This window comes from Loxodonta africana, chromosome 24 (assembly GCF_030014295.1).
Source record: "Loxodonta africana isolate mLoxAfr1 chromosome 24, mLoxAfr1.hap2, whole genome shotgun sequence".
NCBI lineage: Eukaryota > Metazoa > Chordata > Mammalia > Proboscidea > Elephantidae > Loxodonta > Loxodonta africana.
Window position 1 is genome coordinate 3,228,348 of NC_087365.1, and position 72,089 is coordinate 3,300,436.

The window sequence follows — 72,089 nt, forward strand, 5'->3', positions numbered from 1 at the left end:
CAGCACTTATCTGCTATGGTAGTATAATCTCCTTGACGAAGTTGATAGACCAAGGCACAATGATTCTTGCAGAGCCCCAGCAGACTGTTCATCAGGGTACGTTTCTAGTCACTGCTCTGTGTTTTGACTACCAAACACTGACCCGCCCTTAGTGAACTGTTGCAATTATTACATTGTCTGGTTGTGGGCTTCCCAGTAGAACCACTACCTTCCTGCTCATCCTTCTTCAGAGACCAAAACGGAAGGGGTGAAGAGAGAAGCCAATGATTCTACTGCCCAGTCCATGTGTGAAATCCCAAGTGAGAGGACTGTAGCCACCTCCCCTTCTGCACATGATGATGTGACTTTCTTTGTTCTCATGAGTCACCCTTGTCATATTAGTCACTCACTGGGCTCACTTTTCAGAAATCCAGAAAACGAACTCTTGGGGATGGTTGGGGGTATAAGGCTGAGAATCCCATCATGAGGTCAGCCCTTGGGGGACAATCTCTCAGACAAATGAGTGCTCCAGATTACCGAGGCCTAGCACTTTCACCAGATAGCACATTAAAGTGATAGCTGCTTCTATTTATTAAAAAAAAAAAAAAAAAGATACCACACAAATGATACACGTTCCTCAGAGGAAAATTAGCAACGCAGATGAGCAGAACCAACAAAAGATAAATGAATCACCTGAAATCTACCACCCAGAAACTATAACTGTTAAGACATTGACATGATTCCTTTTCAGATGCCTTTCTGGACATGCACTGTGTGGTGTCAGAATAATAATATAATCACACTGTAAGACTCTACTATCACATGTTTGTTCATTTAAAAGATGTGAATATCTTTCTATGTTAATGAGTTTCCATTATAAATTTTAAAGCTACCTAGCACCCTACTGGAGTCCCTGAGTGGTGCAAATGATTAAGCATTTGGCTGGGAATTGAAAGGTCGGTTGTCTGAGTCCACCTAGAGGTGCCTTACAAGAAAGGCCTGATTATCTACTTCTGAAAAATCAGCCATTGAAAACCCTGTAGAATACACTTCTACTCTGACACATATGAGGTCACCATGAGTCAAGATCTACTCAATGGCAACATGTTTGTTTTTGGTTAGGACTCAACTAGCAGGAATATAAATTTTTCTAGGATAATAACTTGCAGAAAAATCTATCTAAAACGCATCACACACTCCCCTGCCTTCTTCCCCACATACTTTCCTAATCAGAGTCTAAGAACAAGACTCCAGCTCATCTCAGGTACCTTGGGCTCACCATTGTTAAGTAAGCCCTGCTGGTGAAGCTTCAGTAAGGAGGCAGTTGGGTACAGAGAAAAGAACTTCGCATTAGGAGTCAGCACTGGCTCTGGCTTAGCCCAGCTTAGCTGTGGGCAACATGCAGAACTGCTCTGGGCCTTGTTTTCCCCATTTTACAAAAGGAAGGCTGTGACCCCGGCCTCCTCACTCCCAGCTCCAAACAGCGCCTACATCTGCCTTTGCTTCTCTTCCCTCTCCTTCGCAATCATTCACTAGGTGACAATGGTGCAGAGAGACCTTCCTTGTGGGCCTCTGTCCTGACCAGTCCTCATCCGTAGTTTTAATCTCCTGGGAGATGGAAGGATTCTGTCCAAAGCAGGGGACCAAATAAAACCAAACCAAACCCATTGCTGTTGAGTCAATTCTGACTCCTAGCAACCCTGTAGGGCAGAGTAGAACTGCCCCTTAGGGTTTCCAAGGAGTAGCTGGTGGATTCGAACTGCTGACCTTTTGGTTAGCAGTTGTAGCTCTTAACCACTGCACCACCAGGGCTTCCAAGAAGGGACAGGGATACACAAAGCTCAATTTTCCCATCAAAAAATGGGCCCAATGAGACCGACCTGCTCTACCTGACTGTATGAATGTGAAGCATCTCGGGTGAGTCACAGGTGGAGCTGTTCTTTGCTATGTGGCTGCTTCACACACCTCTGTAGGACCTGCCTGCACGAGTGACTGTCCTTTGTTAAAAATAACCAAAACTCAATGACATTTGAACTTAAGTTTATTCTAAGCAGTTTTTCTATATGCATGTAGAGAGATCATTTTTATTCCAGAAAAAGCAAATGGCTTGAAGGAGCTAAGTACAATGAGGCTTACAAAGAGGTGGCAGAAATACAGAAGATCAACCATTAGCTAATCTCAGCATGATGGACTGAACCCTGCATTCTCCTTTTACTGAGATAACTGATATCAGGTCACAAGGTGGCCTCTGCCACCTCCCTGAGTCAAATCTTTTGAAATTCAAATTCAGCAAGCCAGGCTTTGAACAGGAAAGAAAAGACTAGCAACTTTGGGTGAAAGAAAAGCCACTAGCAGGACCAATCCTGGTCAGGAACTTCTTAACAGTGACTATTTGGTTTCATGGGTAAGAAAACCCCCAAATCAAAGCAAGATGTCTTCTATCAATTTCTCTCTTTGACACCTTGGAGAGAAATACAGAGACATACCTCAGAATCACACCAGTGCTCCTCTGCTGGAGCGGCAGCCAGAGCTGCTTTGTCCATACTGAGGGTGCAGATGCCTGCCCCGTCCCTGGGTCCCAGAGTCAGAACTTTGGGGTAGGGCCCCGAGGACACCTTTTGAACAAACACTCCTACAGTTGAGAACCACCACTGCCCAAGGGAATAGAAGGGAGTTTAGCTTATTGCTTGACTCTTAAATTATTTCTCCTGAAAGTTTGAAACTGTTTCACACTGGGAAGACCCTTTAACTGTTGGTTATTTGCTGGAAGCTTGGCCTAAGGTGAGAGGGGGGCGAGAAGGGAGGGAGAGGAAGAGAGACTAGAATTAATCTTTTTCTCCCAAGTTTCCACTTACAATTCTTCCTTTGGACTTTGAAGTTATGCTTAGAGATTGGTTACTTTCCTTTTCTTTTTAGAATACACTTTCCTACCCATCCTCACTGATTCTAAGCCCTCTTTCTCCTGGGTCAGATTAATCTCACGTCTTAACCTCCAGAAGCCGCCAGCCCCAAAGCCTTCTATTACACAAGGGCTGGACGGCATCTTCAGAGAAAAGACAGGAAGAATGGCCCTGATTGTGTGGGTGGAGGATGGCTCTGATTGTGTAGGGTGGAGGTTAAAGGTTACCCAGATCCTAAGAGAGAGATCTGCATGTCTGTGTGGTCTGAATGGACAAATTCATTTAGATTAAATTGATCTAATTTTGGCTCTGGCCAGAGGTGACTTGGCCCAGATAAGAAGTCTTCTGACTTATTTGGCTTCTAAGAAGCTAGATGAATTGCAGAGATTCAGCCTGATTCTCCCAAACAATACTCTAATGCTTCCTTGAGATCTTGGGAAAATAAATAAATGACATTAGCTAGTATTAATTAAACATTTGTTAAGAAGAGTCCTGGTGGTGCAGTGGTTAAGCACTTGGCTGCTAACCAAAAGGTCAGTGGTTCGAATCCACCATGGTGGGTAGCAAAAGACAAAGCACAAGTTTCAGGCATGGCTGCCCTAGGCACATAGGGCCCCAGTGCCGGCTGACCAGTTGGAATGGTGGGCACCAAAGGCTCAGCCTGGGCAGACAGACTGTAGGTGGCAGTCCTGTGTGGGCCATGGAGTCAGGCAGTGTGCCAGGTCAGTGCTCTGCAGAAAACTACAGAAATAGTACAGCTGAGTGCTTGCTTCAGATGAGGGCGAGGAGGCTCAGAGGCCTCTTTGGGGATGTACCTTCAGCTAATATCTGAGTGATGAAACAGAACCACCAATGAGAGTTAGGAGGAAAGTGAAGCCCAAGTGGAGAGACCAGCCTGTGCAAAGGCTTCTTGTGTTCAAATAAAGGGAAAGAGTGCCCAGGAGGCGGCAGCCTCTTGAGTGATGACAGAGTAGGGAGCCAGGGAGGGCTGCTCAGGCAGAGCGCCATCATCGGGCGCTGTAAACCTTGAGGGGAGTTGGGCTTCATGTGCTTATTTATTATCAATGTGCAGAGCACAGCTGCAGGGTGTTTATCAGGTCGCAGCAGTACTTTTACAGGGAACCACCAAGAATTCAGGGTAGATTCAGAAGAGGACGTGGAGCGAGGGACATCATTACTGATGTCAGACGAATCTTTGCTGAAAACAGAATACCAGAAAGATGTTTACTTGTGTTTTATTGACTATACAAAAACATTTGACTGTGTGGATCATAACAAATTATGAATAATACTGGGAAAAGTGGGAATTTCAGACACTTTATTGTGTTCATATGGAACCTATACATAGACTGAGAGGCAGAACAGAGGGATACTGCACGGTTTAAAGTCCGGAAGGGTGTGTGTCAGGGTTGTATCCTTTCACCATGCTTATTAAATCTGTATGCTGAAAAAATAATCTGAGACGCTGGACTATGAGAAGAAGAAAGCAGCATCAGGGTAGTAGGACGAACACTCATCAACAACCTGAGATATGCATATGACAAAACCTTGCTTGCTGAAAGTGAAGAGGACTTGAAGCACTTGCTGATCAAGACCACAGTCTTCAGTTTTGATTATACCTCAACATAAAGAAAACAAAAATCTTCACAACTGGACCAATAAGCAACATCATGGTAAACGGGGAAAAGATTGAAGTTGTCATGGATTTCATTTTACTTGGATCCACAATCAACAGCCATGGAAGCTGCAGTCAAGAAATCAAAAGACGCGTTGCGTTGGGCAAATGTGCTGCAAAAGACCCCTTTAGAGTGTTGAAAAGCAAAGATGTCGCCTTGAAGACTAAGGTATGCCTGACCCAAGCCATGGTGTTTTCAATCACCTCATATGCATACAAAAGCTGGACAATGAATAAGGAAGACAGAAGAAGAATTGACGCCTTTGAATTGTGGTGTTGGCGAAGAATATTGAATATACCATGGATTGCCAAAAGAACTAACAAATTTGTCTTGGAAGAAGTACAATTAGAAATCTCCTTGGAAGCAAGGACGGCAAGATTATGTATCACATACTTTTGACATATTGTCAGTCCCTGGAGAAGCACATCATGCTTGGTAAAGTAGACGGTCAGCAAAAAAGAGGAAGACCCTCAACAAGATAGACTGACACAGTAGCTGCAACAATGGGCTCAAACAGAACAATTGTGAGACTGGTGCAGGATCAGGCAGTGTTTTGTTCTGTTGTAGGTAGGGTCTCAGCGAGTCGGAACTAGCTGGATGGCCCTAACAACAACAATCAGGAAGATGAAATGTTGTGACTGGCTAAGAGGTGGGGAAGAGATTGGAAGTGGAGGCCATGGGAGACCACTTAGAAGGCCACTTGTGGTTGTTGTTGCTCTGTGTGCTTGAGTCGGTTTCAATTCCTAGGGACTCCATGTGGCAGAGTAAAACTGCCCCATAGTGTTTTCTAGACTGTAATCTTTACGGGAGCAGATCACTAGGTTTTTCTCCTGCAGAGCCCCTGAGTGGGTTTGAGCTGCCAACCTTTTGTTTAGCAGCTCAGCACTTAGCTGTGTGCCACCAGGGCTCCTTCTCATTGCCTTTGAGCCTATTCCAACTCATAGTGACCCTAGAGGACAGAGTAAAACTGCCCTATAGGGTTTCGAAGGCTGTAAATCTGGATGATAGGCCCTGTGGAGCCTTTCGATACTACCGTGCATCTGAATCTCCAAGCCACAGTATTTTCCAGAATTTCTTCGGTGATTGAACCTTTTTTTTTTTCTCTAGGGAATCTCAAAAGACTTCTGTTCTGTGGATCAAACTCAGTAACATCGTTTTAAGAAAGAGAAATGATACTGGTGGATGGATTTCTATACTTCAGATAGCATCTCTGTGTTGAGGCCTGAGGCAAGAGGAGAGGCTGAGGCTGCCTCAGTGTGGACCAACCCACTGACCCTTCTCTCTGGAATGTGACATCATAGCCATGGCAGATGCCTCTAATGTGGGAAGACCGCAGCTCAGTTTCTTGCCACAGCCCTATGGGAATAGCCTGTTCCCAGAACAAGCATGTCCTGACATCTGAAGCCCTGGAGCCTGGCGGTTGTATAGAGGGCCATCACTCTTCACCATGGCACGTGTGCTTGAGTTAGCTTCAAGCCACTCCAGGTGGTTAAATATGGTCAAGGGGTAAGTCAGGAGGTGTCTTAGTCATCTAGTGCTGCTATGACAGAAATACCACAAGTGGATGGCTTTAAAAAAGGATTTGTTTTCTCACAGTAAAGTAGGCTAAAAGTCTAAATTCAGAGGGTTAGCTCCAGGGGTAGGTTTTCTTTCTCTGTCAGCTTTCTTATCAATCTTTCCCTGGACTAGGAGCTTCTCTGCACAGGAACCCCAAGTCCAAAGAATGTGCTCTGATCCCGGCACTGCTTTCTTGGTGGTATGAGGTCCCCCTGTGTCTCTGCTCCCGTCTTTCTGTAAATCTCAAGAGATTGCCTCAAGACACAATCCAATCTTTTTTCTTTTTTGCTTTTTATACTTTACTTTTTTAAAATTTTTATTGTGCTTCAAGTCAAAGTTTACAAATCAAGTCAGTCACTCATATAAGAATTTATACATGTCTTGCTATGTACTCCTAGTTGCACTCCCTGTAATGACAGCACACTCCTTCCCTCCACTCTCTATTTTCGTGTCCATTCGGCCAGCTTCTGACCCTCTCTGCCCACTCATCTTACCTCCAGAAAGGAGCTGCCCACATAGTCTCATGTGTCTACTTGATCCAAGAAGCTCACTTCACCAGTATCATTTTCTATCCCATATTTCAGACCAATCCCTGTCTGAAGAGTTCTCATTGGGAATGGTTCCTGTCTTCAGCTAACAGAAGGTCTGGGAACCACGACCTCTGGGGTCCTTCCAGTCTCAGTCAGACCATTAAGTCTGGTCTTTTTATGAGAATTTGGGGTCTGCATCCCAGTGCTGTCTTGCTCCCTCAGAGCTTCCCCTGTTGTGTTCCCTGTCAGGGCGGTCAGCAGTTGTAGCCAGGCACCTTCTAGTTCTTCTGGTCTCAGGCTCATGGAGTCTCTGGTTTATGTTGCCCTTCCTGTCTTTTGGGCTCATAATTACCTTGTGTCTTTGGTGTTCTTCATTCTCCTTTGCTCCAGGTGGGTTGAGATGAATTGATGCATCTTAGATGGCCACTTGCTAGTGTTTAAGACCCCAGATGCCACTCTCCAAAGTGGGATGCAGAATGTTTTCTAAATAGATTTTATTAAGCCAATTGCTTTTGGTTTAGTCCGGTTGTGCTGACCTCTCCTGTATTGTGTGTTGTCTTTCCCTTCACCTAAAATAGTGCTTATCTGCTGTCTAATTAGTGAAAACCCCTCTCCCTCCCTCCCTCCCCACTCTTGTAACCATCAAAGAATATGTTCTTCTCTGTTTCAACTATTTTTCGAATTCTTATAATAGTGGTCTCTTACAATATTTGTCCTTTTGCAACTGACTAATTTCACTCAGCATAATGCCTTCCAGATTCCTCTATGCTATGAAATGATTCACGGATTCATCATTGCTCTTTATTGATGCGTAGTATTCCATCCTATGAATATACCAAAATTTATCCATTTATCCGTTGATGGGCACCTTGGTTGCTTCCATCTTTTTGCTATTGTAAACAGTGCTGCAACGAACATGGGTGTGCATGTATCGGTTTGTGTAAAGGCTCTTATTTATCTAGGACATATTCCAAGGAGTGGGATTGCTGGATCTTATGGTAGTTCTATTTCTGGTTTTTTAAAGAAGCACCAAATCGATTTCCAAAGTGGTTGTACCATTTTACATTCCCACCAGCAGTGTATAAGTGTTCCAGTCTCTCCACAACCTCTCCAACATTTATCATTTTGTGTTTTTTGGATTAATGCCAGCCTTGTTGGGGTGAGATGGAATCTCATTGTAGTTTTAATTTGCATTTCTCCAATGGCTAATGATCATGAGCATTTCCTCATGTATCTGTTAGCTAGCTGAATGTCTTCTTTAGTGAAGGAACCTCTTCATATCCTTTGCCCATTTTTTAATTGGGTTGTCTTTTTGTAGTTGAGTTTTTGCAGTATTACAGAGATTTTGGAGATCAGATGCTGATTGGAAATGTCATAGCTAAAAACTTTTTCCAGTCTGTAGGTAATCTTTTTATTTTTTTTGTAAAGTCTTTGGATGAGCATAGATGTTTAATTTCTGGAGCTCCCAGTTATCTAGTTTCTCTTCTGCATCGCTAGTAATGTTTTATGTACTGTTTATGCCATGTGTTAGGGCTCCAAGTGTTGCCCCTATTTTTTCTTCCATGATTTTTATTGTTTTAGATTTCATATTTAGGTATTTGATTCATTTTGAGTTAGTTTATGTGCACGGTGTGATGTATGGGTCTTGTTTCATTTTTTTGCAGATGGATATCCAGTTATGCCAGCACCATTTGTTAAACAGACTGTCTTTTCCCCATTTAACTGACTTTGGCAAATATCAGCTGCTCATATGTGGATGGATTTATGTCTGGATTATAAATTCTGTTCCATTGGTCTATGTATCTGTTGTTGTACCAGTACCAGGTGTTTTGACCACAGTGGCGGTATCAGAGGTTCTAAAATCAGGTAGAGCGAGGCTTCCCACTTTGTTCTTCTTTTTCAGTAATGTTTTACTTATCCTGGGCCTCTTTCCCCTCCCTATGAAGTTGGTGATTTGTTTCTCCATGTCATTAAAACATGTCATTGGAATTTGGATCGGAATTGTATTGTATTTATAGATTGCTTTTTTTTTTTTTGGATAGAATAGACATTTTTAAAATGTTAAGTCTTCCTATCCGTGAGAAAGTTATGTTTTTCCACTTATGTAGGTCTTTTTTGGTTTCTTGCAGTAGTGTCTTGTAGTTTTCTTTGTACAGGTGTTTTACATCTCTGGTAAGATTTATTCCTAAGTATTTTATCTCCTTGAGTATTGATTTGGTGATTTCTTCTTCGATGTTCTTTTTGTTGGTACAGAGGAATCCAACTGATTTTTGTATGTTTATCCTGAATCCTGATACTCTGCTGAACTCTTAGTTTCAGTAGTTTTCTTGAGGGTTTTCTGTGTATAAAATCATGTCATCTGCAAATAGAGATACTTTTACTTCTTCCTTACCAATCTGGATGCCCTTTATTTCTTTATCTAGCCTAATTGCTCTGGCTCGGACCTCCAGCAGAATGTTGAATAAGAGTGCTCATAAAGGGCATATTTGCCTGGTTCCCGTTCTCAAGGGGAATGCTTTCAGGCTCTCTCCATTTAGGATTATGTTGGCTGTTGGCTTTGTGTAAATGCCCCTCATTTTGTTGAGGAATTTTCCTTCTATTCCTATTTTGCTGAGAGTTTTTATCATCAGTAGGTGTTGAACATTGTCAAATGCCCTTTCTGCATCAATTGATAAGATCATATGGCTCTTATCTTTTGTTTTATTTATATGATGGATTACATTGATTGTTTTTCTAATGGTGAACCATCCCTGCATGCACGGTATGAATCCCACTTGGTCATGGTGAATTAATTTTTTGATATGTTGTTGAATTCTATTGGCTGGAATTTTGTTGAGGATTTTTGCATCTAAGTTCATGTAGGATATAGGTCTGTAATTTTCTTTTTTTGTGATGGCTTTACCTGGTTTTGGTATCAGGGATATGCTGGCTTCCTAGAATGAGTTTGGAAGTATTCCATCCTTTTCTATGCTCTGAAATACCTGTAGTAGCAGTGGTGTTAACTCTTCTCTGAAATTTTGGTAGAACTCTGCAGTGAAGCCATCCAGGCCAGGGCTTTTTTTTTGTTGGGAGTTTTTTAATTACCTTTTCAATCTCTTCTTTTGTTATGGGTTTATTTAGTTGTTCTACCTCTGTTTGTGTTAGTTTAGGTAGGTAGTGTATTTCTAGGAATTCATCCATTTCTCCTAGGTTTTCAAATTTGTTAGAGTACAGTTTTTCGTAGTAATCCGATATAATTCCTTTAATTCCACTCTGTTGTAATATCGCCCATCTCATTTCTTATTCAGGTTATTTGCTTTCTTTTCTGTTTTTCTTTTGTCAGTTTAGACAATGGTTTGTCAATTTTTTCAAAGAACCATCTTTTGGTCTTGTCAAGTCTTTCAATTGTTTTTCTGTTTTATTTAATTCCACTCTAATTTTTATTATTTGCTTTCTTCTGGTTCCTGAGGATTTCTTTTGTTGCTCTCTTTCTGTTTGTTCAAGTTGTAGGGATAGTTCTTTGATTTTGGCCCTTTATTCTTTTTGTATGTGTGCATTTATTGATATAACTTGAGCTCTGAGCACTGCTTTTTCTGTGTCCCAGAGGTTCTGATAGGAAGTTTTCATTCTCATTGGATTCTCTGAATTTCTTTATTCCATTCTTCATGTCTTCTATAACCCAGTTGTTTTTAAGCAGGGTACTGTTCAGTTTCCAAATGTTTGGTTTCTCTTACCTGCTTTTTCTGTTATTGATTTCTACTTTTATGGCTTTATGGTCAGAAAAGATGCTTTGTAATACTTTTGATGTTTTGGATTCTGCTAAGGCTTGCTTTATGACCTAATATGCAGTCTATTCTGGAGAATGTTCCATGAGCACTAGGAAAGAAGGTATACTTAGCTGCTGTTGGGTGGAGTGTTCTGTATATGTTTATGAGGTCAAGTTGGTTGCTTGTGGCATTTAGATCTCCTGTGACTTTATTGAGCTTCTTTTAGGACGTCCTGTGCTTCACCGAATGTGGTATGTTGAAGTCTCCTACTATTATTGCGGAGCTGTCTATCTCACTTTTCAATGCTGATAGTTTGTTTTATGTATCTTGCAGCCCTGTCATTGGATGCATATATATTTAATATGGTTATATTCTCCTGGTGTATTGCCCCTTTAATCATTATGTAGTGCCCTTCCTTATCGTTTGTCGTGGATTTAAGTTTAAAGTCTATTTTCTCAGAAATTATATTGCCATTCCTGCTCTTTTTTGATTGTTGTTTCTTTGATATATTTTTTCCATCTTTTGAGTTTTAGTTTGTTTGTGTCTCTAAGGTGTGTCTCTTGTAGGCAGCATATAGATGGATCGTGTTTTTTAATCCATTCTGCCACTCTCTGTCTCTTTATTGGTGCATTTAGTTCATTTACATTCAGGGTAATTACGGGTAGGTATGAGTTTACTGCTGTAATTTTCATGTTTTTTTTTTGTGTCATTGACAATTTCTTCTTCCCACTTAATTTTTTATGCTGAGTAGTTTATATATTGTCTTTTACCGTTGTACGTTGTTGTTGATAATGTTTCTGCTGAATCTCTGTTTTTTTCTTGTATTTTATTTTGATGAGCAGGATTGTTAGTGTCTTTTGTGCTTACCTTAATATTTACCCCTATATTTCTAAATTTAAACCTAACTTTTATTTCTTTATATAGCCTTGTCTTCTTCTACGTATGAAAGATCTATGACTACATTTCTTAAGTCCCTCTTTATTGTTTTAATGTTGTCTTCTTTTATACAATAACATCACTTTTCCCCTGTTTTGAGCATTTTTTTTATCTTGTTTTATTTTTGTGATTTCCCTATCTGGGTTGAAATCTGATTGCTCTATCCAGTGTTCTAGACTTGGGTTGATATCCGATATTTTGATTTTCTAACCAGAGAACTCCCTTTAGTATTTCTTGTAGTTTTGGTTTGGTTTTTATGAATTCCATAAACTTCTGTTTATCTGATAATATCCTAATTTCACATACATATTTGGGAGACAGTTTTGCTGGATATATGATTCTTGCGTGGCAATTTTTTTCCTTCAATGCTTTATATAAGTCATCTCATTGCCCTTTTGCCTGTTGGTTTCTGCCGAATAGTCTGAGGTTATTCTTATTGACTCTCCTTTGTAGGTGACTTTTCATTTACCCCTAGGCTCTCTTAAAATTCTGTTTTTATCTTTGTTTTTGCCAAGTTTTGGTATAATATGTCTTGTCGACTTTCTTTTAAAATGTACCTTATGTGGAGTTTGATGAGCATCTTGGATAGATATCTTCTCATCTACACAATATCAGGGAAGTTTTCTGCCAACAAATCTTCAACAATTCTTTCTGTATCTTCTGTTATCCCTCCCTGTCCTGGTACTCTAATCACTCGTAGGTTATTCTCTTGATGGAGTCCCACATGATTCTTAGGGTTTCTTCATTTTTTAAAATTCTTTTATCTGATTTTTCTTCAAATACATTGGTTGGAAATGCTTTATGTTCAATCTCACCAATTCTGCCTTCCGCTTGCTCAGTTCTGCTCCTCTGACTTTCTACTGAGTTGTCTAATTCTATAATTTTATTGTTAATCTTCTGAATTTCTGATTGCTGTCTCTCTATGGATTCTTGCAGCTTATTAAATTTTTCATTATGTTCTTGAAAAACCTTTTTAATTTCCTCAACTGCTTTATCTGTGTGTTCCTTGGCTTGTTCTGTGTATTTCCTGATCTCCATCCTGATCTCGTTCCTGATGTCTTGAAGAGTTCTGTATATTAATGTTTTGTATTCTGCATCTGGTAATTCCAGGAAGGCATCTTCATCCAGAAGATCCCTTGAATCTTTGTTTTGAGAGCCTGTTGAAGCGATCATGGTCTGCTTCTTTATGTGATTTGATATTGACTGTTGTCTCTGTGCCATTTATAAGTTATTGTATTAGTTTAGTTTATGTTTGCTTACTGCATCCTAGCTTCTTGCTTTGTTTTGTCTTGATATGCCCAAATAGGTTGCTTGAGTGATCTAGCTTGATTATTTTCATCTTTGAAGCTCTGATGTCCTGTTACCAGATGGCTAGAGCAGTTATCAGGTATTTCATATGGATTCAGCTGAGGTGTCCAGGTAGTTGGTTATCAAGTGGTGGTAAAGGCTGTGTCCTAAAATCTTAGAGGGGCAGGGGATAATTGGTTTAGGTACCGGTATCTGGTTGCAGCAGGGGGTCATGCTCTGAATGAGGCAGAGGGCTGACAACTGTCCCCTGAGTGTCGGTGTGGAAAGTGCGCTCTGTTCTCTGGAGCACACAGGTGGGTGTGTCCTGCAGACAGACCATGGGTACCCAGTGCTTTTGGTCGTAAGGACTGGGAGGTACTAGTTATCCTTGGACATCTGTTGCAGGTGGTTGGGTGACCTTAGTGGTGCCACCAGTCCTTGGTCCTTGATGTGGGTAGGTGAGGACCCTGTTTAATAGGCAAAGTGGTGACAAACATCAAACACCCACCTCTCTACCACACAGCTGAAACAGTTGCAGACTGCCAACAAGGGGGCCTATTCTCCTGAAATAAGTCCACACAGGTCCATGCAGGGGGTAAAGTTATTCAAAGTCCACAGACCATTTACGCCTGGACAGGAGCCTCTTCTGTCCTGAGCTCCCCCAGTTAGCATAGCTGGCAAATTATCTTTTCCCCTGGTTGTGAATTTATTCCTTCTCCAAGGTTGGGAGAATGGCTCAGGATGCTCAGCAGACCCTATCTATCTTAGGCCAGGCCCAGGGAAATCAACAGCCACTGAAGCTGGCTTGGGGGTGGGGGACGTGGGAAAATACACGCAAATACTTAGCTTTTGCCGAGAGCACCATTCTTCTCTGGTTCCAGAGGTATGAGTAGGCTGTGTGGCTGCCTGTTTCTCCCTGTGCAAACTGTGGCCAAAAGCTACCACCTGCCTACTGCAGCCGCTCCCAGGAATGGTGCCTAAGGGTTCCTGGAGATTCAGGTCCGGCAACTCCTCTCCACTTCTGAACCATCTCTCCCTCCCCCACCATTCAGTCCATTTTCTAACTTTGCCTTTGATGTTCAGGACTCCTAGCTTGTTATAAATATATTGTTTCATTTGTCTTTTTGGGTCTTTGTTGTAAGAAGGACCACTGGAAGCATTTGGCTACTCTACCATCTTGGCCCCACAATCCTATTTTGTAGATTGAGTCCTGCCTCACTAACACAACTGCTGCCCATCCTCTCTCACTAATATCATAGAGGCAGGATTTGCAACATATACAAAAATCACACAATATCAGGAATCATGGTCCAGCCCAACTGACACACACATTTTTTGGGGACATAATTCGAACCAGGACAGGAGGTCTCTTCAGGTAAATTCCCACACAAACTACACTGAGACACATAGGACTTCCACAGGGAGAGGAAACTGGAAACATGATGGACATCACGTGAGAAAAATGAGAGCTGAATCTGCCCCAGTTATGGAAGGAGAACCTGGAGTTGGACCTGCCCAGTCAGATCTCTCTTCACTCTCCTTCAACTCTGCAGCCAGGGCCAGATTCACCTGGAAGGAAGGGCAGTGGAGTAGGCAAGAGCAAGGCTGATGTTCAATTTAAGACAACACCTCAAAGGTATCTCTCTCTTTCTCCTATCTATTACCTATCTTTCCTTTCTTCTCTCTCTCTCCTTCCTTCCTTGAAAAGGGAGCTTCCCCCATCACTAACTTCTAAAAGAAGAACCCCAATGTTCTTAGATTTTTATTGCCTACCTTTTGTCCTAGTTGGAATCACTCCTGCTCCTTATAAATTATGTACTTTCAGTAAAATTTATGATTTTGTATTACATCAAAACTTAGCTTAAAAGTCATAAAAGAAAAGGTATTATACGCACAATCAATTTTTATTCTTTTACCAGAAAATAAACTCCTAAGTATGGCTGAAGCTTCCTATTGATTCAAAATAGTTTTATTTTGAGGTAATGATTTTAAGATTCTCCCACTAAGTACATTGATGCTCCTGGTGTTATACTCTTCCCAAGGTCCTTTTTGTCTAGAACCCCTGTGTCCTTCCTTCATTTCTGAAAATAAGTGCCCAAGCCACCCCTCACATTAGCCTGCAGACTCATGCCACCATGCCCTTGAGCTCACAGAGGTCAATTTACTATCCCGTGACATGGCAGAATGCAGCCTGCTCTCAGTAGCCACCACGTCATCAGAGTTTTCCTGGTTGTTCAGCCCAGAGATGGCCGCTTTTCCTGCTTCAGGGTTCACTTTACGAAGATCAGGAACATTCACATTTAGGAAAAGAGACTCCCTTTTCATTGATGCACACTTAAAATAAGTAATTCAAACAATGTGGAAAGGAACAAATGAGAAAGTGAAATACTATGCATCCCACCACCCAGAAAGACATTATTGCTTAATCAAAAACCAGTTGCCATTGAGGCAATTCCAACTTATGGCGACCCCATGTGTGCTGAGTAGAACTGTGCTCTACAAGATTTTCAAGGCTGTGATCTTCAGAAGTAGATTGCCAGGTTAGGAGCCTACCCCGCTAACTATTTGCACCACCAGGGGACTCCTATCATTTAACAAGTGACAGAAATGTGGGGCTTGTGATTAATGATACCAAGGCACAAAAGGCCTTGATTACCACCCCATGTGAGGAAGGACTTGGTCCATTTTGTTCCTCATCCTTTTCCTATAACATCCAAGTACACATTCCATAAGCGTTCTTTGAAGGAATGAATGAGTGAGTGAGCCATTCTAGACAGGGCTGCCTCTCTCTGCTCCCAGCTCTTCTGAGCTGCAGTGCTGACTCCTGGGACTTGGAGGGAAGGAGGATCCAAATCCTCAGGGGTGCTGAGCTGACCAACACCAAGTGAATGCTTTCCTCTTGTTCCCAAGTGTTCTAGAAGGCAGCACGGGGAAGTGGGAAATGCTATGATCATGGGCACACAGACGTCAGGTCAGAAGTCACGGCCTCCACTCCTGACTGCCTGGTAATCAATTAACTTATCCTTCAGGCCTAGGTTCAGATTCGGTCAACGCCTTCCAGTTTCCCACCAAGGGCAGAGGTGACATATCTATCCACCCCTGCACCACATACTTCTGCTTCTCAGTGTGTTCCTATGTGCAGCCATGCACCAGAGACCTCTGCTCCTTGGTGTGCTCCTGCGTGCAGGATGCCAGGATGCCATGGGCTGGGTGAGCTTTGCCAGAGCTACACTGACAGTCCCCTAAAAGGTCTGAGGCTGGTGCCTGGAGGGCAGAGTGAAGTCAACCGTGGTGGTATCAACACAGGTTTTTCAGCCTGTGTCTCCTTTAATGAAGCTCGACCTTTCCCAAAAAGAGGGCCTGGGTTTCACATTGTGCCCACACATCCCTCCGTGGGTGCTGCAAGGGCCCCAGAACAGCAGTGACAAGCTGTCTCGGGCTGGCTCAAAGCCACTACGCTGGGCACAGAGTAGCCAGAGAGGCTCAGCGACCAGATGTGCCCAGGGACACCACCACAGCTGAGACCGTACACGCTGTGACACACAGCTGAGGGGATACCCTGGCTGACACCCGGAAGCTGCCCTGTTGTGGATGTGGAAGTCAGGCCAGCTGTTGGTTCCGGCACATCAGCTCTTGCGGACAGTTCTCTAACTTTAACTAATAGTACTAGCTCATCCACTTTATGTCATAATGTCTCATGCCCTCCAGTTCAACTTTTTAAAAATACATTTTTGAATTTTCCTTTCAGATAACAATGCTGTATTCTCCTAGTTATGTTCTGAACACCTTGGAAATCACTACACGGATTCTTTCATCTTTTCTGGCTGGGGTTCAAAGAAACCACTTAGAGCTGATAAAAAGCAAGTAATATTTAAAGGCCAAAAGTAAACACTGAAAGAACGTTTTAAAATCACACAATAAACTAACATCAGGTAGTGGAGGGGAGTATAAAAAGAGGCAATACTGACAGTGGGTCAATAAATTCTGCCTGATCAAGCCTTCATCACCTCACATGTTAAAGTTATAAAAGGAACAGCAAGAGGAACTAAAAATAAAAGTCAAAACTCCCAAATAATCCTAGAGAACACAGGTACCCCAAGCAAACCAACCATACAAATTAGGCAATAAAAGAGAACACACAGTATAAACTATGAGAACACGACTAAGACCAGTGGCTCCAGAATTGGATCCAGAGAGATGAAGCACTTAAACGTAAAATACAACCCCCCTAAAAGTTAAATCATAAAACTACCAGAAGAGAACATGGGAGAAGTCCAAAAATTAATAATTTTGAAGAAGAATGAACAAGGCACAAGAGATCATAAAACAAGACCAATGCATGAATCTCCATACAAATAGAAACAACCCATATGTTAGAAAAGAAGCTTAAATAAAGTTTTAAAAGAATGACCAAATGTGAAATATATTTGTATCACATATCAAATTCAAAGAGGTGGTTTCTTTAATTTACAAACAGCTTCTATAAATCAATGATAAGAGACCAAAAAATGGGCAAATAATAGAAATGGAAACAGAACAGCAAGCAATTACCTCTTAACTAGTTACCAGGGAGTCATCTTTGACTCATAGTGACCCCATGTGTGCAGAGTAGAACCATGCCGTGTAGGTTTTCAGTGGCTGATTTTCTGGAAGTAGATTGCCAGGCATTCCTTTCGAGGTACCTCTGAGTGGACTTGAACCTCTGACCTTTTGGTTAGCAACTAGGCAAGTTAACCTTTTGCACCACTCAGAGACTCTTAAACATAGGAAAAGGTGAGAAAAATGTGATCAAAACTACAATTAAAAGCTCCTGTTTCCCCTCGCAGGTGAGGAAACACCAGTAACCCTGCAACATCATGAGCAGGGTAAGCAGAAGGAGTTGGGGGCCTTGCAAACCACCACAGTCAGCAATGGACAACAGCTGACCAAATAAAAAAGGTTAGCACTACTGGCCCATCAAGTCCACATCTAGCGCGTGTCCTGTGCATGTCCACACGTGTACTATGTTTATATGGCGATATTCGTGGCAGTGTGTTTATTATATTAGCAAACCCTTTGTCCAACGACAGGCTCAAGGGCTAAGTCAATTGTAGTGCATCCACTCATGGAAGCTTCACTCTGTAGCGTCAAAAGAATGAGACAGCTCTGCATTTTTGCTCAGTGAGAAAATCAAAATGAGCAGCGGTGTGTGGCATGCTATCATCTCCGTGAAAGTCCCAGAGAAAATACTTGTTTGTGCTTATATGTGTGCACACAAGAAATTAAAAACATTGTGGCTGAGGAGGGGTGCTTTTAAAATTCCAAATACCACTTGACTAATTCTTCTTAAAAGACTCCTGCCCCGGGAAGGGTCTAACACAGCCATGCACCCAGTAATCTTGTTTTCTAGCTCACTCTCAACTTCAGATATCCTGCCAGATGCTATGTTAGTATGCTCAGCATTGACGAAACACCTGTCTTGCTTTCTGGTTTATAAAATAAGATCAACAGAAGGAGAGTGGGCCTGTCAGCACCAAGTGATAGACAAACAGTGGCCTGCATTTTACTGCTTGGTGCCTTTGCCGCAGGCACTCTGAGACCACACTCCTTGTCATGTCCCCAGGGTTCTCCTCCCCTTAACTTGACTTATTATCATTAGCTGCCGTCAGTCAGGCCCCAGCTCATGGCAACCCCACGCAAAATGGAACGAAACGCTGCCCAGTCTTGTGCCATCCCCATGGCCAGCTGCAGATCGAACCATTGTGATCATGGGGTTTTCCCTGGCTGATTTTTGGAAGTAGATCATCAGGCCTTTCTTGTTTGTCTGTCTTAGCCTGGAAGCTCCACTGAACCCGTTCAGCATTACAGCAACACGCAAGCCTCTGGTGACAGACGTGTGGTGGCTGCACATGAGGTCCACTGACTGGGAATTGAATGCAGGTTTTTTGCATGGAAGGCAGGAATTTTACCACTGAACTACCGCTGCCCCCTAACTTGTCTTAAAACAAAAACTTGACTTAGGTTCCCTTATTTTGTTCTGGACAGGAACAGGTACCCTCGACTTCAGCATTTGGACATCCTTGAGCAGACACCTTTGAGAGAACAAGTAACGGTAGTAGTCAGGCCTTTTCCCCATTGAAGTCAGTTTACTCTCAGGAAATAGAAGTGGAACTTAAACACAGATGTCTCAAGTGCCATCTGTCTCTGTAGTAGCTCAGCCCTCTCTACTTATCTGGGAAGTGGAGGCAGCGGTAGACTTAAATCTCAACTGAGTGGTCCTGACGAATTTGAGAAGCTCAGAAACTTTCCAGTGAAGAATGGATGGGCTGGTTGGAGACTTGAAGTGAACCAGATGAGTCTAGATGTGTCTGCGGCAGGTGTAGGTCTTCACCACATTGGTGCATGTCTCAGTTATCTACTCCTCCTGTAACGAATATCACAAGTAGGTGGCTTTAACAAACAAATTTATTTACTCACACTTTAGAAGGCTAGAAATCCTAACTTGAGATGCCAGCTTTAGGGGAAAGCATTCTCTCTCTGTCAACTCTAGAGGAAGCCTCTTATCTCTTTTGAGCTTCTGCTCCTGAGTGATCTTCATGTAGCTTGGCATCTCTCTTCCCCTATCTCTGCTTCTACAGTTATAGTTTTTACAGTTACAATTAACCCTGTTAACAAACACACTCACAACTGAATCATATGATTCTATCAACATCCTCCCCCACCCTTTGTTCCCCAGACCCATCAAGAAAACAGGACTGTATTCGGTGGGGATCCTCCCTTGTCCCCCTCATTCTGAGTGTAAGCACACTCATGAAAGTGTGTAAGCTACCACTTCATGCCTTTATCTCCCCCCATAAAAAAAAAAAATTTTTTTTTAATTTTAGTTAGCCTATTTCTAAATTGCCCATCCCTATCAAACCAGTGGAAACCCTGGTGGCATAGTGGTTAAGAACTATGGCTGCTAATCAAAAGGTCGGCAGTTTGAATCCACCAGGCGCTCCTTGGAGACTCTATGGGGCAGTTCTACTCTGTCCTATAGGGTCACTATGCGTCAGAATTGACTCGATGGCAACAGGTTTGGTTTTTTTTTTTTTTTTTTTGGTTTATCAAACCAGCATTCAACACAGCACAGGTATTAGACTGTGTGGATAATAACAGATTATGGATAGCATTGTGAAGGATGGGAATTCCAGAACACTTAGTTGTGCTCATGAGGAACCTGTTTGTAGATCAACAGGTAGTTGTTCAAACAGAACAAGGGGATACTGTGTGGTTTAAAGTCAGGAAAGGTGTGCGTCAGGTTTGTATCCTTTCACCATACCTATTCAATCTGTATGCTGAGCAAATAATCCGAGAAACTGGCCGATATGAAGAAGAATAAAGCATCAGGATTGGGGGAAGACTCATTAACAACCTGAGCTATGCAGATGACACAACCTCACTTGCTGAAAGTGAAGAAGACTTGAAGCACTTACTGATGAAGATCAAAGACCACAGCCTTCAGTATGGGTTACACTTCAACATAAAGAAAACAAAAACCCTCACAACTGGACCAATAAGTAACATCATGATAAATGGAGAAAAGACTGAATTTGTCAAGGATTTCGTTTTCTTTGGATCCACAATCAACAGCCATGGAAGCAGCAGTCAAGAAATCAAAAGACGCATTGCTTTGGCCAAATCTGCTGTGAAAGACCTCTTTAAAGAGTTGAAAAGCAAATATGTCAACTTGAAGAATAAGATGCGCCTGACCCAAGCCATGGTAATTTCAGTTGCATCATATGCATATGAAAGCTGGACAATGAATAAGGAAGACCAAAGAAGAATTGATGCCTTTGAATTGTGGTGTTGATGAAGAATATTGAATATGCCATGGACTGCCAAAAGAACTGTCTTGGAAGAAGTACAAACAGAATTCTCCTTAGAAGCAAGGATAGTGAGACTATGTCTTATATAATTTGGACAAGTTATCAGGAGTGATCAGTCCCTGGAGAGGACATCATGCCTGGTAAAGCAGGGGGTCAACTAAAAAGAGGAAGCTCTGCAATGAGATGGATTGACACAGTGGCTGCAACAACAGACTCAAGCATAACAATTGTGAGCATGGCACAGGACTGGGCGACGTTTCATTCTGTTGTACATAGGGTTGCTATGAGTCAGAACTGTCTCGACGGCACCTAACACAACAACATCAAACCAGCACTCAGAGGAGACAAGCATGTGCCTTGATCTGAAGAATCTTCTGCTTTGGTTAGAACTCTGAGGATCTGTATCCATAAGAAAAGTCCAGTCCAGTGTAAGCCATCAAATTGCAGCAATCTATACCAGCTCAGGAAACCCTGGTGGCATAGTGACTAAGTGCTACGGCTGCTAACCAAGAGGTCAGCAGTTCAAATCCACCAGGCACTCCTTGGAAACTCTATGGGGCAGTTCTACTCTGTCCTATAGGGTCACTAGGAGTCGGAATCGACTTGACGGCAGTAGGTTTGTTTTTTTTTTTTTAATAGCAGCTCACAGTGTCAAACATCTCTTTATTCATTCGGTAGGGTTTTGGTCAGCTTATCTTCATCCCCATTTTGTTGTGGTCTGCTCATCCCTAGCCATCTAAGCTAAGTCAATGGGTACCAGCTATAAGCTCAGGAGGTACACACCTCCTTGCACTTCAGAGCAGCCAGCCTCTTCTCTCTTATTCTTAGCCCATATCAATGGGAACCACCCATAGGCTCAGGAGGCCACACAACTTCTTGGACTTCTGACCAGCCAGGCCCTTCTCTCTCTCTCTCTCATCCCTAGCCTCTGTGGGCTATGTCAATGAGTGTCAATGGAACATGTCCAAACTCAGCCCATCTCTTCATTGCTGCACTTCCCCCTTTCCACTCATTAAGCAGACCCAGACAGTCACCCGAACTGAGCATACCAGGCTGTCTACTCACTGTGTTCCTCTAACTTCCAGTCCTAGAAGGGGGTTCTTCTGATGGGCACTGACTTTTCCTTCCTCAATGCACCCAGTGACAAACTGCTTGCTCCCAGTTCAAAAAGCAAAAGGCCTTCTTTTTTTCTTTGCAGGTCCTTCCTTCAAATGAAAATAAATTTCCTGCCCTCCTAGCAGTTCTGGGTGGGTCTGCATGTCTTTTCAAATACAAATTTCCTGACTGGAAAGATTCTGGTGGGGCTCAGGTTTTCAAGGTAAGCCCTCAATACTCTATACATATAGAACTACTGCATTGAAACAAACAGTCTGTGTTTCTTCTGGGCAAACCTTAATTCCCCTCTTAGCATATCCCATCAAGTTTGGCTGATAATGGAGTTACATCTTTAATCTATAATACCCAATATTCATTTCCATCCCATACATTTAGGTCTGTTTTACAACACTAGGCAGGAGAAACATTCAATAACAAAACAAACAAACAAAAAAAACCCACTGCCGTTGAGTCGATTCTGACTCATAGTGACACTATAGGACAGAGTAGAACGGCCCCATAGAGTTTCCAAGGAGCACCTGGCGGATTCAAATTGCTGACCTTCCGGTTAGCAGCCACAGCACTCAACCACTACACCACCAGGGTTTCCAAACATTCGATATCTCTAGCATAATCAGATAAACGCATAAACCCCTTTTAAACATTCCAGTTCCATCTTCTCCACCCCTTGACTATCTTCACTTTCGTTGCATATGGCCTTGGGCCTCTGGCTGGGTGGAACCAGAAGAACTTGGCCCCCTATCAATAATCTTGCTTCACTTGCCTGGCTTTTGCCCCAACCTACTCCAGATGTGGCTTTTCTCCCTTCAGCTGTAGCATAACATCTCTGACTTTCCTTTTAGCCATTCCAGACAACAGCAACCAAAGTAACCATCTAAGGGTCAAAGGTTTCACTTCCCACACACCTTCATTCTTTCTCTCACAAAGTCTCATGCTTCCATGAGTCTGGCGCCATGGCAACAAATTCCACTTTGACATTGTAAAAATGACGTGGTGGCAGCATCTGACCTCTTCGTCTGACTGCACAAGGGATGTGTTACAAAGCTCTGTAGTTCCATAAATAAGCGCCAGCGGTGGAGAATGAAATATTCATAATGTGAGTTTTGCAAACCTATCTCCGACATTTTTAACATTGATTTTGCAAACTTGCCTCTTTGAGCTCTTAAGCCTTTTTGGAAATTATTATTATTCCTGGTAGACCATTTTAAATGCAAGCAGGTCTAACCAGTGCACCTCTGCTTGTGGCAGGTGATGATATTTGGCTTCTACAGAAAGAAATATGAATCTGAGAACCCAAACTCAACATCAAGTGCAGGACAATGCCAGACGTTCTGAAAGGAGGCGCTGGCAAGGTGACTGGGCTTGTGATGAAGGAGGCAGAGAGGCTGGTCCCCCGTTGCACTGTCCTGCCACTGGGGTGCCCCTGTGTCAAATGGTGTACCACACAGTAGCTCAACCCTTGTACACCAGTTGTGCAACCTCATAAAGGGAAAACTTTTCTCCCAAAAGACAGAGTGACAAAAAAAAAAAAAAAAAAAAAAAAACCAGCCAAGTCTTTCCACAGCCTTTCTGTAGATTGGAGCACAGTGGGAAAGAACTTACATTTATCATCATGATTTTGCCTGATATTTGAGGCTCTCCACAACCCCTACGCTTCTGCTTATCATTTGCTTCTCCCCTGCCTCCATTGGGAAGGTCTCCCCCTCTCATTCTCCAGAGAAAAATCTAGCCCAGCTTGTGATAGTGGCCCTTCCCATTCCCAGAGTCTGCTCTTGTTGTTCTCAGAAACTTTCCTGGGCTAAAGTCCCAGCTACTCTTCACGTCTTCCTGTTCCACCTGGGTAAGGCACAGGACCCTGCGTAGTGGAAATCAGCCTTCCATAAGGGTACTGGAAGTCCCATGCCAAATACTTTGGAGCAGACATGCTCTCCTTGGGACAAGACGGTCTTCACTTTTTCCTGGTGGTGCCCTGAAAGTGTGATGTAGGAGTAGAGGTGGGAGGACTCAGCAGGTGGGCTGTGCATGCTGCTGGCGACCTTGTCAGTAACAATGGAGGATCTGGCTCACAAGAAGGTGACTTGGTGGAACAAGACGGAGACCTCTGCCTGTGCCCTGCCCTGTGCCAACCAGAGTCAAGGAGGTGGGGTGGGGGCAGTGGTGTGGGTTTCCCTGTTCTCCGGGTCCCCAGCTGCCACTGCTGTATGTGGCAGGGAGAACAGGCTTTCTAATCTAAATAAGACAGGGAGCAAAGACCCTGAGATCAGAGGGTGACTGTTTGAGGAACAGCAAAGAGACTGGTGTAGTTAGAGGAGAAGCAAGAAAAAGAGAGATACGCTGTACTATCAGGGAAGTAATAAGGGGTTGGGCGTGGAACCTAGGGACTTATTAAGACAAGGAATGGAGGGGCCCCCAAATCTGCAAACAAAGTAACAAGAAATGGGCCAGAGTGCAGAAACAAAACCATTCCCCAGAACAATGGGGCAGGGTATCTAAAAATAGCCCACAAACTTCTTTAAAGTTGCTTTTCAGAAGCAGCTGGAGAAGACCAGGCCCAGGGACATGCGCAGAACATCCACCTGTGACCGCTGTGTGACCTTCCACCAGGGCAGTGAGGGACTGCAATAGCAGCCAGGGAATCGAACCCAGGAAGCAAGAAACTGCGCAGGTGCGACACCCCATAATAAGTCCTGCTTCTAATCCCAGAGGCCTCCAGGACAGGAGCTATCTTGGAAAGCTGCTGCGCCTTCACCTTAGCTAACATATCCCTGCCTGTGTCTATGAATAAACATGAATCTTTTCTGCCCAAGAGCTTTTAAAAACTCAGGCCTGTGTTTTGTTCTGTGAGACGAGGGTAAGCGTTGCTCTAGGCCCTCCTCGTCTCTGCTTGCAAGCCTCTTCAATAGATCTTTGTGCGTGTGGAAAACTCTACCTGCCTTACCTGCTCATTCTTGACCAGTGAGAGGCAAGAACATTATTCCAGTAACATAAGGAGTAATGAACGTGAAGTTAGGACCTTTTCTATCCCAACAAATTTTCTTTCCCTTTGATGAGTTAGGTGTGGGAAGTTAGAATCCAGAGGTCCCCCTGAGACAGGCAAGAAATCGGACTGGCTGTATTTAAATAACCTCTCATTCAGTATTCTTGGAATCTAAACCTAAGCGCAGACCATCATATAACTTTTACTGCTGGCACGCGAGGACTACTTGTGACTAACAAACTAGGTTCGTAGACAAGATAAGGGGCCATATTTCCTATCCCTACATGCTTGACCAGCTGTAAATTACTGATAACCCTCCTGAGTTTTTTTCCAAGTCCCCCACCAGGTGCAGAGCATGTGCAGTAAAAATGAAGGTAACCTATGAATGACCTTCCACATGAGATAATCATGAACAAAGATCCCTTGCTGGAACTCTAACCACGATCCAGAGACATCACGCATGCGCAACATCCCAGAATAAGTCCTGTTCCACATCCCAGCAGCCTTTGTGACAGACTCCATTTTAGTTCCAGCAACCTCTGCGAGGAAATCCATCTTGAATTCCGGCTGCATGGGCATTTGATTTTCACAATCCCTCCCCTTCTCCTGGAAATCTCCACCCATCTAATGAATAAAGATAATACCTTTTTATAAACCCTAGGACATCCTTTGTTCTCTCGCAAGCCTTTTACTTTCTTTCTGTCCCTAATAAACCTTTGTTTGTGTAGAACCTATGAGCCTCTCCTGGTCATTCTTGATCAGAAGAAGGTAAGAACCCAAGCAAGGCTTAGTCCCCAGCTGAGAAGCCTTGCCCTGTAACACCCCTATTATAAAGTCTTCCCTGGGACCCAAGGTGAACATGCCGTGTGAATGAACAACACTGTTTTCCTTCTCCCGAGTGCAGGGCTGCAAGTTGTCCTGCCAGGAGAGAGCTGCAGATTGTTCCACCAGGCAGTGGGCCTGAAGCCGAGAGCCATCCACCCCTTCCTTTCCTCCTCCTCCTCCTCCTCCACCTCCTCATCCTCCTCTCACTGATGCCCTCAGCTGGTTCTGGGCCCCCCTGGGTGGGTGGGCAAGGTCCACTGAGGCCTGGTAAGCAGAAGCAATATGGCACGTTGCCTTACAAGACAGGGGTCCGTGCAGACTTTGGCCACAATGGGCTTGGAGAGCATGCTCTAGCTCTGTCTAGATGCTCTACAGAGTTGGAAGAGCCTGACAGTCTTGAGTTTAAGCCTCAGAGTTTTACTGAAGGGACTTGCCTCCAGAGAGGCAACTACTTACAGATCGAACAGATGGCACCACAGGAGATGGGTCCTCACTGCTGCCCTCTCCCAGGCCCTTACATGGCCCTGCTCAGCTTCTCTTTCTGCAGCTGAGGGTGTTTAAAACTTACCATCCAAGGCCGATGATGCCTGTTGACATTCAAAGTGAAGTTTTACCTTATCAGGGATGCCTGATATAATAAGACACAATCAGCACTAATGCTGCTCAGATCCTGGCCATCTCTTTCAGATCTCAGCCTGGATACACTGAACTGATAGATAAACAGATGGTTTAAAAAATCTTAGCTGAAAAGAGCCACAAATATACCCTGCCCTCCGCCCACAAAGCTGATGGAGTTGACGAATGAGAAACTCCCCAGTGCATGTCTTTGCTATAATTGAAAGTGTTTAGACTTTTCACTGTTGCCATTGTCCTGTAGGTCTTATCTCCAGGACAAAGAAGGCAGCTACGGGAGTGACAAAAACCCACCCCTGTTTTCAGTGCTGTCATCTCCCTGCTTCTCTAAACCCTGAGGCCCCAGAACGGAAGCCTGAGAGCCAGACTGTTTGGACAGTGCAGGCTGATGAGTCCCCGCCCCAGAAGCTCTGTCTGCAGTCACACTTCCAGAGCCAGGCTAGTGACCTTGCTCCACCCAAGGCCCTCCCTGCTGACTTCTAGGCTCCTGGAATTGTTAGAGAAGGCCCTTGGAAATCTTAGGACAGCTGGTTGCCTCGGTACTGGTGTTTATGCACCGAGAAAGGAATGGACCTGTCCTGGCCGCCAGGCTTTGTAATCCTGAAACCTCACCACCTTCAGAGGAAGGAGGGGGCTAGGTTCTTTTTCTGCTGGTCCCCTGTACCCAGAAGGTTGAAACAAGACTAAGCCATGCAGACATAGAATGTTTCTTGTTCTTGGTCCCTAGCCTTCCAAAGGGAAAAATTTAGGTTGAGTAACCACTCACCTCATTAGAAATTCACCTCCTTACTGTTCAATTGGAAACGCTGGTGGCATTGTGGTTAAGTGCTATGGCTGCTAACCAAAGGGTCAGCAGTTCGAATCCACCAGGTGCTCCTTGGAAACTCTATGGGGCAGTTCTACTCTGTCCTGTAGGGTCACTATGAGTCAAAATCGACTTGACGGCACTGGGTACTGGGTTACTGCTCAATATGAAATTCAGAAACTCTTTGTTGTTATCAGTAGCCAACCAGACTCTCTAGGCAGCAGACATTATAGACAGTCTAAGACGGATTCAGTAAGAACTTTGGAATCCTGAGCTTCACTGGGACCATTAACACTAACAGAGTGACTCTCAGAACAAAAACAATCAGACTTTAATTACAGTCTAGAGGATGATCTTAAAGTGGCCATGTCACCAGAAAGGCTAAAGTGAAAAAGGCTGACGATAGCAAAAGTGGGCGAGGATGTGGAGCAACTGGAACTCTCATTGCTGATGGGAATGTAAATAGTATAGCCACCACTGACACCTGTTTTTTATAAAGTTAAATATACATCTACTCTGTGACCCAGCAGTTCCCCTTTCAGTATTTACCCAACAAAAACGAAACATATGTCCACAAAAACATTTGTACAGTAATGTTTATAGCGTCTTTATTTGTAGTCATTCAAAACTGGAAACAACCCCATGTTTATCAGCAGGAGAATAGATAGAAATCTACGATATATTCTTTGATACAATGGAACACTACTCAGCAATAAAAATGAATCAACTGTTGATACAACAAGGAAACGCTCACAGTTATAACGTGGAGTTAAAGAAGCCAAATGCAAAAGAAAGCATACTGCATGATTCCATACATAGCGTTTTGGATCAGGCTAAACTAACTGTCAGTGATGGGTATCAGACCAATGGCTGTCTGCACTGAGGGGGCAGGAGGGTTGACTGTAAGCGGACGGGAGCAAACTCTGGGGGTGATGGAAATGTTCTGCATCTTTTTTGGGGATGGTGGTTACAAACCTCACTTAACTTGTATGCATTTTTTATATTTAAATTATACCACAGTAAAGGTTTTTTTTTTTAAAGGTGATTAAAAACGTACCAACACCTTTTGCTCTGATTCTAGCCCAAACAAGTCATTTTCTAAAGAATGACACTATTTCTCCAAAAAAAAAAATTAATTGGTGTGGTAGTGTCAGGAGGAAACCTGAGAAAACAGAGATGATACAAGAAGGATGAAAAGCCATCACCTTTCCAGTTCTCATTCTGTGGCTGCTGCTGTGCAAAGGACTTCACCTACATTACCTCATTTCATGATGGCACTAACCTTGTAAGACAGCTATTACTCTTATCCCCATTTTACAGACTAGGAGCTAAGGCACAAGGTGGTTGCATATCCAGGGCCGGTTACGTAATCTGCAGGCCCTTTGCTCAAAAAGTCTTAAGAGCTTCAAAGTGGTGGCAACAAAGCACCAAATCCAGTGCGGGCCCTTCTGCGTGGGGCTGGGTGGCTGCACAGGTCGCCTGTCTGTGAAGCCGGCCCTGTACACGTCCCAGTCAGGGGACGAGGTGGCACTTGAAGCAAGGCCTGGGCTCTCAGCCAGCATGTTTTGTTGCAGGTTTTGTTACAGATGGAGCTTTCTTCCTTGTTTTGCATTGGTCCCCTGTGGGTTTGGTCTTATAATCATTCATTCACTGGAGAAATGTTTACTGAGTTGGTACCAGCGGCAGGCCCGAGCATGGTGTTGGTAAGTCAGGGTGCACCCACTGTACCCCACTTTCCCACACCCACTTGAGCAAGGCCTGCTGAGTCTTGGGTTTCCCGTTTGCAGACAGGGAACTGGCCTCACCCTCTGGGCTGAGAGGAAGCTGTGGAGTTCTGCCTCCTCCTCACTCCTCCCATGTGGGGTGGGGCCCAAGGGGAAGACACAGCACAGGTGGAGCAGTTCCCCACTGTCTCAGCAGCCCTGACTACACCTTGAAAGGAAATATTTCTGATCCTCTTGGAAAGTGCTTAATGGGTTTTTTGGTCTTGAGGCAGCTTGAGGCAGGTGTGGAGGAGGGGCTGTGGGGTTAGCCCAGGTCCAAGCTCTGGTCTTCCTGTTGCTGGATGAGCAATTCACCACCCCACTTGGAGCCTGGGTCTCTCCTCGGGGAAGCAAGCATGGGCCTTCTGAGCTCCTTTGAGGACTAAATGGAAGGTTGTGTCATGGACTCAGTTACACAGCCACCAGGCCCTACCTATATTCTTTGTTAACTCTGTACTGCCATTACTGGGACCCACACCCCAAACAGAATAAATCCATGCTGATGTTGACCTGTGTGCCTGGGCTATTTTCTTTGGTTATGGAAACAAAAGATAAGAACCAGGAAATTAAATGGTGCATGATCCACACAACCAGAAAACAATCAGAAAAATCATGCTGATTTACCAGATAAAGGCAAAGGACCAGGGTAGAATCATCCCCTTCATGCCTAAGAGGTCATCTGGTCCCTTGAGAGGCAGTTCCTTCTGGGTTGTGGATGGTCTGCCAGTCACTTCAGGTGCTGATGGAGCTGCTGGCCCCATCCCACCTTGTGGTCAGGTTCTCAGGAGAGCTCTTGAGGTTTAAGGTCAGTTTCAGATCTTGGATTCCATGTGTGTCTAACAAATATGACAACGTACACGACGGGAAATGTGGGGAATGCTCATTTGCCAAATCTTTCAATTACATCAGAAATAAATGCCAACTTCTGGAGACTTAGAACTGGACTGTTCTTTTGTGGTCTTTGGGAATGCCCAAAAAAGGTAACCGGATGCCACATCGTGAAGCTCAGTGTTTCCCAAACCACGTTGTGTAAGCCAACAAAAGTTATCAGGACATGCAACCAGTGGCCTATGTAGGGTACTGCACAGGCCTGGGTGAGCGGCGCCACCGAGCAGTTTCTATTAACCCTGTACAGCCCAACATGCTTCCTCAAACACAGCAATGTGTTAATTAAAAGATGAACAAGCTTGGCTTGGCTTGTACTTTTGAGCTGACATTAAAGTTCTTTTGTGGGGTGTCAGATATTTGGACAGGGGAGCAATTTCAGGGCTTGCCATAGGTGCCATTTTCCATAGATATGCCACTGGCTATATGGGGTTCATAGAAACTGCTCAGTGGTGCCAGGCGCCCAGGGCCGGTGCAATACCTGCCCTACCCTAGTTACCCCTCTGCACGCAGCACGCTCCTGGAATCCAGAGGGTTGGGCTCCTGCAACCCTGTGCTTGACTAAGCCCTGACTCTGAGGCTCCATCACTTCCCTGCTGTGGACTTTGGTCTGAGCCTCAGTGAATTTATCTACAAAGTGGTAAGAGAGCAGAAACAAACCAGTCCAAAACGGAACAAAACCAGAAACTGCCCAGCAGTTCAAGGATAGTGAATTGAAGAGCCCATGCAAGGCTGTTGTTGCTGCCTCCCCTCCCTGCCTGTGGAGACCATAGCTTCAGAGATGTGGTGGGCTGCATTGTGGGCCTGATCCTACACTCTCCCTGTGCCCTTCCCTCTGCCAGGTGCCTTGACTGGGCCTTCCCCTCCGTGGGCAGTGATTGCTCTGTCCCTGGCTCAGCCCTGAGACTTGCTCTGTCATTGGTGCCCAAGCATACAGGATGTGACAGTGGCACAGGAAGGATGTATGTACAGGGTCTGTAGAGGTGACAGCAAGCCCAGGCAAGGTCAGACAGCAACTCGCTCCCTGCTACCCCCTCACCGCCCTGCTGGCCCTCAGGCATGTTGGCTGTAGTAGTAAGTAAGAGCTGTTTGAGTTCCGGGGTGGGTTGTTACACAGCAGCCACTGACTGATACAACAGGGCTCTAAGATTAGCCAGTGGGACCTGGGGACATGTGCAACTGCATCATGGGGTAGCAGTGAGAAGTGTCATGAGTTCCTAAAGAGGAATGGATTTGCCATTGAGTTCAGAAATGATGGAGGGCTTTGTGGAGAAAGAATCTTTGGGGTTGCCCTTGAAAGGTGTATACAACTTGCAGAACAGAGAGTGGAGGGAGAGGGGAAGGGTGGCATCCCAGGCGAATGCAGCACTACTCTCCAGGAATAGGTTGGGGGAGCCCATGTCCTAGGGTCGGGAGGAAGGACCAAGCCAGCTGTTGGTGGGGAGCTTTGTGGTGATGTACGTGAGGCCACGGAAGTGTGAGTCATCACCTCTGCTCTCTCCGAGTCCAGGGCTGTGGCCCAGGCTGTACTCAGAGCCTCGACCCCTCCCTGCTCACTGTACTTCCTGCCCTCCCAAAGGGCCACTCCACCATGCAATATGCGGGCCCCAGTGGGTGGGGCAGCTGGTCACCTTCCTGTCCAGTCTGCAGTGCTTTAAATCTCTCTCTTTTATTTTTAATTGTGCTTTAAGTGAAAGTTTCCAAATCAAGTCAGTCTTTCATACAAAAACTTATATACACCTTGATATGTACTCCTAGTTGGTCTCCCCCCAATGAGACAGCACACTCCTCCTCTCCACTCTGTATTCCCATGTCCATTCAGCCAGCTCCTGTCCCCCTCCACCTTCTCATCTCGCCTCCATACAGAAGCTGCCCACATAGTCTAATGTGTCTACTTGAGCTAAGAAACTCACTTCTCACCAGTATTATTTTCTGGCTTATACTCCAGTCCAATACCTGTCTGGAGAGTTGGCTTTGGGAATGATTCCAGTCTTGGGATAATAAAAGGTCCAGGGACCATGACCTCCAGGGTCCTTTTAGTCTCAGTCAGACCATTAAGTCTGGTCATTTTAGGAGAATTTCAGGTCTGCATCCCACTGTTCTCTTGCTCACTCAGGGATTCTCTGTTGTGCTCCCTGTCAGGGCAGTCATTGGTGGTAGCTGGGCACCATCTAGTTCTTCTGGTCTCAGGCTGATGTAGTCTCTGATTTAGGTGGCCCATTCTGTCTCTTGCGTTCATATTTACCTTGTATCTTTGGTGTTCTTCATTTTCCTTTGCTATAGGTGGGTTGACACCAATTGATGCACCTCAGACAGCTGCTTGCTAGTGTTTAAGACCCCAGACGCCACTCACCAAAGTGGGATGCAGAATGTTTTAACACATTTTGTTATACCAATTGACCTAGATGTCCCATGAAACCATCGTCCCCAGGCCCCGCCCCTGCTACTCTGGCCTTTGAAGTGTTCGGTTGTAGTCAGGAAAGCTCTTTGCATTTGGTTTAGTCCAGTTGTGCTAACCTCTCCTATATTGTGTGCTGTCCTTCCCTTCACCTAAAATATCCATCAAAGGATATTTTCTTCTGCGTTTAAACTATTTCTTGAGTTCTTATAATAGTGGTTTCCTACAATATTTGTCCTTTTGCAACTGATTAATTTCACTCAGCATAATGCCTTCCAGGTTCCTCCATGTTATGAGATGTTTCACAGATTCATCATTGTTCTTTATCATTGCATAGTATTCCATTCCATGAATAAACCATAATTTGTGTATCCATGCATCTGTTGATAGGCATCTTGTTGGCGTCCATCTTTCTTGCTATTGTAAACAGTGCTGCAGTAAACATGGTTAGTGTGAAGACTCTTATTCCTCTAGGATATATTCCAAGGAGTGGGATTGCTGGATCGTATGGTAGTTCTAGTTCTAGCTTTTCAAGGAAGAGCCAAATCGATTTTCAAAGTGGTTGTACCATTTTACATTCCCACCAGTGGTGTATAAGTGTTCCAGTCTCTCTACAACCTCTCCAGCCTTGTTGGAGTGAAGATGGAATCTCATTGTACTTTCGATTTGCGTTTCTCTAATGGCTAATGATCGTGAGCATTTCCTCATGTATCTGTTAGCTGCCTGAATGTCTTCTTTGGTGAAGTGCCTGTTCATATCCTTTGCCCATTTTTTAATTGGGTTATTCGTATTTTTGTTGTTGAGGTTTTCCAGTATTATGTAGATTTTAGAGATCGGGCACTGATTGGAATTATCACAGCTAAAAAATTTTTCAGTCTGTAGGTAATCTTTTTACTCTTTTAGTGAAGTCTTTGGATAAGCATAGGTTTTTGATTTTTAGGGGCTCCCAGTTATCTAGTTTCTCTTCTGGTGTTTGTGCATTGTTAGTAATGTTTTGTATTCTATTTATGCCATGTATTAGGGCTCCTTGCATTGTCCCTATTTTTTCTTCCATGATTTTTATAATTTCAGATTTTATATTTAAGTCTTTGATCCTTTTTGAGTTAGTTTTTGTGCATGGTGTGAGGTATGGGTCTTGCTTCATTTTTTTGCAGATAGATATCCAGTTAGGGGGGCACCATTTGTTAAAAAGACTGTCTTTTCCCCAATTAACAGAACTTGGGCCTTTGTGAAATATCAGCTGCTCATATGTGGATGGATTAATGTCTGGATTCTCAATTCTGTTCCACTGGTCTATGTATCTGTTGTTGTACCAGTACCAGGCTGTTGTGACTACTGTGGTGGTATAATATGTTCTAAAGTCAGGTAGTGTGAGGCCTCCCACTTTGTTCTTCTTTTTCAGTAATACTTTACTTATCCGGGCCTCTTTCCCTTCCATATGAAGTTGGTGATTTGTTTCTTAAAAACTGTCACTGGAATTTGGACCAGAATTGCATTGTATCTGTAGAATGCTTTGGGTAGAATGGACATTTTTACAATGTTGAGTCTTCCTATCCATGAGTAATGAATGTTTTTCCACTTATGTAGGTCTTTTTTGGTTTCTTGCAGTAGCATCTTGTAGTTTTCTTTGTATAGGTCTTTTACTTCTCTGGTTAGATTCATTCCTAAGTATTTTATCCACTTGCAGGCTACTGTAAATGGTTTTGATTTGGTGATTTCCTCTTCGATGTTCTCTTTGTTGGTGGAGAGGAATCCAACTGATTTTTGTATGATTATTATATATTCTGATACTCTGCTGAATTCTTCTATTACTTTCAGTAGTTTTCTTGAGGATTCTTTAGGGTTTTCTGTGTATAAGATCATGTCATCTGCAAATAGAGATACTTTTACTTCTTCCTTTCCAATCTGGATGCCCTTTATTTCTTTATCTAGCCTAGTTGCTCTGGTTAGGACTTCGAGCACAATGCTGAATAAGAGTGGTGATAAAGGGCATCCTTGCCTGGTTCCCATTCTTAAGGGGAATGCTTTCAGACCCTCTCCATTTAGGATGATGTTGGCTGTTGGCTTTGTATAAATGCCCTGTATGATGTTGAGGAATTTTCCTTCTATTCCTATTTTGCTGAGAGTTTTTATCATGAATGGGTGTTGGACTTTGTCAAATGCCTTTTTTGCATCAGTTGATAAGATCATGTGGTTCTTGTCTTTAGTTTTATTTATATGATGGATTACATTGATTGTTTTTCTAATGTTGAACCATCCCTGCATACCTGGTATGAATCCCACTTGGTCATGGTGAATCATTTTTTTGATATGTTATTGAATTCTATTGGCTAGAATTTTGTTGAGGATTTTTGTATCTAAGTTCATGAGGGATGTAGGTCTGTAATTTTCTTTTTTTGTGGTGTCTTTACCTGGTTTTGTTATCAGGGATATGCTGTCTTCAGAGAATGAGTTTGAGAGTATTCCATCCTTTTCTATGCTCTGAAATACCTTCAACAGTAGTTGTGTTAATTCTTCTCTGAAACTTTGGTAGAATTCTCCAGTGAAGCCATCGGGGCCAGGACTTTTTTTTGTTGGGAGTGTTTTAATTACCTTTTCAGTTTACTTAGTTGTTCTACCACTGTTTGTTTTGTTTAAATAGGTAGTGTGTTCCTAGAAATTTGTCCATTTCTTCTAGGTTTTCAAATTTGTTAGAGTACAATTTTTCATAGTAATCTGTTATGATTCTTTTAATTTCAGCTGGGTGTGTTGTGATATTGCTTATCTCATTTCTTATTTGGGCTATTTTCTTCCTCTCCTGTTTATCTTTTGTCAGCCTGGCCAATGGTTTATCGAGTTTAATTTTTTCAAAGAACAAGCTTTTGGTATTGTTAACTCTTTAAATTGTTTTTCTGTTCTCTATTTCATATCATTCTGCTCTAATTTTTTTTTATTATCTTTCTTCTTGTGCCTGAGGGATTCTTTTGTTGCTCTCTTTCTATTTGTTTTTGGCCCTTTCTTCTCTTTGGGTGTGTGCATTTATTGATATAAATTGACCTCTGAGCACTGCTTTCACTGTGTCCCAAAGGTTCTGATAGGATATGTTTTCATTCTCATTGGTTTCTATGAATTTTTTACTCTGTTTTTAATTTCTCCTATAACCCAATCATTTTTGATCAAGGTGTTGTTCAGTTTCCCAGTGTTTGATTTTTTTTTTCCCCTGCTTTTTCTGTTATTGATTTCTACTTTCATGGCTTTATGGTCAGAAAAGATGCTTTGTGATATTTTGATGTTTTGGATTCTGTTAATACTTGCTTTATGACCTAATATGTGGTCTATTCTAGAGAATGTTCCATGTGCACTAGGAAAGAAAGTATACTTGGCTGCTTTTGGGTGGAGTGTTCTGTATGTGTCTATGAGGTCAGGTTGGCTGATTGTGGCATTTACGTTTTCTGTGTCTTTATTGAGCTTCTTTCTTGGTGTTCCGTCCTTCACCGAAAGTGGTGTGTTGAAGTCTCCTACTATTATTGTGATGCTGTCTATCTCACTTTTCAATGCTGATAGAGTTTATCTATCTTGAAGCCTTGTATTTGGGTGTGTAAATATTTAATATGGTTATATCCTTCTGGTATATTGTCCCTTTAATCATTATATAGTGTCCTTTTTTATCCTTTGTGGTGAATTTTACTTTAAAGTCTATTTTTTCAGAAATTAATATTGCCACTTCTGCTGTTTTTTGGTTGTTTTTGCTTAATATATATATTTTTCATCCTTTGAGTCTGAGTTTGTATCTTTAAATCTAAGGTGTGTCTCTTGTAGGCAGCATATAGATGGATCATGTTTTTTTTTTAATCCATTCTGCCACTTTCTGTCTCTTTATTGGTGCATTTAGCCCATTTACATTCAGTGTAATTATGGATAGTTATGAGTTTAGTGCTGTCATTTTGATGTCTTTTTATGTGTGTTGTTGACAGTTTCTTTTTTCTGCTTAATTTTTTGTGCTGAGTAGTTTTTCTTTCTTTTTTTTTGAGTAGTTTTTCTTTACATATTGTTTTTTCCTCTTTTTCACTGTTGTTGATTTTGTTTTTTCTGATTCTTTATGTTTTTCTTGTATTTTATTTTGATGTGTAAGATTGTTAGTTTCCTTTGTGGTTACCTTAATATTTACCTCCATTTTTCTAAATTTAAACCAAACTTTTAATTCTTTATGTCACCTTGACTTCCTCTCTACATGAAAGATCTGTGACTAATTTTTTTAGTTCCTCTTTATTGATTATTGTTGTCATCTTGTACATTATGACATCACTGTTACCCTGTTTTGAACATTTTTTTTTTAATGTTGATTTATTTTTGTGATTTCCCTATCTGGGTTGATATCTGGTTGTTCTGTCCTGTGTTCTAGTCTTGGATTGATATCTGATGTTATTGATTTTCTAAGCAGAGAATTTCCTTTAGTATATCTTGTCATTTTGGTTTGGATTTAGCAAATTCCCTAAACTTCTGTTTATCTGGAAATGTCCTAATTTCGCCTTCATATTTGAGAGACAGTTTTGCTGGATATATGATTCTTGGCTGACAAGTTTTTTTTCTTCAATACTTTATGTATGTCATCCCATTGCCTTTTTGCCTGCATGGTTTCTGCTGAGTAGTCCGAGCTTATTCTTATTGACTGTCCTTTGTAGGTAACTTTTTGTTTATCCCTAGCGTTCTTAAAATTCTCTCTTTGTCTTTGGTTTTGGCAAGTTTGATTATAATATGTCTTGATGACTTGCTTTTGGGATGTACCCTGAGTGGGGTTCGATGAGCTTCTGGGATAGATATCTTCTCATCTTTCACGATATCAGGGAAGTTTTCTGCCAACAGATCTTCAACAATTCTCTCTGTTCACCCTTTCTGTTCTGGTACTCCAGCAACTCGTAGGCTATTTCTCTTGATACAGTCCCACGTGATTCTTAGGGTTTCTTCATTTTTTAAAAATCTTTTGTCTGATTTTTCTTCGAATATGTTGGTGCCAAGTGTTTTATCTTCATTCTCACTAATTCTAACTTCCATTTCCTCAGTTTTGCTCCTCTGACTTTCTACTGAGTCATCTAATTCTGAAATTTTATTATTAATCTTCTGAATTTCTGATTTCTGTGTCTTTATGGATTCTTGCAGCCTATTAAATTTTTCATTATGGTCTTGAATAACCTTTTTAATTTCCTTCACTGCTTTATCTATGTGTTCCTTGGCTTGTTCTGTATTTTGCCTTATCTCCTTCCTGATCTGTTGAAGAGTTCTGTAAATTAATCTTTTGCATTCTGCTTCTGGTAATTCCAGGACCATATCTTCATCTGGAAGGTTCCTTGATACTTTGTTTGAGAGCTTGTTGAAGCGATCGTGGTCTGCTTCTTTATGTGATTTGATGTTGACTGTTGTCTTTGAGCCATCTATAAGTTATTGTATTAATTTATTTTATGTTTGCTTATTATATCCTAGTTTCTTGCTTTGTTTAGTTTTGATATGCCCAAATAGGCTTTTAGAGAGCTAGCTTGATTATTTGTGTCTTTGAAACTCTTACATCTTGTCACCAGATGGTTAGAGCTGTTACCAGGTATATAAGCCTAGGAGTCCATTCACTTTTCTTGTATGGATTCAGTTCAGGTGTCCAGGTAGTCAGTCACCAAGTGTCTGGTGCAGGCTCTGTCCTACAGTCTTAGAGGGGCAGAGGTGATTGGTGTAGGCACAGGTATCTGGTTGCAGCAGGGGTTCATGCTCTGAGCAAACCAGGGGTCTGACAACCTTCCGAGTGTCTGTGAGGAAAGAGTGTCCCTGTTCCCTATTGCGAACAGGTGGGTGGGTTCTGCTGCTGGACCATGGGCACCCAGTACTTTTGGTTGTAAGGACTAGGAGGCACCACTTATCCTTGGACACCTATTGTGGGTGGTGGGTGGCTAGGTGGCATGGGTGGAGCCACCAGCTCTCAGGATCCTGATATGGGTAGGTGAGAACCCTGTTTAATAGACAGAGATGTGTCAAATATCAAAAAACCCATCTCTTTAGCACACAGCTGAAACAGTTGAAAACAGATCTGAGGCACATACACTGTTGCAGTCTACCAACAAGGACTTAAGCTCCCAAAATGGGCCCACACAGGTCTATGTAGGAATGAAAGGTATTCAAAGTCCAAGGACCATTTCTGCCTAGACAGGCGCTGCTTCTTCCCTGAGTTCCTTGCTTAGGCAAACTAGCAGATTATCTTTTCTCCCATTTGTTAATTTATTTTTTCTCCAAGTCTGGAAGAATGGCTCTCTATGCACATCAGGACCTATCTCAAACCCAGGGAAATCAACAGCCTCTGAAGCTGGCTTGGGGGCTGGGGACACAGTAAATTAGATGAAAGAACTTAACTTTTGCTGAGAGCACTGTTCGTCTCTGATCCTGGAGGAGTGAGTAGTCTGTGTGGCTCACTGTCTTTCCCTAGGAAACCGTGTCCTGAATGCTGCCAGCCCCACTGCAGTTGCACCAGGGGATTGTGCCTGACGGGCTCTGCTTCCTGCCAAGTCAGGTCCAGAAACTCTTTGCTGTTCCTGAGCTGCCTTTTCCTCCTCCTGCTGCACAATCTGATTTCATAACTTTACCTTTGATGTTCAGGGCTCCTAATGTGTCATATACATAATTGCTTCATTTGTTTTTTGGGTGTTCGTTGTAGAAGGGATCACTGGAAGCATCTGACTACTCGCCATCTTGACCACGTCTCTAAGCTTGACCATTTTTTATTGTTAGATTCAGTAGACGCAATATTTTGCTAAATTGCTATAAAAGTTTCTAAATGCATCCTCTCAGTTTCTGTCCTTACTCACTGCACTAACAAACAGCATGTGGACCAGCAGCAGCATGGCCACACTCTGGGGAGCACTGGTCTGGAGTCAGGCAGAGCTGGGTTTACATCTCACTTTCAAATTGTATGGTTTTTCTTTTGGGAAAATTGTGTAAAATCTCTAGGCCTCCTCTCATCCCTACACCAAAGTAGAGGCAACATCAGGAGCACAAACTGGCACTCTGGTCAGACATAGATGCCATCGTGAGGGTCACTGCTCAGCGCTGCCCAGGGGAGTATGGTCAAGCCCAATGAAAGGCCATAATAAAAATAACAGTGACCTGGACAATGAGAACTTGGCCAGACTATCCCATGGACTCTGCACATTTCCTCCAGGTGCAAGCAGGGAAGGCAAGAGGGGCACAGGTCTGTCAGACCCCCAGCTTCCATTCCATGCAAGGTGCTCACCCTGCAGTGCAGTTGTGTCCACCCCCTCATCCCCGAGGACTCCAGCACCCGCACTCCCAGCCTCCCAAAGTGTCTGAGTGAGGCCTAAGCCAGGAGTGCAAGGATGTTGGCAGGTTTCAGACCCCTCAATTTGTTACACTACAAGGTGGAGAGAAAAGAGTTTGAATCTCTCAAGTAGCCACAATCCAGATAAGGCCATCAGTCAGCAGGTGTCAGAATGTCCAGTTCTGTACTTAACTTCAGGGTGAGCCTGGGACACTGGAGAAAAGGCGTCTTTTGAGGAGAGTCAGGAGAGCACCCAGTGGGGCCTGCTGGGGGGACAGGTGAGAAAGTAGGCTTTGGGAGGGAGTGTGCTGACTTGGAGGCTAGGGATGAAGGGTCCGACTGGAGCTATGGTGGTTGGGCCAGAGTGGGCCTCTGGTGGGGAGCAGCCATGTGCCAAAGGCAGGGGGTCTCAGCTGGAGGACTTGTCCCTTCATCAAGCCTGGTGAGTGGAGTTTCTCCTGACAAGCTGACATCTGCAGGACTCGAGGCTGTGGCAGTGGGTCATGGCACAGGAGGGAAGACGTGTCATCTACTGCGAGCTTTTGCTGAAAGTCCCTCCTTCATTGTCTGCCTACCCTGCCTCTCCTCCTGCTGCACAAAGTTACTTCTTGGGCTGGGTGGGACAAACATGCTTGCTTCCTGTTGCTAGTCCTGGCCTCTTCACTCGAAAGGAGTGGGACCTGAGCCTGCTGCAGGAGCCGCCCCACCACCCGGAGCAGTGCCTGGCACCGCATGGGCACTAGAGGATCACCATGTGGGCAGTAGAGGATCACACAGGACTGAGTGGAGGGGTGAGGGTGTGAAGCGCAGCTGTGGGGAGTCTCCAGGTCACTCTTGCAGGAGGTCAGGGCAGGGGAGCAGGGAGAGCCCAGGGGCAGGCAAGACAGACAGGTGCCACCCCAGGGCTTCCAACCATTCCTTCTGCGTGGAACTCCTGCTGAGAGTTTGCATTTCTAACAAGTTCCTGGGAAGTTAAAAGAATCACCAGGGAATTTTGTTAAAATGTAGACTCTAATTCAGTGTATCTGGGGTGGAAATGCAAATCCTTAGCAGGGAACTTATTAGAAATGCAATTCTAATTAGGGGTTCAAACTGGAATTAACTGGCTCTAAGCCCTGCCACCTCCCCTTGGCTCCTGACCCTATCCTCTGGGTAAGCAATACCAGGCCCTCTCAGCTCCGAGGGTGTACATCCACCATCCCATTCTGCTCTAAGGGAATCCTTGAGAGCCTCCACCTCACCCGTGCCCTGCACTGTCCCCTCTCCACACACCATACCTGTACTGTCCCCTCTCCACAGGCCCCGCACACTGTCCCCTCTCCACAGGCCCTGCCCTGCTCACTGTCCCCTCCCCACAGGCCCTGTACACTGTCCCCTCCCCATGGGCCCTGCCCTGCACACTGTCCCCTCCCCACAGGTTGTGCCCTGCCCACTGTCCCCTCCCCACAGCCCCTGCACACTGTGCCTTTTCCACAGGCTATGGCCTGCACACTGTCCCTTCCCCACATGCCCTGCCCTGCACAGTGTCCCCTCCATGGTACCCCCTCTGGCTCTGACAGAGTCCTGGGAAGAAAGGGGTGGCTGCTGGCCTGGTCCCACCTTGAAGCTCAGAAATCTGATTTTGCAAAAACCTCCTCAATTCTGCACTGATTTCTCTGTGGTAGCCTTAACAATTGCTGGTAACAAGCTGCTCTGAGGCTAAGTGGCTTCAAATCACCACCATTTTATCCTCTAGCATGATGTTGAGGGTCTGGGATTCAGGCCAGCTCGGCCAGGAGGTGCTTTTGTCCTAGGGGACATTCATGGTTCACTCAGTGGTTCTCAGCTGGTGGCTGGGCCAGGTGTGGGGGGAGGGCTGGGTGGGGAGGGAGGCAGAAGGACTGGGTGCAGTGGGCGCTGTAACCAGAGTATCTGCATGAGGCTCTCCAGGTGCGCTGCCTGTCATGAGACTCATGGCCCAAGCAGAGTCACAAGTCCAATTTTTAAAATTTTTATTAATTTTGTTGTTGTTGAGAGTACACACAGAAAAACATACAGAAATCCAACAGTTGCTACATGTACAATTCAGTGACACTGACTACTTTCTTCCCCATTAACGTAAATTCACTCTCCCCTAGCATTCCTATCTGATTTTTCAAGTCACTGTTGTCAACTTGATCCCATATAGATAGTTCTTAAAAGAGCATAATGCTTAAGGCAGACATTTTTTTTTTATTAGTTAAGTTAAACTATTGTTTTTGGAAACCCTGGTGATGTAGTGGTTAAGTGCTACAGCTGCTAACCAAAAGGTCGGCAATTCAAATCCACCAGGTGCTCCTGGGAAACTCTAAGGGGTGGTTCTACTCTGTTCTGTAGGGTTGCTATGAGTTGAGACTAACTTGACAGCAATGCATTTGGTTTTTTTTTTTTTTTTTTGGTAAACTATTATTTGGTTTTAAGAAGACTTCAGGGGACATTTTTGGTTTAAGGTTTAAAGATTATCTTAGGGCAATAGTTTCAGGGGTTCATCCAGCCCCGATTGCACCACAAAATCTGGAGTCCCTGAGAATTTGAAATTCTGTTCTGAATTTTCCCCCTTTTGATCAGGATTCCTCTATAGAATCCTTGATCAAAACATTCAGTGATGGTAGCCGGGCACCATCCAGTTCTTCTGGTCTCATGGCAAAGGAGGCAGTTGTTCATGGAAGCAATCAGCCACACCTTCCATATGCTCCTCTTATTCCTGACTCTCCTTCTTCCTCTGTTGCTCCAGGTGAATGGAGACCAATTTTTGTCCTTGAATGGCCACCTGCAAGCTTTTAAGACCCCAGGCGCTATGCAGTATACTAGGAGGTAGAACAGAAGCACTAATTATGTGATTAGGCCAAATAACTGGGCACAAGTTCACTCTTAACCCACCTCAGAAGTCCAGAACTCACCTCAGCCATTCTTTCCATCAAACGGATTGCTAAAGCCAGCCCAGATCCAAGATGGGGGGATTAGACCCGCTTTTTTCAGTGAGGGAATGGCCTGGAATTCACCTCCTTACTTCAGTCAACTCAGCAGATGGGAGAGCTGAAGAAGCACTTAGAAGTGTTAATTTACACGACAGGATCTCGGCCAGACAACAGGCCACCCATGTTCCAGTGAGCATCCAGCCAGCTGTCCTTTCAGCCAGACCTCATGGGAAGCCAGGTCTGCGTAAGAGGTGGGTGGCATCAGCTCAGAGCAAGGGGAGGCTGGAGGCTGGGCTGTCCAATGCCATGGGCTCAGAGCTTCCCTGCCACCAGCGGCTGGTTTTACCTTTAGAACTGGAATCCTGAAAGCTCACAATGTGAGCCTGGTATCCACCCTCACCTTGGGGACAGCCTGTGCAGCAGGATGAACACATCCTCCTGGGACAGCCAAACCAACTTTGGCCTACCATTCTCCTCCTGTCTGACAGTCAGAGCTGCCCTGTGTGTGCCAGATTAGGACCTCACTTAATATTTCATGATGGCCGAGAGCCAGGCCAGTGTTCTGTCCTGTCCTGGCCTCTCTCTGGGGCATTCACTCTGGTGGACAGGCTCAGGGGGCATTTGGGAGTCGGGGCCAGAAGGAACCCTCCAGGGGGAGATGGCCTTCCTCCTCCCCTTTTCCGGATGTCTGGGGAGCTTCCAGAGGTGCCTTGCCAGTGCCAAGGCACGCCCACGTGGATGAAGTCACTGGACCATCTTGGACGGATATGAGGAGCCTGTCACCTTTCCCAGAAGCCAGACTTTTTGTTTGGTTTTTGATGTTCCAGCCACCATTGTTTTCCTTGCTCCTTGGAGCTGAAATTTCTGTAAACTGTCTTTGTTAGCAGGGCCCGTCCTCTTAGGAAACATACACCTTTCCTTCTGGGGTTGTCACCTAAAGTTGCGGTAGAGGTTACTGAACACTCATGGCTGCCTGGCTGCCTTGCACAGCTGGGGTGGGCTCCATGGGGCACCTCCCATGCGGTCCCCAGGGAGACCTGCGGAGACCTAGCCCATCAAGCCAACCTCCCGGAGCCTGGCTTTTAGACCAAGAGCAGATTCCAGATTACAAATACAAGTACTCCCCTGCGCCTTTCCTGGCTCTGCTCTCTACCGGCATTGCCAGGAGCCTGCCCCTGGGAGGGGAGCACATGTCTGCAGAAGGGAGGAGTGGGCAACAGCCTGATGGCTCCAGCCGGAGAGACTTCTCAAGCCACCAGGGAAGATCTACTCAGGGCAAGCTGGGCCCAGGGAGACATAGACACCAGGGCCCGTCCCAGAGGAGGGTCTGACCCACCTGGACCACTTGCCAAGCTGCTCCATGAGAGAGACATGAACTTTCATTTTGTTTGAGCCCCTATACATGGCAGTCTCCTCATTAGAGCAGCCTTGGTTATTCTCTAACTCACACAGCAAGAAACATGAAGAAATGGTGTTTTAGGAAGATGAACTTGGAACGGTAAGAAGATTGTATTGGAAGAAAGCAGCAAAAAAGAGTAAGCGGTCACGTGTCTGTCTTTCTTCCCACCCCGTGTACAGCATGTCTTACTCCCCTGTTTTGGCCTGACAACAGAATCTTGGACTCTTACTGAGGTTACTAAAGTTTGCAGTCCTTTCCCCGTTGTTGGAGGGAAGTTGGATATACAAATCCATGCAATAGAACTAGGAGGCTGGCGCTAGCAGAGACCACAAGGAGTGTTTTTGAGAACTTTGGCTTATTCTCTCTGCGTTGTCGTTAGCTGCTGTTGAGTTGGCCCCTGACTCATGGTGACTTCATGTACGTTGGAGTGAAATGCTGCCCAGCCCTGCACCATCACTATGTTCAGCTGCACATTGGACCATTGCGATCCATCGGGTTTTCATTGATTTTCAGAAGTAAAGAGCCAGGCCTTTCTTCCTAGCTTGTCTTAGTCTGGAAGCTCCATTGAAACCTGTTCAGCATCATAACAACATCCAAGCCTCCACTGAGAGACGGGTGGTGGCTATGCCTGAGGTGCATGGCTGGGATGTGGAAGGGGACAATTCTACCACTGGGCTGTGGTTCCGGGTAATTGGCTTCAGCTTCTGAAGACTGTTTCGTCATCCGTAAACCAGGGTGGGGAAGCTGCTGGTGGGCTTGCTGGGGTGCGATTCAGCTCATGTGGGTGGAAATCCTACCTTCTCAGGGGGAGTTTCCATGGCTCTGGGGCTGATTATCCAAGTGCAGGAGGAATACTGGAGAGCATTATCCTGGGAGGCAAAGTCAAGAGGCCTAGCCCTGCACCGGGCCTCAAGGCCAAATTCACCCCAGTGAGAGAAGATCCTGTGCCGGGGAGTTCTTTAGGGCAGCTGGCTAAAGGGCTGGGCTGAGGCCTGTCCTCCTTCACTGCGACTAATGGGCTACCTGGGGCAGCCAGTCAGCTCCTCTGAGGACCCCTTTCCCCAGACTGCTCAGCCGCCACCCGCCACGCTGGTCTGAAGCTCTCATGTGGAGACACTTGTGAAAGCACTTTGCGGGTGTGCACAGTGTGAGCACGGGCTCCTGTGTCACCTTCCAAGCCTCTCCCTCCACTTTTTCCCTCGTGCAGAGGTAAATAAGAATGGGTGCAAGAACGTGGCTCTGGAAGTCACACAAGCCAGACGCCAGTCCCTTTCTGGAGCTCAGCATCCTCACCTGTACAGCAGACCTTTGGGTACTACTGTGACTACACTCACCCAGAGAGGTAGACAGGTGGGCCAACCTGGCAAGCGGGGAGGCCCAGAGAAGGTCCAGGAGACATTTTCTTTGGTAAGCAGAGCAAGGCTGAGGCAGATGGTTTTCCAGGACCAGCCACAGCATGACTTCCCAAGTGGACCTTCTGCTGGCCTCGGTGAATAAAATGTGTTAGAAGTGGCACTGCATGACTCAGGCCAGTTCATTAAACGGTGCAAGGCATCTGCTCTCTCTCTTTTTGGGACAAGTACACTGGGCACCCTGGGCTTGCTGTAAGAAGTCTGGCTACCCTGAGGCCACCAGGCTGCAGAGCCCACATGGAGAGCCCCCACAGAGAGGTAATGTGTCTTCTGAAAGCCAACTTTATACCTACATGTGGTGGGTGATTTGAGGGATGGGGTAAAGTTCCTGAAGTCAACATATTATCCCCCTGTCCTTATCTGATTTGTTCATTCTAACTTGTGGAATTTCCTTGACTGTTCCAGGGAGCTTTCCCCTATTTTGGTCTCAGTTTATGAAGGCTGGCTGCATACATTTACACTTTAATGTGGCTGTGTGTGGGGTATTTTTTCCAAAGTGGGGGGGGCTTTGGGAAACTGAGGAAGAACATGAGGATTCTAGGAGGGTGTGTGGGGCCCTAGGCGAGGTCCCGGTGAGGCATGATACACCTAAATATTGCCTCTACCTCCCCACTCAAAAAAAAAAAAAAACCATCTCCCAGGCCTGGACCAGTAAGTTCTCTGCTTTGGTCAAAACAGGGCCCCTTAGAAGGGAAAGCCCTACAAAGTCCTTACACAGCATCCACAACTGTCTACACCCACTCCCTCCTGCCCAGACCCAAGCCATAGTTTTTCTGAGAAAAGCCCTGGGAGCCACAGGGTCAGGGATCTCCCAGTGCCCTCTGTCACCTGAGGTGTCTCCCAGTGCCTTCTGTTACCCTCGGCGTCTCCCAGCACTCTGTGTCACCCACGGAGTCTCACTGGTGTCCCTGGGGGGCCACTTCTGCTGGAGTGCTCCTGCTCTGTGTGCCCCTGCAGACTGACGGCACACCTGGTCCAGACTTCCTGCTTTTGATTTCTCAGAGAGGCTGCCATCACCTGCACCTCTCAGACCCCACCGACATCTCCTCCTGCAGCAGCCTGGGGTCCAGTGGCCAGGTCTACGGTAGCCTGTGGGCTTGCGAGAGGCAGCACCTGCTCTCTCCTGCACCACAGCTGTCACTTTAGGATGGCACCGCGAGACCGTGGCTGGTGGAGGCCCGGTAATGGCACAGGTTCTGTCCAATGTCAGGTGTCAAAGCCAGTGTGCGTGCCACTGGGCAGCGCTAACACAGCCACGCTGGTGGGAGCACAGCTCTGTCCCAACTCCCCAAGGGTGCCCAGCCATCCTGACCTGCAGACGTGATGTTCCAGAGAGAGAAGGGACATGGCTGGTATGGCAGGGCTCCGACACACCCAGCATCTGCTCTGGGTCACAGGCAGTTGGTGAGCACTTTAATGTGACCCCAAACATAAGTGAGGCTGTGTCCACCGATGCCATGTCCCCCACCAGAAACTCCTTTCAGTGCTGCTGCCCCACAGCCCAACTTGGGTAGGAACGAAGGGTTTCCACCTTCCTCTAGAAAGACGCCGGACCACAGACCTTCACCTGTGGGCTGAGCCACATTACCCAGAGGGTCACAAAGTAATTCTCATTCCCTTCAAATGCAGACACAGTGAAGAACGAGACCCCTTCACCTCCCAGGGCTTCTGAGTAATAGGCCAGAATTCACAAGGAAATGTCTGGAGTGAGGTGATTGAGAACATCAAAGGCCTGGGGCCGGGATCTGCAGCAGCTAAATTCAACTGTAGCCTTCTGGGGCAGGGCTCCCTGTGGGGCTCCAGGTCTCTGGGCTGGCTAGAAGGCCATGTGATCACATCAGAGAAAATCACACCTCCCATTACGCCTCCGCCTCCCTTCCCCTGCCAGCCCAGGAGGAGATTTTCAGCAGGGACGTATCTCCTCACCCCTGGAGAGAGATAGGCTACTACTGCTGCGTTTGAAGAGAGATTTACAAAGTGAACAAAAAGGCACATTCAGAGTCAGAGGGTCTTTGTCTAGGCCCCCTTTGTTTTCCAAATGGGGAAACTGACCACCAGGGGCCTGAAGTCTTAGGATCAAAGATACCAGTTTTCAAGAGTCTCACTGGGCCTGGAGCCCAGCTCAGTGGATTTGCCAGCTCTCTTTGTCCTTCGTGGCCTGGGTCCGGTGACCTGTGCATGGCCAGGAGGGGAAGCAGTCTGGGTAAAGTTCTGCAGGCCACACGGCAGGGTCGTGGGGACCTGTAAGTGAGATAATACACAAACAACACACAGCAGCATCCAGGTCTAGAGCAGGGTCTGGCTTGGTGGTGGACCCTGAGGACTAACCCAGTGCCTTGTGGCAGCCTGCACTGGCACCTTCCTTCCCTGCCCCCTCCCCACTCCCCCCTGCCCCTCTTCCTGGGAGCACCTCCCAATAAACTACCTGCACCTGAATTCTTAACTGGTGGGCTGAACCCCAGGCCTCCATAACAGCATGGACTGGAGCCCTTGGAAGCACACAACTGGGGTCAGCATGGCCCCCAAAATGCTCCCATGTTCACTTTCTGAGGTAGGTACTTGCTGTGGCCATTAGAGAAGTGAGGAATCTGAGGCCCTTGCCCAACATCACACAGCTCATAAGAGGAGCTGGGGTTTGATGCAACTAACTGGGGCATGGCCCACGCTGTTAACCCCTTTGGTTTTTTTATACTATCCTCCTATAGGGTCACTATGAGCTGAAATCGACTCGACGGCAGTGGTTTTTTTAGCGGATATCACCCTCAGAACACAGAAAGCGCACATTCAGAGGACGTATGCAGGATAATTCATGCCCGGAAAGACGCTTCCCTGGGATGTACAAGTGCATGGTTAGACCCATGGTGGTAGACAAAACTGGCGCGACTGTGACTTGGATGGAGGTCTGGTGATGGGGAGCGGGGCTTTCACTGTCCACACTGAGAAGTTTCTGCTGTACGGCAGGACTACAGCAGCTGCTTGTGTGAGAAACTCCTTTCCTCTGGGAAACAGGAGACAGGAGCTTGAGTCCTGACGTAAGCTATAAATTCACTGTATGAACTGGGTTGGCTTGCTTGCCCTCTCTGAGCCTTCATTTCTTTGTAAATTACACAGTATTAACCTATTAATTAACCCATTCGCCCATATTTCCATTTGTAGGGGCCAAATATGACTGCTTTATTTGTGCAGAAGATACTTACCCATCAAGTGATGGCCATGTAGGATGGCAACATCTTGCTGGCAAAAGGAAGGTCCCACTTGAATTAGTTGAATTACCAGGTGAGGGTGAGGGGCCCAAACCCCATATTCAGGAGGACCTGCACTATGAGCCCCACCACAGGCACTCTGCCAGCAAAAAGCAATTCGTTTGTTGTCACGTTAAATAAGCATTGTTAGAGCAAACCATTTTGTTGCTCGTTCCCTTTTGCATCTAGTGTGTCAGTGTGTGCTGGTTTTAGTAGGTGTATGTGAGTGAATATGTCAGATGGATCCTGGCTGAAAGCAGAGAATACCAGAAGGATGTTTACCTGTGTTTTAGAGACTATGCAAAGGCATTCGACTGTGTGGATCATAACAAACTATGGATAACACTGTGAAGAATGGGAATTCCAGAACACTTAATTGTGCTCATGAGGAACCTTTACATAGATCAAGAGGCAGTTGTTCGGACAGAACAAGGGGATACTGATCGGTTTAAAGTCAGGAAAGGTGTGTGTCAGGGTTGTATTCTTTCACCATACCTATTTAATCTGTATGCTGAACAAAAAATCCGAGAAGCTGGACTATATGAAGAAGAATGGGGCATCAGGATTGGAGGAAGACTCATTAACAACCTGCGTTATGCAGATGACACAACCTTGCTTGCTAAAAGTGAAGAGGACTTGAAGCACTTACTAATGAAGATCAAAGACCACAGCCTTCAGTATGGATTGCACCTCAACATAAAAAAAAAAAAAAAAAAAGGAAACAAAAATCCTCACAACTGGACCAATGATCAACATCAGGATAAGTGGAGAAAAGGTTGAAGTTGTCAAGGATTTCATTTTACTTCGATCCACAATCAACAGCCATGGAAGCAGCAGTCAAGAAATCAAAAGACGCATTGCATTGGGCAAATCTGCTGCAAAGGACCTCTTCAAAGTGTTGAAGAGCAAAGATGTCACCTTGAAGACTAAGGTGCGCCTGACCCAAGCCTTGGTATTTTCAATCGCATCATATGCATGTGAAAGCTGGACAATGAATAAGGAAGACCGAAGAAGAGTTGACGCCTTTGAATTGTTGTGTTGGCCAAGAATATTGAATATACCATGGACCACCAAAAGAACGAACAAATCTGTCTTGGAAGAAGTACAACCAGAATGCTCCTTAGAGGCAAGGATGGTGAAACTGCATCTTACATACTTTGGACATGTTGTCAGGAGGGATCAGTCCCTGGAGAAGGACATCACGCTTGGCAGAGTACAGGGTCAGTGGAAAAGGGGAAGACCCTCAACGAGGTGGATTGACACAGTGGCTACAACAGTGAGCTCAAGCATAACGATTGTAAGGATGGCGCAGGACCAGGCAGTGTTTCATTCTGTTGTGCATAGGGTCGCTATGAGTCAGAACCAACTCGATGGCACCTAACAACAACAAATGTGAGTGAAAACACACGGTGAAGATACTGCTTTCATAAACGCCCGTGTTCAAGCACTGTTGTGGGAAATACGCCTCTAGGAGTCACAGACTCTATGGGTCACGGTTCAGGCTTAAAGAGAGCCAGCCTCTCAGACTCAGAAGACAGGTGCCCTGTTTCAAGGACTCAGTGGTCCAGCTTAGGTCAGAACCCTTGAAGTAATCACTGCCACCAGGGTTTGGGTCCTTGTCAGAAGACTGCAATGGCCAACGCACTAAGCAGGTATGCAACAAAGAGCAATTCTGCACCCACTCAGCTGCTGGAGATCAAAAAGGTGGTAAGTGGCTTTGAGAACAGCTTCTGGAAAGGTGGTGGTGTGGTGGGGAGAAGAAAGGACTGGTTTCGGAGCTGGAAGAGCTGGGTTCAGATCTCGGCTCTGCTCACAGCTGTGTGGCCATGGACAGATAATCTTTTTTGCTCTCTGAGCTTAGTAAAGTGGGAATTTTTAAAAAGACTTACTGCCCAGTTGGTCATAGGAGTGCAATACCCACCTGGGTGAGGGTGAATGGCCCTGGCACAGCTAAATATCTGTTGCTGGGACCCACAGAAATAGGCCAGCTGCCATCTCTACAGCACAGCAAAGCATTCTGGTCATTACTATGCTTCTGAGCATCTACTGAACTTCTAAAACGGAGCTATAAATAACTAATGACATGTAGGGTTGTTGGGGGCAAACACAAGGTCATCCCTGGGGGTTCCTGCTGTGGCGTGTCTTCCACAGCGGAACGCCAGGTTGGCACTGGCTCCTGTGAGGCCCGGTTGGGTGCCCGGCTTGGTTGTCCTCCCAACTCCTTTCTGTGTCTGCCTTTACAGAGTTCAGCATGTCTCTCTGAATCAGCTCAGAAGCTCGGCAGAGCTGGGGTTGTTCCAGTGCTTTCGTTTGTGTGTATGTTTGTCTGGCCCCTTGGCTTGCACTCAGCCAGTGGTGATTGTGGGAAGTTGGACCATGGATTTGGAGTCAGACAGGTCCTGTCTGGGTCCTGACCCTGACGCTTCCTGCCCCTGTGACATGCCTAAGTTCCCTCCTGTGTAAAACAGAGGACAATAACCAATACCTATTCCAGAACCCCTGGTGGCGTAGTGGTTAAGTGCTACCGCGGCTAACCACAGGGTTGGCAGTTTGAATCCTCCAGGCGCTCCTTGGAAACTCTCTGGGCCATTTCTACTCTGTCCTGTAGGGTTGCTATGGGTCAGAATCGACTCAACGACACTGGGTTTCTGGGTTTATTCCAGAACCTACCATGCTCTTGTAAAATCCCAATAAGGTGGTGTGCTGGGTGGTGCTCCCACACCCCATGTCCTTGGCTCTATCTGAGGTAACTCCCTGCATGCTGACTCATCTGGCCACAGGCATCCACGTTGCCACATCTCAACCTGAGCTTCCTCCAGGGCCACAGCAGCTGCGTGAGGCAGGCTGACAGTGCCAGGTCTGACAGGCCCCTAGGTCAGCCTCAAGAATGAGGGAAAGGGGCTGGGGGAATAAGGAGCCCAGCTTGGGTGGGGACATTCTGAGGGGCCTTCTCCACTATTCTTATCCCAGCCTTGGTTTCCCTCCCTCCCTGCTTCGTGTCTCCACTTCCTCACATCCCCACCCCCTCATGTCCCCGCCTGATACTGTTCCAAACAAACCACCTACGTCCAGGTCCTTGTGGATGTAGTGGATGTGAAAAGCAAGTTGTAAACAGGAACTGGCTCCATGAAGGTTATGAATGTTATCATTGAGAAAACACAGGACATCCCTGTACCCAACGGGGATCCAAAGTCAGACGTTGCAGACAGCCCTCTTTCTCCTGCTGGTGTGGAGCAGGGTTTCGCCTGAGCACCTGCAACTAGGGCCCCACCTGGGAGCTGATATGTGGTGGGGAGAGTGCTCCAGGGGAAGCCAGGAGAATGCGACTGTCAACCTCAGAGAAACGTGGCTTTCAACCCAGAACCACCTTGTATGGCCAAGCACATGCTTGCTGCAGAATCTACACTGCCGAGCTTATCAGAAAGAGATCCAGGGCCAGCCCCAGCTCACCTGGGAGCATCTTTGATGTTACTGAAACCACACCAGGTAAAGAGGCCACAGTAAAAATCTCTAGTCATAAATTCGTTTGTTTTCTCTCCAGTTTAAAAAGTACTTATCATAGAAAGTTAGAAAAGACAGGCAAGCATTCGGGACAAAAAGTCCCCCAAAGGCTCCACCCAGAGAAGTTGGCTGCTGGTGTGTTAGTGGGTTTCTGAGCAGCTTTGGGCATGACTGAGGGTACTCTGCAGATAGCTTAAAATCTTGTCTTTCTCCCTCTTGAATGTTAAAAGGTAAACATTTCCCTGTATGATTATAAAATCTTTATAAACATAATTTAATTTATGCATAGTATACTATCATGTGGTTGCATGATAGTTACTTATCCATACTATTACTCCTGGATTAGCACAATCTCTGTTTGTTTAATGATGACTCCGATCTCAACGCAGAACACTGGTTTTGTAATTTATGTTATTCCCTTAGGAGAGATGCCCTTAAGAGCAGTTATCTGGAGAAAAGGGACAAATGATTCCATGTGTGCACACACACGCGCACACTCATGTCTGCACACGTGCTTATACACGTGCACACACACGTAAAATTGGATTCTAGTTTGGCTTCTCCTGCTAACCAGGTGTTTCAACTTGGCCCAGTCATGTAACTTTTCAGGACCTAATTTCATTGCGTTTCTGAAATGAGGGGTCAGAGCAAATGACCCCAAGGCTCCCTCCAGCTAGGTCATGGAAAAGACAATTCATGGAAGGTTTCATGTGGCCTCTTTTCATGCTGCTGTTGTATGCTGTTGGGTCAGCTCCGACTCATAGCAACCCTGTATAGCAGTAGAGCTGCTCCGTAGGGTTTCCTAGGCTGTAGTCTTTACAGGAGCAGATGGCCAGGTCTTTCTCCCGCTGAGCCACTGCAGAGCCACTGCACAGGTTTGAACTGCCGACTTCTCAGTTACCAGCTGAGTGCTTTACCTTTGGGCCAGCAGGGCTCCTTCTCCTTTTCATGGCAGATTTTAATAATGCATATAAGTATATGTCTCAGCTATGCTCTTTGAGTGTTTCTGAGTAAGCACCTCTATCCAAAAACCATTTTCTAATATAAATTACAACTCTGTCCTGCTGTCAATCCATATATTAAACACGAGTGAAGTTTAGTTTCCGCTTTATTTTTTAGTTATACAGTCATTGTCAGTAGAAATTCAAATGTTTTCTTTCTTCACGCCAGAGCGAGAACATACTCTTTGGCTATCCACAGCTCCCAGGGTGCCAAATGCTCAGGTCCTCTGCTGCTGAAGACAGGCAGGTGAGAGCTGCCCCTGGGGCAGAATGCAGAGCCCGGAACCGGCCTGTTGTGGAAGCATCTGGTGCACACAGGGTTTTCCAGGAGCACATCTGCCAGAAGAAGGAGAGATGGGGAGTTAGAGATGGGCCCAGTAGAGCCCCTTCCCAGCCTTTGCGTGGCAGGGTCTGTGCTTTGGCTCAGAGAGCTGTGAGATGAGTCACAAACCTAGGCAGCACAATGCAGGCATGGGCCAAGCTTCCAGCTGGCATTTGATGAGAACAGCCTATGTCTGCCTAGACCAGCCATCACACATGGCTACTGGCTTGTACTCCCGCCAAACACCTCAATGTGCCTGATAGCTCCTGGATTTTCCAAAGCACTGCCTGGCTTTCCTCAAGTTGAATGCTGAGGTATATGGGTAAATGAGAGGTGGGTGGCTTTAAATCACAACTAAAAACTATGCGAACGAAAACCCAACTCTGTGAAGCTTTCCCTGTAAATGACCAAATTTAGGCCTGGCCCTGTCTTTCTAAACTTTGCATTCGCAGCTCAGGAGGCCAGCTAGGGCACACCACCCAGTGCCACGAGGGAAGATTTAAGATCATTTTCTGTATGTCCATCGCCTACTTCATTTTTTGGTGGAATCTTTTATAAGACTCCGATTTAAGGGCCAGAAATGAAAAAGTTATACCAAATTCCCCAGGGCAATTTCCATAAACAGGAGAAACTAACGGGTTCAGTCACTAATAATGCAAGCAAGCTGCAGAGTAAGAAGACCTCTGTGGATGTGAGTTTGGGATGATTCATTGTGTGAGCCTCACTGATCAGCTGTGGAGCAGAGAGCCCAGATTCCAGGAACACCCTCCAGGATAAGTAGGGGCTTCGGATTCTTACGGGAACCTGGAATAACCCCTTTCCACTCTGGACACCGAATACCTGTGACGTGTCCTCTCGGGCCTCAGCACTAACTCCTTCATTTGGACTGTTCACTTCCAGCCAATTGTGGGGGCAGGATGCCTGGGCTGCCTTCCTTTCTGCAACCCCAGGGAGCAGTACAATCTCCCTAGCTCACCTTGTTTATTGTCACCAGGGCTGTGTCCTCCAGACAGTGACATGCCTGCTGGAACTGATGGAACCCACAGAAGTTTTTCCAAGTGATGGCTATCACCTGGGTCAGGGGACAAATCTGAGGGCCCAGGAGATTCAAGGCTCTTGCTCTAGACCCACAGTAGAAGATGGTGCAGGTGCGAGTGGTGGTGAGTTTGATGATAACTAACGGGCTTTACCACCACTTTGACGACTGCTGTTTTGACTTGCTCATCAGCACTGAGTTAGGCCTTATTAAGGCCTTAATTGGGTATTATTGAGAGTGAGACTCAGGGTGGAATACGCCTCCCATGGCTTTAAAATTACCACCAGCTTTGCGGTAACCTCAAATTCTTGATTCCACTAATCTAATAGTCTTTCTAAAAGTAAGTTTTTAACAAATAATATTTGATGAGAGGAAACAAGCTACTTAGAGTTGAGGCAGTCCTATGTCACCCTGCACACAGCTATTGAGACTGACCAGGGCCAAAGTGGTCACCCTTTCTGCTCCACTGTTCCAGGCTTGCTGGACAGTTTCATGGGTGCCTGATCAAGGCCGAGTTTCCTGGGCTGTGAAACCCCATGTTCCCCAGTTCATCTCCGGAAGCCTTGTCAGCAGCTCCGGCACAGTCTCTGTGTAGTTTTGAGGTGATCAGCAGCAGGCCCGGGCAGAAGAGTCCCCGGGTGTTGTGTTTGATGTAAACAACAGCTGATAGGCAAGGCTGAGACCATTTCCTGGCCCTAGACAAGCTTCCTGGAACCCCCTGTCCTTGGACTGGCAGGAGGAAACACTGCCTCCTGTGTTTGAGTGGTGTTTCGTGAGCTGAGCTGAAGCTGTGCCTCTCCAACCCTTACCTGCAGGGGTTGAGCTAAGTGACTGTCCCCTCACATTGACATTTTTAAGACCCTACCATGGCCTCTTATGCGTTTCTGCCCCATTGTAACTCAGCACCAAACAGGATTAACCCATCATTAGTCTCCAACTGATTCAAACGCTGCCCATCTCTGCTCAGCCGGGACTTCAGAGCCGGTGCCTCCTGAGCAGTGGTGTGTGGGACTGGCTCTTGCTGGCTCCAAAGAGCCAACTGTAAAATATTCAAGGATCTCACAAATTGATTGTTAAACACAGCCATTGCTAAAAATAAATTAACTAAACTTGCAATTACATAAATTATGTTAAAACAAAGATATTAAATATTCAAAACGTAAATGACTCCCTGGTTATTTTTAGTACATGTTACTACAATCCATGCCCATGAGGTCATTTATATTTCACTGAATTGTGCATGTACTAGATAATGGTCGCTACCCAAACGCCAAGTTCAGAGGCATCACGCTAGTAGATTGAAACTGGCATGGTAAGGATCAACACCACAGGAAGTGGCAAATTCTGCAAATTTGGACTTATTTCCTTGAATGAAGAGCCAGGAGTTGGTCACTCAGCAGGACACCACTGCTCCTGGGCCACAGTTACGCTTTAAAGCTCCCAGCACAGTGCAGACACGCGAAGCCAGGTGTCCCCCAAATGCTCTTCTCCAGACAGCACCTTTGAGTTTTGAAATCTCACCATCACCTGGAGAAGAGGGGTAAGAGGGGTCCTGGTGTGAATGCAGATGGGGGGGTGTCATATGTGGCAGGGGCTCTGAGCTAAGCTGCCCCCCTCTATTTGGGGAAAAGGCAGTTCTCTGAGTAGATGAGGAGTGGGGCTTCAAGGCCAGCTAGGGCTGTCAGTGGGCCTCTGGGACTCTCACAGTGGGGCAGCAATGGCACCCTGACATGGCAGGAGCTGAAGTGAGAAGAACACAACATCACAGTCATAACCTTAAGGACATGGACAGTTTCCTAGATGGTTGGAGCATTTCAAAGATGTGCAATGTCATTGTTCTAACATCTGATCATTAAAACATAAGAATTGTGCATATTTTAGTTTGCATTAATTATGGAAGTGTTTTAGTCTGTGAAAAGGCATTGCTTAAACCCAAAACCAAAATGAAAAGGATTTCTTTTTTGATTGAAGCCAGAACACTTCTCTTTATGCCAAAGTATTCAAGCCAGTTGTAATTGGCTACCTCAAAGTATTTATAGAAATAGGTATGATCTTGAAGAAAGGGAGGGAGGGATGGAGGGACAGTGGGAGAGAGCAGTAGAACAGGCAACAGAGCCTCCTCTTGCTGTGGAAGAATGTGCTGGGCACCTTGGAGGGCAGCTCTCAGCTGGGACCATGGAGACCATGCTTGGCTGGTTGGCGTGGTGCCATCTCGGCTCCCCTGGCCTCACCACCTGTCCTACACTGCTAGGTCACTTGCTTCAGGGTTCGTGGGCCAGGAAGGTTAGGAGAGTCAAAGGAACCTGAGTTCAAAACCCACCTTGTCCACCACCTTGGCACAAGTGCTTGATTTCTCCAAACGCTTCCCTTCTCATCTGTGGACAACCTTCGAGGACTGTGATGAAGATCCAAAGCCATGGACAGTAAATGACCAGAATGAATCGCCACTGCTGTTACTGTTATCTTGGGTTGAAGCCCTGGCTCCACCTCATGAGAATTTCCTTAGCTGGTCAGAAACTACCTTACCTGGTTCGCCAGATATGCAAGGTGGTACTTGTGGCAGGGAGCCAGGAGTCCAGCCAGGTAAAGGCCCAGTTGCTCACTCTGCCATGGTGGTGCGTAGTTGGGGGGCTGACGGGGTAAACTAGAGGATATGGATGGAGCTTTGGGTTTGGCAGCCATGGTGGACTGCAGCAAGCCTGGATAATATGAGAGGTAAAAGCTACTACTTGATCAGAAACCCAGAGGGGAAAAGTGTCAACCAAATCATCCCACTGCCACTCCTGCTGCCAGCCACAGCCAGGCTGGGCTGCTCTGCCCCCTGGATTCTGGAGCCCAATCCCCACAGAGACCCTCACTCTTCACTCTTTCTCCACCCCCACCAAGGCTGACCTCGTCTTGCAGCCACCCTGCTCTTTTGGCCCACCCCGTCTCTAGGGGTTTTTCCACTGGGGGCTGAGGAGTGATCAGCATGTGAATCAGCACTCAGATCACAAACCCAAGCAAACAGAAAATTCCCAGAATATCTTTTTATTTCAACAAACTCTCCCTTTGTTCTGAAGTGAGATTTTGCAGAGACACGCTACTATTCCACAGTCTGTGATAAAAGTTAGAACAATTAAATAAATAGGAAAGTGAAGAGCCACATCTGGGGAGAGAACATCGACCATGCTCAGCACTTAATCCCACACTGAGACTATTATTCAGCCTCCTCCCTCTGTGTAATGAATGGGCTCCAGCACAGCTGGCCACGTAAGGCTTGCTCTGCAGAGCAAATGTGATTTCTCACTCATTTCTGTGTTTACATGGAGGAGAATATTTTCATGGGAAGAGAGGATTCGCCCCTTCGAGTCCAGTCTTATATGCCAATTTTTTCCTTGAGATTATAACTTTTTATTGTGGACATTTTCGAACACATATAAGAGTAAGAGAATAATACAATAAGTAATAAATAACCTGATGACCTGCAAGTGCCCATCCTGCAGTTCAGTAAGTACACCCCACCATTCTGAAACAAATCCCATCTGCTAACATTTCAGAAAGGACCTCTAAAAAAGCAAAGTGTCTCAATTTGATTTTTCTAGAGGCGTAGGACCAGTGACAGACGTACTTCTAGGAAATGGCTCACACAACCGTAGGGCTGGCAAGTCTCAAATCCATACATAGGTCAGGTGGCAGGCTGGAGACTCTAGCAGGCTTAAGTCCCAAGAACCAGAAATCAGGCAACAAGAAGAGCAAATAACATGACACATAGCATTAACCATCACGCAAAGAATCTTTTAAAAAATCTATAGTCCCAATACTATTAACACGCTTAGAAATATCATCAAATATCAAATTAGGGCTCATATTACCCTGATTTTTCTATGATTGGTTTTTACAACTCATTTGTTTGAATTGAGATTCAAACGAATTCCACAATTGCAATGGTCGGCATGTCTTTCAGTCTGTAGTTGCCCTCCTCTTCTTTTCTTTCTCTGTCTAATTAAAGAAGGCAGTCATTTCCCCTGTAGAGTTTTCCACCTTCTGGGTTTTACTCATCGCATCTCCATACCATTTTGTTAGCATGTCTCTTATCCCTGTGTTGTCTGCAAATTAGTGGTTAGACCCAGAAACTTTATCAGCTTTAGGAATGGGTTTGTTTGTTTGTTTATTTATTTATTTATGTTTGTCATGAGCCCTCATAGGTGGTGTTGGGTACTTCTTTCAGAAAGCACATTATCTCAAGTTGTCTGTTTTTGTTTGCTAGTAGCCATTGATGAACATTAATCAGAGGTAGCAAATAGTGACGTTTTAATTCTAATATTACCACCCCATTTATTAGATGCAATATTTTCGTAGACAGAAACATTGCTTCATCATATACAAAAGGCAGGATTAAAGCTTGATTCTGTCCTTTTATTTATTTATTTTTCATAAGGGAGATAGTTCGTCAGACTTCTCCAAAGTGTAAGTACTAGTTATTTATTGCTGGGTCACAAATTATCACAAATTTAGCAGCTAAAACAGCACACATTTATCATCTCACAGTCTCTGTGAGTCAGGAGTCTACAAACGACTTAGTTGGGTTTTCTGCTTAGTTGGCTGTTTAGGCTGCAATCAGGGTTATCAGCCTGGGCTGTGGTCTCGTCTAGAGGCTCAACTGGGGAAGAATCTGCTTACAACTCACTCAGATTGTTGGCAGAATTTATTTTCTTGTGGTTGTAAGACTACTGAAGGCCCTGGCTTATTGGAGATCACCTGCAGTTCCTAGAGGTCACCTACAGTTCCTAGCCACGTGAGCTTCCCCATGGCTGCTTTCTTTATCAACCAACAAGGAGAGTTTCTAGAACAAATCTGTTAGCAAAACTGGTTCTCATATAATAAAACATCCTGTCACCTTTCCATATTCTAGGGTTTAGAAGTAAACCCCAGCTCCCACTTATGCTGGTGGAGAGGAGATTTTACAAAGCAGTGTTACCGGGCAGAAATCCCAGGTTCTGTCAGCATGACTTGAACTGGCTAATGAGAGACCAGGTGGGAAGGCAGAAAGGCACCTTTATTTCATTGCTCAAGGAAAGGAGTCAGTTGGAGCTGCTGCCACCGAGACTGCTCCACGAGGGTGAGGGGAAAGTTTACTTTTAAGGGGTTTACAAGTAGAAAGTTCATACAAAGTTACATCAGCAACATTCTTAACCATACTATGCAGGCACAACAGGGTTTACATATAACTTCATGCATCACTAGGCCAAGCAAAGGAGACAGGGTTGTAACGCAAAGCTGCAGGGCAAACAAAGAGAACAGGATTCTGATGCAAAGCTGCTTTTGGACATTGGCCCTTCAGAACCAGTGTCCATTTTGAGCAATAGGCTGGCTCAGAATTGTTTAGCATATCCTTGGGAAGGGACAAATATTGGATCAAGGCTTGAGCAGTTGGCCTTTCACTGTGGTTACTGACCTACTGTTGGTTTACAACTATTTATTAAATGTTAAAAGAAGAAGATAAGAGTGGCTTTTATGCCTTATTTATGTGAATGTTTCCTTAAGAGATGCTTTCTGAGATTGTTCTAGCTATCATTTTTATACCTCAGGGCCCAGTTGATATGTTTTTATGAGTCCCTGTCAGTCCAGCTTCAGCTGAATCACGTTCTTTATGCTTAAGGACAGGGAATAATGGCTCCAATATTATCTCCTAAACCATTTTTCTTTTGATTGGAGATTGGAGATAACATATTGATGATTAATACCTGGGCTTAGTTAAGCCCCTAGATGGTGACCATGGCAGGCTGTTTAAACTCATGGTGCTGGTTTTCCACCAGATACCATCTGGTTCTTCACCAGGATCTTAAGTAAGAGCAACGCCCCCATCAATCACATTGCTGAAGTGAGCAGACTCAATGTACATCAACATTTTAGCCCGAGGCCTTCTTAAGTGTACAAGACAATAGAAGATAAGTTTTATTATGCCTAATGCTATCAGGATGCAGACTAAGAATATTATAATTCCTTGCAATAGTGATTTAGCTCATGTATTTATTCTTGAGCATAAACTCTAACAATAATATTAGGCTAATTATCAGAAATATCCAATGAAACCATGACCCTAAAGTCTTTGAACCAAAAGAACAAATCTCATGAGGTATTTTTTTATACACAAGAAGCATCAGTAACCGCTTTTCACATCGCCAGCTTTTTGCCTTAATAGCAACTACATTCTGCAAAACCTCAGATTGCATATTAATAAAGACACAGCAACATTTATCTATTAAGGCGCAAAACTGTCCTTTGAGAGAACTGATAGGAAATCTAATGCTATTCTGTTTTTTTAAATCATTGCGCAAATGAATTTCAGACACTTCTCTGATTATGATATTTACAACTTTGCTGTGTTTACCAATGAGAACTTTTAACTCAAGAGTTAAAATATCTAAAACCATTAGTTAGGTGAAAGGAAAATGGTTTCTTATATACAGAAAGTAGGACCTTTAAACATTTGCGATATTCCCACATAAGACCCACAGGATTCCTTTACTCAGCCTTATGTAGTTAATTTCTGTTCCGCATGATTCCGGTTCAGCAGCAGTCTGTGAATCCATCAGCTTCTATATCAGAGTTCTGGGAATCTTATTCAGTCTAGTCACAGTTTTTTCACAAGTTCAATAAGTCCATAGTTTCATTAAGATATTTTGGTAAAATGTTCTCAGCAGACCAGCAAAGTAAAAACTTATCTGCAGACAACAAATCTTAATATGGCCATAATTAATTTATAAATGTAATACTCTTAATTACAAAAATTCAAAGCCAAATAGTTTAAAAAAAAAACTTCAGACAAAAATATTTCTAAATATAATGATAAACTAATAAAAAAAATTTTTTTTCCAGATATAGCACATTACATAATAATTTTGAGGCATAATACCATATAGCCAGGATATATTGTCACGGATTGAATCATGTCCACCCACAAAATGTGTGCGTCAACTTGGTTAGGCCGTGATTTCCAATACTGTGTGGTTGTCCTCCATTTTGTGATTGCAATTTTATGTTAGAGAGGATTAGGGTGGGATTGTAACACCCTTACCAGGTCACATTCCTGATCCAATGTATCCAGAGTTTCCCTGGGGTGTGGCCTGCACCACCTTTTATCTTACAGGAGATAAAAGGAAAGGGAAGCAAACAGAAAATGGGAACATCATACCACCAAGAGAGCAGTGCCAGGAACAGACTGTGTCCCGTGGCCCTGAGGTTCCTGTGCTGAGATCCTCCCAGACCAAGGGAAGACTGACGGCAAGGACATCCCTCCAGAGCCAACTGAGAGAGAAAGCCTTTCCCTGGAGCTGGTGCGCTGAATTCGGACTTCTAACCTACTGGACTGTGAGAGAATAACCTCTTTGTGAAAGCATCCACTCGTGATGTTGCCGTGTTAGCAGCACTAGATGACTAAGACCTATAACAAGATAATAAAGTCCCAGAATACCCGAGTATAAGCAAACGCTATGAATTCCCCAGTCAAACCATTGGTTTTGATGCTAGATTAAAAAAATAATAAAGCTGCCAAGAAATTTGCCTCGTCTGGCCAACATGGCTCTATAGATGGAAGCGCCATGCCGTCCCTCCACAGTAAACAACCAAAAGACTAAGTAAAACAGAGACAAACGTCAATCCTGAAACTCTAAATATCAAATGAAGAGGTAAAGAATTCAGCCAAGTCTGAATGGAATAAGAAACTGACAGAGAACAGAGAGAGAGGAGAGACACGTGCAGAGGTCCCCTACCAGCTAACGCAGCACGGATTCACCGCCCTGGACTCCTGTCCGAGACTGGCAGACAGGGAGTACGGGGCAGCAGCTTCATGGAGCTCCCAGCGGGTGAGGGAACACCCAGTAAGCAGCGATACGGTGCGCTTTCCCATCCCATATCCTTCTACCCCCTGCTCAACCTCCCCCACTTCGTAGCTGGCTGGGTTGCTTGGCCAGCCAGGAAGTGCAGGGTCCATGCCCCATGGACTTGCCCTGACCACATCAGAGATCGGTGGACAGGGAGTACAGGAAAGCAGCTTCAAGGAGCTCCTAACAGGAGTCAGAGAACCCGTAACCAGGAACTCAGGCTTTCCCACCACTTGCATCCTTCTTTCCCTTGGTGTTGGGCCTCCTCTGCTTCCTGCCAGCCTCAGTCCCTTGACCAGCAGGCACTGGCTTCAGCCCCTTGTCTCTTGGATTTGCCCCACCCATACTGGCTGGCTGCCGGAGTGCCATTTGTTTGTTGCTGGTGTTGCAATTTTCCACTTCTTTTGGTTTATTCTGTGCCTTTCACCACCTCCCTCTCCTTTCTCTTGAACACCTGGCTCCATGTGCCATCCTTGCTTCTTGAAAGGCTGTGAAGTGCCGCTCGACTGGGAAGCTGCTATCCAGGCCTGCAGTGACACGTTGATGGAATCCCTGGAGATTTTTGTTGTTGTTGTTCTCTTTTTTTTTTGCTCTGTTTCTTTGTTTTCCTTTTCTTTTTGTGGCTTGGCAGCCCCTTCTAACCCAGCTATACTGCCTGGCTTGGGAGCCACTTCCCAGTCTGCACAGCTGTGTTGGTAGGATCCCTGGGAGATTTTCTTTTTTTCTTTCTTCATTTCTCAGTTTCTGATCATTCTGTAATTACTTTATTTTCCTGATCAACTCGACGGCAGCGGGAGCGGGTCCTGAATACCTGGTGCTGTGCGACATCTCTGCCCCTTCTAATCAGGCTGTACTGCACAGCCTGGAAGCCACTTCCCTGGTCTTCACAGCTGCACTGGTGGGATTTCTGGGAGCTCATCTTTTCTTTTTCTTCTAATTTTTGTTTATTATTGTTTCCCTTTTTTGTTTTTCTCCATTTCTCAGTTTCTCATTTCTCCACTCCAACGACAATCTCCCTTATCATTTTTTTTTTACTGTGCTTTAAGTGAAAGTTTACAATTCAAGTAACTTTCTCATACAAAAACTTATACACACATTGTTATGTGACCCTAGTTACTCTCCTTAGATTGTGATAGCACACTCCTACTCCCCACTCTGTATTCCCTGTGCCCATTCAACCAGTTTCTGTCCCCCTCTGCCTTCTCATCTTGCCTCCGAGCAGGAGCTGCCCCTGTAGCCTCATGTGTCTATTTGAGCTAAGAAGCATACTCCTTACCAGTATCATTTTATGTCTTATATAAAAAAAAAACCAAACCCAGTGCCGTCAAGTTGATTCCGACTCATAGCGACCCTATAAGACAGAGTAGAACTGCCCCGTAGAGTTTCCAAGGAGCACCTGGCGGATTTGAACTGCTGACCCTTAGGGTTAGCAGCAGTAGCACTTAACCACCACACCACCAGTGTTTCCTTATGTCTTATAGCCCAGTGTAATCTTTGTGGAAAGGCTTGGGTTTGAGAATGGTTTTAGTTCCCTGCTACTCTGTCCCTTGTAGTGCTTGGTTGTATTCAGCAAACTTTTTAGCTTTGGGATTAATCCGATTGTGCTGACTTCCCCTCCATTGTGTGTTGTCCTTCCCTTCACCTAAAATCATTTTTGTCTACTATCTAATTTTTTTTTTTTAGTGAATGCCCCTTTCCCTCCCTCCCTCCCCACTCTCGTCAAAGAATGTTTTCATCTGTATTTATACCTTTTCTTGAGTTTCTTAAAATAGTGGTCTCATAGCATATTTGTCCTTTTGTGATGGACTAATTTCACTCAGCAGAATGCCTTGCAGATTCCTCCATGTTATGAGACGTTTCACGGATTCATCATTGTTCTTTATTGTTGCATAGTATTCCATTGTGTGAGTATACCAATGTATATTTTCAATTTTATTGTATTCAGTGCTGCAATGAACATGGGTATGCATATATCTGTTCGTATGAGGGCTCTTATTTCTCTAGAATATATTTCAAGGAGTGGGATTTCTGGATTGTACGGCAGTCCTGTTTCTAGCTTTCTAAGGAAGCGCCAAATTGATTTCCAACGCAGTTGCACCGTTTAACATTCTGACCAGCACTGTGTAAGTGTTCCAGTCTCTCCACAACCTCTCCAACATTTATTATCTTGTGCTTTTTGGATTAATGCCAGCCTTGTTGGGGTGAGATGGTACCTCACTGTAGTTTTAATTTGCGTTTCTCTGATGGCTAATGATCCTGAGCATTTCCTCATGTATCTGTTAGCTGCCTGAATGCCCTTTTTGGTGAAACGCCTGTTCATATCCTTTGCCTATTTTTTAACTGGGTTGTCTTTTTGTTGTTGAAGGTTTGCAGTAACTTATAGATTTTAGAAATTAGATGCTGATCAGATTTGTCATAGTCAAATTTTTTTCCCAGTCTGTAAGTTGTCTTTTTACTCTTTTGGTGAAGTCTTGGATGAGCATAAGGTTTTGATTTTTAGGACTCCCAGTCATCTGGTTTCTATTGTGCATTGTTAGTAAGGTTTCGTACACTGTGTATGCCGTGAATTAGGGCTCCTCGCATTGTCTCTGTTTTTTCTTCCATGATCTTTATTGTTTTAGGTTTTATATTTAGGTCTTTGATCCATTTTGAGTTAGTTTTTGTGCATGGTGTGAGGTATGGGTCTTGTATCATTTTTTTTGCAAATGGATATCCAGTTATGCTGGCACCATTTGTTAGACTGTCTTTTCCCCCATTTAATGGACTTTGGACTTTGTCAAATGTCAGCTGCTCATAGGTGGATGAAATTATGTCTCGATTCTCAACTTTGTTCCATTGGTCTATGTATCTGTTGTTGTAACAGTACCAGGCTGTTTTGACTACTGTGTTGGTATAACCCAGTGCTGTGTTGGTATAATAGGTTCTAAAATCAGATAGTGTGAAGCCTCCCACTTTGTTCTTCTTTTTCAGTAATGATGTAATTATCCAGGGTCTCTTTCCATTCCATATGGAGTTAATTTGTTTCTCCATATGGTTAAAAAAATGCCATTGGAATTTGGATTGGGATTGCATTGTATTTTTAGATTGCTTTAGGTAGAATAGATATTTTCACAGTGTTGAGTCTTCCTATCCATGAGCAACATATGTTTTTCCACTTATATAGCTCTATTTTGGTTTCTTGCAGTAGTGTCTTGTAGTTTTCTATGTATAGGTCTTTTACGTCTCTGGTTAGATTTATTCCTAAATATTTTATCTTCTTGGGGGCTATTGTAAATGATATTGATTAGATTATATCCCCTTTGACATTCTCTTTGTTGGTGTCGAGGAATCCAACTGATTTTTGGGTGTTTTCTTGTATCCTGATAATCTGCTGAACTCTTCTATTAGTTCCAGTAGTTTTCTTGTGGATTCTTTAGGGTTTTCTGTGCATAAGATCAGATCATCTGCAAATAGAGATACTTTTACTTCTTCCTACCAATTTGGATGCTGTTTATTTCTTTTTCTAGTCCAATTGCTCTGGCTAGGACCTCCAGCACAAGGTTGAATAAGAGTGGTGATAAAGGGTGAACTTGTTTGGGGAATTTTTCAGACTCTCCATATAAGATGATGTTGGCTGTCGGCTCTGTGTAAATGCCCTTTATTGCAGTAGGAATTTGCCTCCTATTCCTATTTTGCTATTTTGCTGAGAGTTTTTACCACGAATCGGTGTTGGACTTTGTCAAATGCATTTTCTGCATCAGTTGATAAGATCATGTGGTTCTTGACTTTTGTTTTATTTATGTGGTGGATCACTTTGTTTTTCTAATATTGAACCGTCCTTAAGTACCTGGTATGAATCCCACTTGGTCATGGTGAATTATCTTTTTGATATGTTGTTGAATTTTATTGGCTAGAATTTTGTTGAGGATTTTTGTGTCTAAGTTCATGAGGGATATTGGTCTGTAATTTTCTTTTTTTGTGGTGTCTTTACCTGGTTTTTGTATCAGGGTTATGCTGGCTTCATAGAATGAGTTTGGGAGTATTCCGTCCTTTTCTATGTTTGAAACACCTTTAGTAGTAGTGGTGTTAACTCTTTTCTGAAGGTTTGGTAGAATTCTCCCGCGAAGCAGTCAGGGCCAGAATGTTTTTTTTTAAGTTGTTTTTTAATTATGTTTTCAATCTCTACTTTTCTTATCGGTTTATTTAGTTGTTCTACCTCTGTTTGTCTTAATTTAAGTAGGTAGCATGTTTCTAGAAATTCTCCATTCCTTCTAGGTTTTCAAATTTGTTAGAGTACAATTTTTCATAGTATTCTGTTATGATTCTTTTAATTTCAGCTGGGTCTGTTGTGGTATCACCCATCTCATTTCTTATTCAGGTTATTTGCTTCCTCTCCTGTTTATCTTTTGTCAGTTTGGCCAATGGTTTGTCAATTTTATTGATCTTTTCAAAGAACCAGCTTTTGGTCTTGTTAACTGTTTTGATTGTTTTTCTATTCTCTATTTCATTTAAATCTGCTCTAATTTTTATTATTTGCTCTCCTGGTCCCTGAGGGTTTCTTTTGCTGTTGTCTTTCCAGTTATTCGTGTTCTAGGGTTAAATCTTTGATTTTGGCCCTTTCTTCTTTTTTTGGATGTGTGCACTTATTGCTATAAATTAACCTCTATGCACTGCTTTTGCTGTGTCTGAAAGGTTCTGGTAGGATTTGTTTTCATTCTCATTTGATTCTATGAATTCCTTTATTCTGTCCTTAATTTCTTCTGTAATCCAGCGGTTTTTAAGCAAGGTGTTTTTCAGTTTACATTTTTTTTTTTTTTTCTTGCTTTTTCTGTTATTGATTTCTACTTTTATGGCTTTATGGTAAGAAAAGGTGCTTTGTAACATTTCTATGTTTTGGATTCTGTTAAGGCTTGCTTTATGGCCTAATATGTAGTGTATTCTGGAGAATGTTCCATGTGCAAGGAAAAGAAAGCACACTTGGCTGCTGTTTGGTGGAATGTTCTGTACATTTCTATGAGGTCAAATTGGTTGATTGTGGCATTTAGATCTTCTGTGTCTTTATCGAGTTTCTTTCTGGATGTTCTGTCCTTCACCAAAAGTGGTGTATTGAAGTCGCCTGCCATTATCGTGGAGCTATCTATCTCTTTTCTATGCTGTTAGAGTTTGTTTTATGCATTTTGGGGCCCTGCTGTTGAGTGTGTAAATATTTATTATGGTTATGTCTTTCTGGCATTTTGACCCTTTAATCATTATATAGTGTCTTCCTTATCTTTTTAGTGGATTTAACTTTAATGTCTATTTTGTCTAAAATTAATATTGCCACTCCTGCTCTTTTTTGATTGTTAGTTTTCCAAACTTTCTTTTAGTTTCTTTGTGTCTTTAAGTCTAAAGTGTGTCTCTTGTAGGCAGCATATAGACAGGTCTTTTTTAAAAATCCATTCTGCTACTCTCTGTCTCTTGTGCATTTAGTCCATTTACATTCAATGTAATTATGGATAGGTATGAGTTTAGTGCTGTCATTTTGATTTCTTCTTTTGTGTGTGTTGTTGACAGCTCCTTTGTTCCACTTAATTTTCTGTGCTGAGTTTTTTTCTTTATGTATCATCTTTTCCATTTTTATTTTGTATTTGCTGAGTTTTTATGTTTTTCTCATTTTTATTTTGATATCTACACATTAGTTAATTTCCTTCATGATGACCTTAGTATTTACACCTATATTTCTAAATTTAAACCAATCTTTTCATTATATTGCCTTGACTTCCTCTCCATATGAAAGATCTATGACTACATTTTTTAGTCTCTCTTATTTGTTTTAATGTTGTCATCTTTTACATAATGACCCTCTGTTTTCTTGTTTTGAGTGTTTTAGCTTTTTGATTTATTTTTGTGATTTCCCTGTCTGGGTTGATATCTGATTTCTCTGTCCTGTGTTCTAATGGGTTGTTGCCTGACATTATTGACTGTCTAACCAGAGGACTGTCTTTAGTATTTCTTGTAATTCTGGTTTGGTTTTTACAAATTCCCTCAACTTCTGTTTGTCTGGAAATGTCCTAATTTTGCCATCATATTTTAGAGACAGTTTTGCTGGATATATAATCCTTGCTGGCAAGTTTTTCCCTTCAAGGCTTTATGTATATCATTCTACTGCCTTCTTAGCTGCATGGTTTCTGCTGAGTAGTCTGAGCTTAGTCTTATTGGTTCTTCTTTGTAGGTGACTTTTCATTTATCCCTAGCAGCTCTTAAAATTCTCTTTTTATCTTTGGTTTTGGCAAGTTTGATTAAAATATGTTTCGGTGACTTTCTTTTGGGATCTACCTTGTGTGGGGTTTGATGAACTTCTTAGATAGATAGCTTCTTATCTTTCACAATATCAGGGAAGTTTTCTGCCAACAAATCTTCAACAATTTTCTCTGTATTTTTTTGTTAATCCCCTGCCACTCCCCCCATTCTGGTACTCCAATCACTTGAAGGTTATTCCTCTTGATAGAGTCCCACATAATTCTTAGGTTTCTTCATTTTTTAAAATTATTTTATCTGGTTTTTTCCTCAAATATGTTGATGCCCAGTGCTTCATCTTCAATCTCACTACTTCTGACTTCCTTTGCCTCAGTTCTGTTCTTATGACTTTCTATTGAATTGTCTGATTCTGAAATTTTGTTTTTAATCTTCTGAGTTTCTGTTTGCTGTCTATGTATTCTTGCAGCCTAGTAAATTTATCATTACGCTCTTGTCTAATATGCTTAAGTTCCTCTAATGCTTTGTCTGTGTCCTGCTTGGCTTGTCGTGCATTTTGCCTGATTTCCTTCCCGATCTCTTGAAGAGTTCTATATGTTAATCTTTGGTATTCTACCTCTGGTAATTCCAGGAAGTTTCCTTCATCTGTAAGATTTCTTGATTGTTTGTTTTGGGAGCTTGCAGAGACCTACACAGGTTTTGCAGGGGTGAAAGGCATTCAAAGTCTGTGAACCCCTTATGCCTGTGACTTGGCAAAGGAGCTGTTCTGTCCTGAGTTCCTGGCTTAGGGGAGTTGGCAGATTATTTTTTTTCCCATCTTTGTTAATTTGTTCCCTTTCTGATGCCAGGTGAATGGCTCAGGGTGAGTGCAAGGTCTTCCAACCCAGGGGATGCAGCCTGCTGGAACCCAGTGCAGAGTGGGAAGGGAGCAGGTAAGTGGAAGGGAGGTTTCTTGCAAAGGGGTATTTTTGGATTGGAGTAACCAAAATCTTGATCTGCCTCTTTATGTGATTTGATTTTGACTGTTGTGTCCAAGCCATCAATAAGTTATTGTATCTATTTATTTTACTTTCACTTACTGTGTCCTAGCTGCTTATTTTGATATACCCAAATAGGTTGCTTGAGTGAGCTAGTTTGATTATTGGCACCTTTGGAGCTCTAACATCCTGTCACCAGGTGGTTAAAGCTGTTACTAGGTATGTGAGCCCAGGAGTCCTTTCTCTTTTCTTGTATTGATTCAGCTCGGGTGTCCCAAGTAGTCAGTCACCAATGTGTGTGATACAGGCTCTCATCTACAGTCCTAGATGAGCAGGGGTGATTGGTGTAGGCACAGGTATATGAATGCAGTAGTGGGTCACACACTGAGCAAGGCAGAGTGCTGACAACCTCCCCTGAGTGTCTGTGAGGAAAGCATATCCCTGTTCCCTAGGGCATCTAGGTGGGTGGGTTTTGTATCCAGACTATGGGCACTCAGTGCTGTTAGCTGTAAAGACTGGGAGGCACAACTTATTCTTGGACCCCTGTCTCATGTGGGTAGGTGTCATTGGTGGAGCCACCAGTCCTCAGGCCCCTGATTTGTCTAGGTGAGGACCCTGCTTAATAGGCAGAGTGATATCATATGAACTTGCCTCTCCACCATGTAGCTGAAACTGTTGAAGTTAGACTTCAGGCATATACCTTGTTGTATTGTGCTAAAGAGGGCTTATGCTGTTGAAATGGTCTGACACAAACCTATTCAGGGATGAAGGACATTCAAAGTCCATGAACCCCTTATGCCTGTGACTAGGCAAAGGAGATGTTTCTGCTCTGAGTTTCCAGCTTAGGGGAACTGTCAGATTATTTTTTCTCTGTTTGTTAATTTGTTCCCTTTCAAAGGCCAGAAGAATGGCTCAGGGCAAGTGCAGGGTCCTTCTTCCAACCCAGGGGATGCAGCCAGCTGGGACCCAGTGCAGAGCAGGAAGGGAGTAGGTAAGTGGGTGAGAGGTTTTTTGCAAAAGGGTATTTTTGTATTGTAGTATGTTAAATGTAGGTACTTATCTTTTGCCAATTGTGGGCTACTTCTTGTTTATCCTGGAAGGTTGGGCAGCCACTCCACAACTTGACCTTCCCTGATGTGGAAACCACTTCCTGAACACCTCTGCTTGCCTCACCACACTCATGGCAAAGGTGGAATTGGCCTCCAGGGTGCCAGTTCCCACTGGGTCAGGTCTGGCAACTCCTCACTACTTCCAAACTGTTTCTGTCTCCCTCTGCTGCTGAGTCTGATTCCTCCACTTTTCTTTTGATGTCCAGGGTTCCTAACTTGTCATATATAATCCATTCACTTTTTGGCGGGGCGGGAGGGGATCTTTGCTGTAAGAGGGACCACAGAAAGTATCTGACTACTCTGCCATCTTGACCCCACCTCTCCATTATCACTTCTTTTGTTTGTTTGTTTTTGGCTCCTCTTTCCCTCTCCTCTCTCTCCCCTTTCCCATACCCATCATACCTCCATACATCACAACCTTCTCCCTCCTTCCTGATTACCTGCACCATGCTCTGAACATCACACCCCCAAGGAGCACAGGAATCTACCCTGCACTGATTCCCGGCCCACCCTGTCAGCCCTAGTATATGCCACAAACAACCCATTTTAACTCCCTGCCTTCAGTTGGGGCTGCCCTGCTGCACTGTAGCTCAGCGACTGGCCCTAACCACTGGGCAAGAAAGTGAAAAGTATCATGCCCCCAGATGAAACAACCAAGAACCCACAGCCTGTCTACTCAAATGTAACCAAATAAAACAAACAAACAAAAAGGATGAAACAAATCTACAATCAATAAATGGAGAAAATAACTACTGAAAGTCCCAAATACAGAAGACAATTTCAAAACATATAAAAAAACCAAACAAACCAGGATGGCTCCAGTAGGCATCCAAAATAAAATACCAGATGACTTCCAGTCAAAGAAAAGGCACTAAAACCACCTGATAGGGAATTCAGATCTTAATATTCAGAGCCACCTAAGAATTGACCAAAAAAAAAAAAACTAGACAAAAATGAGGAAAAAATAGACAAATTCATGGAAAGTACAGGCAAAAAATGGAAGAATTCAGGAAAATAATATAGGAACAAAATACCAAAATAAAGTCACAACTAGAAATCGCAGAAAAACAACAACTAGAAATCCAAAAGATAAGCAACAAAATTTCAGAAATGGGAATTGTCATAGAAGGTCTGAGGAGCAAGTTTGAAATGATGGAAGACAGGATCAGCAAAGTTGAAGACAAACACTTGGATACAGCTCCGAGGAAAAATCAGAAAAGAGAATGAAGGAAAATGAAGAAACCCTGAGAATTATGTGGAATACAATCAAAAGCAAAAATTTGTGAGTGATCGGGGTTCCAGGACGGGGGAGAAAAGGAAAACACAGAGAGAATCACTGAAGAATTGCTGACAGAAAACTTCCCTAATATCACAAGCGAAAAGTTGACCATCCAAGAGGTTCAACAAATACCATATAGGATAGACCCCAAAAGAAAATCACCAAGGCATGTCATAATCACACTCACTAAAACCAAAGACAAAGAAATAATCCTGAGAGCAGCTTGAGAAAACAAAAAGTCACATACAGGGGAGAAACAATAAGACTAAGCTCTGATTATCTGGCAGAAACCATGCAGGCAAGAAGGCAGTGGGATGACATATATAAAACCTTGAAAGAAAAAAATTGCCAACCAAGAATAATATATCCTGCAAATCTCTTGTTTGAATATGATGGTGAAATTAGGATATTTCCAGATAAACAGAAATTAAGGGAATATGTGAAAACCAAACCAAACTTACAAGAACTACTAAAGGGAGTCCTTCCGTCTGAGAACAAACAACATCAGACCACAACATGAATCTAGGATGCAAGATTGTACCAGTCAGATACCAACCTAGGAAATGAACTCTCAAGGACTAACCAAAACCAAAAGAATTACAACAGGGAACCAGAGAGGTTAATCTGTAAATGATAAAAACATCAG